The following is a 66,089-nucleotide window of genomic DNA, read 5'->3' on the forward strand; positions in this document are numbered from 1 at the left end:
AGAAGTTCAAGGTGGAGTCAGAGGGCAAACAGTGTCGGCTGGTGGTGATCCAGGTAGAGAAGAAAGATGCAGGGGAGTACAGCTGCGAGGCTGCTGGCCAGAAACTCACCTTCAAGATTCATGTCACAGGTGAGAGAGAACACATTTTGGCCTTTCATTCTAGAATGTTTTAGAAAACGGTCATTAGTTTGTAAGTTTTCCCTGCTATGCTTAAAATTTTTGGAGCTGAACTTTGGGGTGGTTAATTTCTGATGAGGAAATTGAACAAATTATTCTAAATACAGTTGTGAGGCAGCTCCATCTTTTAAAATCTTCAGGAATTTCCTTTTGCTGTGGGAATGAGGCCATAGACAAGAAAGTTCTGATTGCACTTCTCCATTCCCACGTGCCTGTACCACTAGAACAACTCTGCAATGCAGCTGCGTCTCAGGAAGTTTCAGAACAGGGGCTTTGTGTCAAGCACTAGGGGGTGTGCTCTATGTAACATGTTTTTGTCTTGGAAGGGCTCATTTAGCATGGGAGAGAATACTACAGGAATGTTTTGTATAAGTTGATGTTTTGAAGACATAAGTAAATGGCAGCTAGGGGACGAAAGAGTCATGAGAGTCATACAAGAAGCATCACAGAATGCCTTTTGTTGGAAGGGACCTGGAGGATCATCCAGTTCCAATCTCTGTCCTGGAAAGGAACAGAGTTTTATGTAGCCATTCCATTTGTTCTGGTTTACGTTCTTTTTTATTTTCTTTTTTTCAGGCATCATTTCTATACAGTAGACAAAGCCAGCCTATTACATTTGATTTACAGTTTTTAGCTTTTGCTGGTAAGCATTTCAGCTCTCAGGCAGTTTTACCAACAGCTTTGAAGAGCTGAAATGAACCAGCCTGGACACGATGGTCTGTTTTTGTTGGTGTAATGAATTTATGAAGTTAAACTGATTGACCCCATAAGGTTTTACAGTGTATGACTCACGTCTGGCAGAGTTATCACAGCAATGAGTTTATATACTTAGCATTTCAGGAGGCAAATGGTTGGGGATACTCTTTCATTTGCTTGCGTCTCAGAGTGAATCACTAGTATGTGAACCATCCTTCATCTCCTTTGTATTGCTTTTGTGTGTGTCTGTGTGTGGTTTCCCCTGTGAATTTCATTCTTTCCAGTTATATGGAAGTTCTCTTTTGAGCAGTGAAATTAGATGTTCCATCATCAGTCATAATGGTAAAGCTGAGTTGCCACGTTATCTGTGTCCTTTCTGTCTGGCGTCTCAATAACTGCTGCCCCACCACAATATCTGCCTAATACTTCAGCTCCATGGATGCCTCCTTGTGCAAACTGAGAGCCTGTATTTGGTGTGCATAGATCTGGGCTTACATCTGTGCTGGTAAATGCACTAGTGCATGGGCTAAGCAGTCCTGCCTCCTGTGCTGTGGGCATTGAGATGGGGCTCCTACAAGCTGCCCATTGCAAGATATTTAGAAACTAATTGCTGCGGAGGTTTCCATCCTCTTTTCAGACTAACTAAAATTTGGCTAGTGGGATCAAAACAGAAGGGGCAGGGAGGGAGAGCTGACCAAGGACTACTGATGGAACAACTATGAATCCTTGGTTCCTCAGGATTCCCTGCATCAGCAGTTGGCAACAGGAGTAAGGGGGCTCAGGAGGACACTGTGGAGTAGTGTGAAAAATGAGCGAAGAGAGTTACTAATTGATGCCTCTTGGAAAGTAGTCCAAGAGTGGTCCTCTTCATAAACTCTCCTCTTGTGTGTGGTTTTATCTTTATGAGGTGTTCATAACAAGTGATGTGTAGATCTCCCTTATCTCATAATGTCTTTGCCTGCCTGCAGTGAATATGCAGGATACTGGATCATATACCAGCTTCTTTGAATTACTGCTCATGTCAGGAGATAAAATCTGCCTATTCTTTGAACTAACACTGGCGAGGGTTAGTTATTCTGGCTACCGAGAGAATGACACAGCAGATTAAACTCTTTCATTTCCTTCTTTGTCAAATGCCTTTTCATCTAACTGTGTGTCCCATAGAAATTCAGAGCAGTGTTGGCTGAGGGAAGTGAAAATATTTATCTCCTGTGTGTATCTGCCACCCTATTTAGACATGCTGGCAGAGCGCAGAGATTGGAGGAGTTGGATTAGGCAGTAGTTTCCCTATTGCTCACAGAACCACTTTTTCTGTGGTCTCCCAGCTACCCTGTGCCCAGTGGCCTATGCAAGATGGAGCGGAAAAGGCTCATTTTATGAACAAACAGGAACCTTTCTGGTCAGATTAATACCTGTGCTCTTTTAGAGAGATTTAGATACTAGAGATTTTAGGTACTGGAATAGGCTCCCCAGAAAGGTGGTTGAATCACCATCCCTGGTTGTGTTTAAGAGCCTTTTGGATGTGGTACTCAGGGATATGATTTAGTGTAGGGTTTTTAGAGTTAGGGTACTGGTTAGGCTGCGGTTGGACTTGATGATCTTCAATGTCTTTTCCAACCTGGGTAAATCTATGATTCTATGCAGGAACTCTTCTCCTGAGGTTAATCCAAGTTGTATCCAGGCCCTTCAGAAGGAAAGGGATATAGCAGCACAGAAATATGGCCTGATTCTGACATAACTAAATGCAGACCTGGAGAGTTAAAAGGGATTGTGTGATGTTCAAAGGATTTTGAAGCAAAGATGTCCCCTAGGTAAGATTTGTGGCTGACATTCCCCATACATTGTTTGTAGGCACACAAGCTAAGGAGAGACTAGTGATGAGCATGCAGAGAAGCCAATGGTTCAGACAGGTTTGTAGTGACACAACACTGTAGAGTTCTGTCTAGTTCTCCTTGGCATAGTTTGGAAAATAAAGATGAGGTAATTGGTGGTAACCAATATGGCTTCATCAAGGTCAAGCCATGTCTGACAAACTTGGTGGCCTTTCATGATGGAGTAACAGCATCAGTGGATAATGGGAGAGCAACTGACAATCATCTACTTGGACTTGTGCAGAGCATTTGATCCCGTCCTGCATGACATCCTGGTCACCAAACTGGAGAAAAATGATTTTGATGGATGGACCAGTTGCAGGATAGGGAACTGTCTGGATGGTCACACTCAGAGAGCTGCAGTCAATAGCTCAGTGTCCAGGTGGAGGGTGGTGTTGGGACCAGTGTTATTTAACATTTTTGTAGGCAACATGGAGAGTGGAATCAAATGCAGCCTCAGCAAGTTTGCAGATGACACCAAGCTGAGCGGTGCTGTTGATGTGCTAGAGGGAAGGGATGCTACTCAGAGGGACCTGGACAGGCTGGAGAGGTGGGCCCTTGGCAGCCTCATGAACTTGAGTGTGGCCAAGTACAAGGCCCTGCACCTGGGTCAGGGCAATCCCAAGCACAGGCACAGGCTTAGAGGAGAATGATTTGAGAGAAGCCTTGACCCTGAGGAGAAGAGTTGGTGTGGAGGGGGGTGTCCCTGCCTATAGCAGGGGGACTGGAACTAAATGACCTTAAAGATTCAGTCAGTTCTATTGTTTTTCTACCCTTAATTTTGCTTGAAAGGTTTTAGAATAAATGAGATTCTGGTTTCCATGAAAACTGTTTGCAGGGAGCTCCATTGTAGCTAGTAGGTCTGTCTTTAAGTTCAAGGGCAATAATGCATTGACTGTGTTGAAGAGAGAAATGACTCAGGAATGGATGATGGTTTAGAATAAAACATAATCCTACTTATTTTCTATGCAAATATGTGTAAGGAAAAGATGCTGCACTCAGTTCTGGAAATACCCTGACAAACATATCTCTACTGTTTCACAGCTGGAGATATCAAGATTGTTAAAGCACTGGAAGATGTGGAAGTGAATGAATATGGGAGTGCATCTTTTGTCTGTGAGATTTCACACGATGAGGTTCAGACCCAGTGGTACAAAGAGGACAACAAGCTGAAGGCTGATGACAACATCAGAATGCAACAAGATGGTAGGGTGTAAGCGGGGGGTCTTTCTCCTGAGTGGGGGGTGGGTTGGAGATCAAGCATATAAGACATCTGAAATGAAGTGAAGAGGGTTCAGAAGCGAGTTCCCCTTTTGTTTTGGGACTGAGGTTTAGGTGGAACAAGTGACATGGTGGGATGCTTAGTGTGGGACGTGTGATGCTATCCCACCATCCCACACTGCTGGGAGCAGGTAGGAAATGAGTGCAGTTATTTCCAAAGTGGGGGTGAACAGGGCAGTCAGTTCACCTCTCCAAAGAGGTTTTGTCTGACAGTGAGTGTGATCCTTCTGTATCAGATACTTTGAATTTGACGGTGGCTGCATTTGATCAGTCCTTGTAGAAGCCATGTTTAGATTCTGCTTTGGTCTGCTCCATTTCCAGTTCAAAGTCGTTGGACACTAAATGAGACAGCTGCATCTCAGTAAAAGATGTGTTTGAATAGCTGTGATGTGCTTACTATTCAGATTTACAGAGCTGAGGTTTTGTCCTTGGCTATAGCAAAGAAGTCAAATCAGGTGAAATTAATTGTATTTCTGAACTAGACAAGTTTAAGTTTGGTAGCACCTAAATTTGGTGCGGTTTGTCATTGATTTCATCTGAAAGAAACTTGCAGGCTTTTTATCTGCTGTTGTCCCCAGCGTAAGATTATCCATTCACATCCTAAAGTACTTGTTATATTTTCAACTCACTCTTATTTGAATAAAAGCCTCAACAATTGGGAGCAATTTAATAAGCACAGAACAAGAGCTGGACCTTGCATTTGGTAGATACTGTACAGTATTACTTCATAGAAATGTAGTCAATGGCATTCCCTATAGACAATCGTTTGTTTTATCTTTAGAGTCGTTCAAAGAGCCATTGTGAACTTGACATTAATTGGAATGGAATACACGCAAGAGACTTTCCTCTTCTTCCAATTGTCCTCATCCTTTCTTCTCTTCCACCCCTGCTTTGCAGATTACCATATAGAAATCACCAGGAAGTTGGAGGACAAGACAGCTTTGGAACGTCATTCTGTCATCCTGTCCTGTGACTTCAGGCCTTCTCCAAAGGTTGTGAAATGGTTCAAGGGCCGCACACCCATCGAGCCCTCTGAGAAGTACAAGATCAAGAGGGATAAGCATTCAGTAGAGCTCAGAATTCTGAAGCTGAAGCCCGATGATGCTGGTGTGTACAAGTGCAAGGCAGGAATTGCAGAGACTGAGGCCACGCTGACAGCTGAAGGTATGAGCAGGGAGGGTGGCCTCTTCCATGTCCTATTTCACCTCAGATTTCTCTTCTTGAGGTTGACTTCTGCCGTTCTCTCCTGCTAACTTTATACATGTATTATCTTCACATAGATGATTACACAAAGATCATCTAGTCCAACCATTCTACCACATCCCAGTATGATTTATAGTAACAGTGGTAACAGTTCACCTTGTTTCCCCACAGCCCGCAATGTAGAAGTAACGAAGCACCTGCAGGATGTAGAAATTGAAGAAGAGAGCTCTGCTGTCTTCTCCTGCGAGCTGTCCCATAATGACGAGGACGTGGAATGGTTCCTGAATGGCAACCTCCTTTACACCAACAATTACAATGACATCAAGAACGTTGGCAATTGCTGCACACTGACAATGAAGCAGGTTAAGCCTGAGGATGCTGGCACAGTGACAGTGAAGTCAGACAAGGTGTCAGAAAGCGCACCTGAAGGTGATAGGTGGGTCTGATCACACCCCTCCTGGATGTAAGAGATGCTAAGGAGCTCCAGTTCATTCTATTGTGCAGCAGTCCTGCTTCTAAAGCTGACCTCTCTGGGGTGACAAGTCATCAGAGGCTTTCTTCCAGTGGAAGGTTCCATTGCAGCAGATATCAAGGAAGGAGGATGGTTTTGGTGTCCTGCCAAAGCATTCCATTGCTTTTTATCATCATTTTACTTAACACAAGGAGAGTTACAGGAGCAATTTCTTTTACTGCTTCAGTAACATGCAGTGTCAATGCTGTTGTCTCCAAGGATTTATGACTGAAGGAGAGATCATTCAGTGTGTGTTTTGCCTCTGGGATGACTAATGACCAGGCTGTGAGCAACCTGATCTAGCTGTGAATGTCCCTTTTTATTGCAGGGGAGCTGGGCTAGATGGCCTTTAAGGGTCTCTTCCAATTCTAAGGAACTTGTGCCTGAAGTGCAGAAGTGGATGAATTATACCACTTCTTCATATCCTCCCCATGATTACAGAGGAAATACAACAAAACAACATGCATGGTCTTACTGTTGTCATTTGCTTGAATACGAAGACGTCTCTTTTTTATGGTTGAGATTTTTGTTGATATGGGTCAGGAGGAACTCACACTTTTTAGCTTTCTCAATAGGCAAAAAGTTCCAGTTGCTGCAAGCCACCGGGGTAACCAATAGAGGGGCCCTGATCCCCCTTGTGCCATCGGGATGCTCTGGCACGGGATGTGCCTCAAATTCAAAGCTCCTTCCCACCTCCCAAGGAAAAGCAAAGCAACTCAAGCATCTCCAGCAAAGCTGCCCAGCAGACAGCAGGGAATGCAAACAGCTTCTGGCTGCTCCCCTGCACTCCTGTCCTAAGTAAGTGACCCCTCGAGGACTGGATGGGAAATCAGTGCATGACACACGTGAGTGTGCACAGCATTGTGCAAAGCAGTGGGGATCCGTGTGTGTGTGTGTATTTGTGCATGGATGGTGTTGTACACACATTTGTGTCCATGAGTGTACAAACCAGTGGTGTTGCTCAGGTGTGTGTAGGTCTGTGGGTATGTGTGCAAGGACGAGCATGCACATATATGTACGTGCACAGGGGTGTGCAGAGTGTTGGAGCTGCACAAGGACATTGTGGTACCGGTGTGTGCGTGCACTTTGGGAGTGAAAGGAAGGGGTTACACATGTGTGAGTGTGTGTGCGCACAGGGCTGCACTAAGGGATGTGGTTGTGTGAGTGTGTGTGAGCACATAGTGCGTGGATGCGGTGGCACAAATGTGTGCTTGCACAGGGCTGTGCTGAGGAGTTGGGCTGCACACAGGTGCACACAAAGGGATGTTTGAACCCTTTGCCCCTAAGAACAGTTTTCCAGTGTCTCTCGTCCAAGAATTCTTTGAACAGCCTGCAGCTGACTCTCCTGAAGCTCAGGGTCCTGACTTTGCTTTTTGCCAGGCCCGCATTCCTTGAGATGAGGAACTCTAGGAGGGCATGGTCACTACAGCCCTGACCACCTCCAGTCTTAACCCCTGCTGTGCAGCATGTCCAGTAATGCTTCCCTTCACAGAATCACAGAATTACCCGGGTTGGAAGGGACCTCAAGGATCATGTAGTTCCAACTCAGAGAAGTGGCGTGTGTGGCTGCTCTCGTGCGTGTGCCATTGACTCTTTCCTTACCGGAACCGAAGGGAGTTTTGGGGCTCAGCACTGAATGACTGGGCCGGGTTTTCCGGAGCCCCCGGGGCTTTGGGGACATCACTGTGTCGCCGTGTCCCCATGTCCTGGTGCTGATGGGTCTCTGCTCCTTCCCTTCCCCTTGTTGTACTTAGGATTGATCCCCAGCTTGGTGCCTTGTCCCTGGAGCTCTGTCCCATTCATGGCAACTTAATGGGACCAACAGAGCCACTAGTTCCCTCTCATTGATCTATAGAACATCCCGGGTACCCAGCACGGCTCTGCTGATGGGGACCCTGCCCCAGGTTGGTTGGGAGCCCCCACATCTGGAACCAGCTGTAAATAGGGGACAGCAGCAGGACGGTAGGGGGGCTGCTGCAGCACCTATGGGTGCCCAACCCCTCGACATCCCATCAGAGAACCCCCTTATCTGCCCCCCCCAAAAATCCCCCAGTGACTCATTTGGGGCCCAAAAGGCAAATAAAGCAGAAGCTTGGAAGGGGGGGGGGGGTTAATGGGGGACCCTTTGGTCATCTCCCCATTTAGGGGCAAGAAAAGGGGGGGGGCAGAAGGATGGGAGGAAATGGGGGGCTGAGATCCCCCAAAAGCCAGAGGGGGAGAAAGGAGAAGGAGAAGTGGAGGGAGGGGACATGGATGAGGAGACTTGGAGGGTGACATTAACCCTTTGGTTCCAGGAAGGGAACGCTCAGCTTTGACTCAGAGTGAAAACCATCCCCGTCCCGCTGTGATGCTCAGCCAAAACTCCTGCCCTGAAGCTCTCAGCCCGCAACATGCCTCAGTTTCCCCTCGAGTGATGCCACCACCCCCCACCCCTTCAAAGCACCCACGGTGAGTTTGTGGGTACAAATGAGGGGACCCCATCGGGGTGGGGATGTGTCACACCCAGGGGGGAGCTGAGCAGCACTGAGGGGCATCAGCCCCAAGGGGGAAGCCTCCCCCCATGGAAAGAATGGGCTGTTCGCTGCCTTGGGGCAGATGTTGGGGGGCATTAATGAGGTTAAAACCTGGTACTGCCTGAACCCCCCCAGAACAAGTGCTGCCCAAAGCTCCCCAGTGCCCCCTGCTGCTCCCATTGCCTCCCAGTATCAGCATCAACCTCCATGTGCAAAATCAGTGCCCCCCAGCGCTGTCTGTGTCCATCTTTAACCTCCCAGTGCCCCAGGTCAGCACTCAGTGTGTGACCATCTCCTTCCCCAGGCACAAAACAAGGCGATGGGGGCGTTGGAAACTGCAGAATTGATGCAGGACATCAGTGAGGAGCTGCAGCTCTTGGCTCAATGCAACCACTACCAGCATCACCTGGTGGGTGTTGGGGTCTGGGGGGGCTTTGGTGCTGCAGGAAGGAGTGCAGGTGTAACAAAGTGAATACGAAGCATTTAATTTAATTTAATTAATTTAATTAAATGTAATTGAACAGAAAGTAACATAATTTAACATAACAGAATTAAACGTAAAATAACATAGTTTAAAACAAAATTTAACGTAATATAAACCAAAATAAAATATCATAAAATAACATAATAGAGTCCGAGGTGTTGTTGGTGGACAGCCCAGGTTTGGAGGTGTAGGGCTGGGGCTGATGTTGGAGCCCCTGGAGCGCTGCTGCTGCAGGAGCCGGCGAGGAGCCCAGGGCTACAGGGATCTTAACTGCTGTCTCTGGCCGTGTCTCCTGCGGTAGCACATGGGCTGTTTCCAGCTTCTCCAGACGCGGCGCTTTGGGTCTGGAGCATCCTGGCCCTGAGGCAGCTTCCTCTTTGTGGCCTGGATGCTGCCATTGCACAGGGCTGTCGGCTCGTGCAGCTCAGTTGGGCTGGGGACAGCTGCCGTACTCTGGCTGTCCAGCTCAGACAGCAGCTTGTCAAGAAACCCAATCACATCCGCGCCAGCAGCATCTTTGGTCCCTTCCGTTTGGATGTTAACGGGGTCCTGGTTCTGCTGGGGGACCTCCTGAAGACTCGCCACTTCTGAAAAGCCAAGAACATCCCCAGATGATGATCACAGCCTTCCCACAGCCACTCGGTGCAGACACCCCCCCCCAGCAGCTCTGAAGCCTCCAAACTCACCACTGTTGAGCCAGGTGAGCAGATCATCCATGTCGGAGATGTCATCCGGGATCTCAGTGTTGGATGCTGCTGCTGGAAAAGCAAGAACATCCCCAGTGGGTCAATGCCAGCCTTCCCACAGCCACTCAGTGCCAACACCCCCCTTCAAGCTCTACAGCCCCCAGACTCACAGCTGTCCATGGATGTCAGGAGATCCTTGATGTCCTCCGGGATGTCGGAGCTTGGTGTCGCTGCTGGAAAAGCAAGAACATCCCCATTGTGGCAATGCCAGCTTTCCCACAGCCACCCGGTGCGGACAGCCTGCAACCCACCCTGCAGCCCCCAAACTCACCCCCAGATCCCGGTGCTGCGGTGCTGCAGGTGAGTGGAGCCGTGGTGGGTTTGGGGCTCACGGTGGTGGGTGCTGAGTTCCCCTGGTCCTCTTTGTGCACCACAGCATCTCCGAGGGGCTGACCTTCCTGTGCCCGGCGGGTGCGCAGGGAGCAGCGCACGGTGATCACCTGATGCTGCCGTGGTGGTTCTCTGCGGACCTTCTTCAGAGGGCAGCTGGGGGTCTGCACTGGGCAGCTGCCTGCAGACCGCGGGCGCTTCCCATGCAGCCTGGCCCCAGGCCGCAGCCCCATCGGCTGCTGGGGCTGCAGTGTCCCTGTTCGCTGGGGATGTTGCCAGTGTTGGGCAGGGGCATTTAGGGGAGGCATGCCCGGCTTCATCCCCCCAGGGAGGAGCAGCAGGAGGGGTAACTCCTGCCCATCAGCTGGGAGCTGACCCACAACCATGGGGACGGCCCCACGTGGCAGCTGGACGTTTGGGGGCTGCCCCCCACATGGCAGCTGGGCCACATTTGGGGGCTGCCCCCCACGTGGCAGCTGGGCCACATTTAAGAGCAGCCCCCCAGGTGGAAGCTGGACCACGTTAGTGGCCATCCCCGCAGGTGGCAGCTGGATGACAGTCTGGGGCTGCCCCCCAGGTAGGAGCTGGACCACACTTTGGGGCTGCCCCCCAGGTACCAGCTGGACCACATTTGGGGGCAGCGCCCCAGGAGGAAGCTGCACTCCCTGTCTCTGGAATCCTCTTACCCATGGCTGGGCAGAGGCCTGAGGTCCCACAAAGGTGACAGTGGGGACAGAGACAAGGTGCAGTGGCACCTCCACTGCTCTGCTGTTGTTGGAATTCATCACAGCAGTGTCCGGTGCAGTCAAAAAGGATCCAATTAAACCAGCGTCAAGTGTCGGAATCTCCGTCACCATCAACTGAGGAATTCTCTCTGTGGGGAAATGCCCAAATAGAGACTGGGGTGAGATCTGGGGCACTGGGATCACTAGGAGGGTCGCAGTGGAGGAGCAGGAGGAGCTGCTGCCTTACCTGCCGTGGCAGATCGAAAGTGGCAGCGGGGGTTCCGTCACCGCTGAGGCCAGCCCCTCTCCTCTGAGCTCACAATGTCCCTCTGTGACGTTACCCCTGGTGTCACATGCACTGCTCGGTTCCTGCCCCATCACCGGCATTTGCTTGGGCAGATGTTGGGGGGCATTAATGAGGTTAAAACCTGGTACTGCCTGAACCCCCCCCACACCAACAAGTGCTGCCCAAAGCTCCCCAGTGCCCCCTGCTGCTCCCATTGCCTCCCAGTATCAGCATCAACCTCCATGTGCAAAATCAGTGCCCCCCAGCGCTGTCTGTGTCCATCTTTAACCTCCCAGTGCCCCAGGTCAGCACTCAGTGTGTGACCATCTCCTTCCCCAGGCACAAAACAAGGCGATGGGGGCGTTGGAAACAGCAGAATTGATGCAGGACATCAGTGAGGAGCTGCAGCTCTTGGCTCAATGCAACCACTACCAGCATCACCTGGTGGGTGTTGGGGTCTGGGGGGGCTTTGGTGCTGCAGGAAGGAGTGCAGGTGTAACAAAGTGAATACGAAGCATTTAATTTAATTTAATTAATTTAATTAAATGTAATTTAACAGAAAGTAACATAGTTTAACATAACAGAATTAAACGTAAAATAACATAGTTTAAAACAAAATTTAACGTAATATAAACCAAAATAAAATATCATAAAATAACATAATAGAGTCCGAGGTGTTGTTGGTGGACAGCCCAGGTTTGGAGGTGTAGGGCTGGGGCTGATGTTGGAGCCCCTGGAGCGCTGCTGCTGCAGGAGCCGGCGAGGAGCCCAGGGCTACAGGGATCTTAACTGCTGTCTCTGGCCGTGTCTCCTGCGGTAGCACATGGGCTGTTTCCAGCTTCTCCAAACGCGGCGCTTTGGGTCTGGAGCATCCTGGCCCTGAGGCAGCTTCCTCTTTGTGGCCTGGATGCTGCCATTGCACAGGGCGGTCGGCGCAGGCAGCTCAGTTGGGCTGGGGACAGCTGCCGTACTCTGGCTGTCCAGCTCAGACAGCAGCTTGTCAAGAAATGCAATCACATCCGCGCCAGCAGCATCTTTGGTCCCTTCTGTCTGGATGTTAACGGGGTCCTGGTTCTGCTGGGGGACCTCCTGAAGACTCGCCACTTCTGAAAAGCCAAGAACATCCCCAGATGATGATCACAGCCTTCCCACAGCCACTCGGTGCAGACACCCCCCCCCAGCAGCTCTGAAGCCTCCAAACTCACCACTGTTGAGCCACGCGAGCAGATCATCCATGTCGGAGATGTCATCCGGGATCTCAGAGTTGGATGCTGCTGCTGGAAGAGCAAGAACATCCCCAGTGGGTCAACACCAGCCTTCCCACAGCCACTCAGTGCCAACACCCCCCTTTGAGCTCTACAGCCCCCAGACTCACAGCTGTCCATGGATGTCAGGAGATCCTTGATGTCCTCCGGGATGTCAGAGCTTGGAGTCGCTGCTGGAAAAGCAAGAACATCCCCATTGTGGCAATGCCAGCTTTCCCACAGCCACCCGGTGCGGACAGCCTGCAACCCACCCTGCAGCCCCCAAACTCACCACCAGATCCCGGTGCTGCGGTGCTGCAGGTGAGTGGAGCCGTGGTGGGTTTGGGGCTCACGTTGGTGGGTGCTGAGTTCCCCTGGTCCTTTGTTTGCACCACAGCATCTCCGAGGGGCTGACCTTCCTGTGCCCGGCGGGTGCGCAGGGAGCAGCGCACGGTGATGACCTGATGCTGCCGTGGTGGTTCTCTGCGGACCTTCTTCAGAGGGCGGCTGGGGGTCTGCATTGGGCAGCTGCCTGCAGACCGCGGGCGCTTCCCATGCAGCCTGGCCCCAGGCCGCAGCCCCATCGGCTGCTGGGGCTGCAGTGTCCCTGCCCGCTGGGGATGTTGCCGGTGTTGGGCAGGGGCATTTGGGGGAGGCATGCCCGGCTTCATCCCCCCAGGGAGGAGCAGCAGGAGGGGTAACTCCTGCCCATCAGCTGGGAGCTGACCCACAACCATGGGGACGACCCCAGGTGGCAGCTGGACGTTTGGGGGCTGCCCCCCACGTGGCAGCTGGGCCACATTTGGGGGCTGCCCCCCACGTGGCAGCTGGGCCACATTTAAGAGCAGCCCCCCAGGTGGCAGCTGGACCACGTTAGTGGCCATCCCCGCTGGTGGCAGCTGGATGACAGTCTGGGGCTGCCCCCCAGGTAGGAGCTGGACCACACTTTGGGGCTGCCCCCCAGGTACCAGCTGGATCACATTTGGGGGCATCCCCCCAGGTAGCAGCTGGACCACATTTGGGGGCATCCCCCCAGGTGGCAGCTGGACCACATTTGGGGGCATTGCCCCAGCTGGAAGCTGCGCTCCCTGTCTCTGGACACCTCTTACCCATGGCTGGGCAGAGGCCTGAGGTCCCACAATGGTGACAGTGGGGACAGAGACAGGTTGCAGTGGCATGTTGGACTGCATCACAGCAATGTCCAGTGGAGTCAAAAAGGATCCAATTAAACCAGCGTCAAGTGTCGGAATCTCCGTCACCATCAACTGAGGAATTCTCTCTGTGGGGAAATGCCCAAATAGAGACTGGGGTGAGATCTGGGGCACTGGGATCACTTGGAGGGTCGCAGTGGAGGAGCAGGAGGAGCTGCTGCCTTACCTGCCGTGGCAGATCGAAAGTGGCAGCGGGGGTTCCGTCACCGCTGAGGCCAGCCCCTCTCCTCTGAGCTCACAATGTCCCTCTGTGACGTTACCCCTGGTGTCACATGCACTGCTCGGTTCCTTCCCCATCACCGGCATTTGCTTGGGGCAGATGTTGGGGGGCATTAATGAGGTTAAAACCTGGTACTGCCTGAACCCCCCCAGAACAAGTGCTGCCCAAAGCTCCCCAGTGCCCCCTGCTGCTCCCATTGCCTCCCAGTATCAGCATCAACCTCCATGTGCAAAATCAGTGCCCCCCAGCGCTGTCTGTGTCCATCTTTAACCTCCCAGTGCCCCAGGTCAGCACTCAGTGTGTGACCATCTCCTTCCCCAGGCACAAAACAAGGCGATGGGGGCGTTGGAAACAGCAGAATTGATGCAGGACATCAGTGAGGAGCTGCAGCTCTTGGCTCAATGCAACCACAACCAGCATCACCTGGTGGGTGTTGGGGACTGGGGGGGCTTTGGTGCTGCAGGAAGGAGTGCAGGTGTAACAAAGTGAATACGAAGCATTTAATTTAATTTAATTAATTTAATTAAATGTAATTTAACAGAAAGTAACATAGTTTAACATAACAGAATTAAACGTAAAATAACATAGTTTAAAACAAAATTTAACGTAATATAAACCAAAATAAAATATCATAAAATAACATAATAGAGTCCGAGGTGTTGTTGGTGGACAGCCCAGGTTTGGAGGTGTAGGGCTGGGGCTGATGTTGGAGCCCCTGGAGCGCTGCTGCTGCAGGAGCTGGCGAGGAGCCCAGGGCTACAGGGATCTTAACTGCTGTCTCTGGCCGTGTCTCCTGCGGTAGCACATGGGCTGTTTCCAGCTTCTCCAAACGCGGCGCTTTGGGTCTGGAGCATCCTGGCCCTGAGGCAGCTTCCTCTTTGTGGCCTGGATGCTGCCATTGCACAGGGCTGTCGGCGCAGGCAGCTCAGTTGGGCTGGGGACAGCTGCCGTACTCTGGCTGTCCAGCTCAGACAGCAGCTTGTCAAGGAATGCCATCACATCCGCGCCAGCAGCATCTTTGGTCCCTTCCGTTTGGATGTTAACGGGGTCCTGGTTCTGCTGGGGGACCTCCTGAAGACTCGCCACTTCTGAAAAGCCAAGAACATCCCCAGATGATGATCACAGCCTTCCCACAGCCACTCGGTGCAGACACCCCCCCCCAGCAGCTCTGAAGCCTCCAGACTCACCTCTGTTGAGCCAGGCGAGCAGATCATCCATGTCGGAGATGTCATCCGGGATCTCAGTGTTGGATGCTGCTGCTGGAAAAGCAAGAACATCCCCAGTGGGTCAATGCCAGCCTTCCCACAGCCACTCAGTGCCAACACCCCCCTTTGAGCTCTACAGCCCCCAGACTCACAGCTGTCCATGGATGTCAGGAGATCCTTGATGTCCTCCGGGATGTCTGAGCTTGGTGTCGCTGCTGGAAAAGCAAGAACATCCCCATTGTGGCAATGCCAGCTTTCCCACAGCCACCCGGTGCGGACAGCCTGCAACCCACCCTGCAGCCCCCAAACTCACCACCAGATCCCGGTGCTGCGGTGCTGCAGGTGAGTGGAGCCGTGGTGGGTTTGGGGCTCACGTTGGTGGGTGCTGAGTTCCCCTGGTCCTCTTTGCGCACCACAGCATCTCCGAGGGGCTGACCTTCCTGTGCCCGGCGGGTGCGCAGGGAGCAGCGCACGGTGATGACCTGATGCTGCCGTGGTGGTTCTCTGCGGACCTTCTTCAGAGGGCGGCTGGGGGTCTGCATTGGGCAGCTGCCTGCAGACCGCGGGCGCTTCCCATGCAGCCTGGCCCCAGGCCGCAGCCCCATCGGCTGCTGGGGCTGCAGTGTCCCTGCCCGCTGGGGATGTTGCCGGTGTTGGGCAGGGGCATTTGGGGGAGGCATGCCCGGCTTCATCCCCCCAGGGAGGAGCAGCAGGAGGGGTAACTCCTGCCCATCAGCTGGGAGCTGACCCACAACCATGGGGACAACCCCAGGTGGCAGCTGGACGTTTGGGGGCTCCCCCCCACGTGGCAGCTGGGCCACATTTGGGGGCTGCCCCCCACGTGGCAGCTGGGCCACATTTAGGGGCTGCCCCCCACGTGGCAGCTGGACCACGTTAGTGGCCATCCCCGCTGGTGGCAGCTGGGTGACAGTCTGGGGCTGCCCCCCAGGTAGGAGCTGGACCACATTTAGGGGCATCCCCCCATGTGGCAGCTGGACCACATTTGGGGGGATCCCCCCATGTGGCAGCTGGACCACATTTGGGGGCTTCCCCCCAGGTGGCAGCTGGACTACATTTGGGGGCAGCGCCCCAGGAGGAAGCTGCGCTCCCTGTCTCTGGAAACCTCTTACCCATGGCTGGGCAGAGGCCTGAGGTCCCACAAAGGTGACAGTGGGGACAGAGACAAGGTGCAGTGGCACCTCCACTGCTCTGCTGTTGTTGGAATTCATCACAGCAGTGTCCGGTGCAGTCAAAAAGGATCCAATTAAACCAGCGTCAAGTGTCGGAATCTCCGTCACCATCAACTGAGGAATTCTCTCTGTGGGGAAATGCCCAAATAGAGACTGGGGTGAGATCTGGGGCACTGGGATCACTAGGAGGGTCGCAGTGGAGGAGCAGGAGGAGCTGCTGCCTTACCTGCCGTGGCAGATCGAAAGTGGCAGCGGGGGTTCCGTCACCGCTGAGGCCAGCCCCTCTCCTCTGAGCTCACAATGTCCCTCTGTGACGTTACCCCTGGTGTCACATGCACTGCTCGGTTCCTGCCCCATCACCGGCATTTGCTTTGGCTGTGATCGTGGTGGTGACAGCTTGAGATTAGTGTGGAGAGCCATGGCCTCTGCCCGTCTCATCATCATCCTCCTTTTGGCCACAATGTTTTGGAAATTCATTGCTGCTCAATGGCAAGAACCAGGACCAGGTGGGTGAGCAAAGCTGAGCAGAATGGGGGGCAAGAAATCAGACTGTGTCCCCGTGGCCATTGCATGGGGGACGTGCTGGGCAGGGGAAGAACCAGGCAGGTTTTTCCTTGTGCGCTGTAGCATCTCCTTCCTTTGTGCCCATCAAAGACCTGCAGTATGAAGGGCCCGAGTGGGTAATGCTGCTCCATGTGGAACAAGACGGCATTGCACACGTTTAATGGAAATTTCTCTCGTCTGTTTCTTATTGTAGATAATTACCCGGGTTCATTTAACGCTGTTCCCTGGTCGGATGGTGCTTCTGTTCCTGAGGTGGAACCCAGAGGTGATTGCAAGCGCACAGCCTTGGGGGGCTCCCCCTCTTCTTTTCCTCTATTCCCTTTCCGTGTTTGACACGAGCTGCTCTGTTCTGTTTGGTTACAGGTGTGAGTGGAGGGGAATGGGATGCAGAATCTCAGCCACCTCTTGTAGCAAAACCGAGAGTGGATGGTATGGGTAAGTGAGAGCACAGAGCTGCATGTGCCCCGTCCCTGCACCATCCCCTGGCACCAGTTGTGCCGTTCCGCAGTGATATGGATTGCAGTGTATGATGGAAAGCTCTCATGGTTCTTGTAGAAGTGCCTCCAGAGAGGTCTGTGCCAAAGCCGAAGCTGGATGACGTGCTGGAGCCCCGCTGGTATCCCAGTGGTGAGTAGTCTGTCTGGATGGACTTCCCCAGAGAGCGCTCAGTTCAATGGCTGGTGTGTCTGAAACGTGCCCTGCTTCGTTCTGTGCAGGCCCTGTCAGACGGATGGGGAAACTGAGAAGGATTTCACCAAGGATGAGGACGATGACCAGACAAAATGAAGTGCCTGGTGGGTCTATTTCTGTCAGTTACCTGAACTGGGAAACTGATCTACATATACATACACAAAATACTGATGCCTTTGGAGACGTAATGCCTCCTGAGGATGTCCTCCTCCTGACAAGGGCAGATATTGACAGTCCCACTCTGCTGCCTTCTTTCTAAAGAGATCAATGGAGATTCTGTAGACAAGCCCGTGATTCAGCAGGGCAACAGCCGCACGCAGCCCATCTACAGCTTCCCTGATGACACGGAGGACATGAGAGCAGCTGGCGCTGCAGGTGAAGGCCGTGCAGAGCTCTATGGCTGACGGTCGGAGCTTCTGTTGTTGCAGAGCTCTGCTGAGATTGCCTGCTGGGCATGAGGTGCAGAACTGACCAGAGTTGTTCCTTCATTTACAGCTGATAAAGAAGCCAACAATGGGATCCTTTTGAGAGATGCCCCCATGTATTGCTTGAAGGGCGCTATAGCTGTATTTGTTCCCGTGATCCTGGCCATAATCGGCTGTTTCATTTATATCCGATGGCGGAGGCAGAGACACCAGTGAGTAGCTCCCCCTTCCCAGCACGCTCTTTATTCCACTTCTGCTCCAGGCGGAAGGAGAGCGGGGCATTTAGCCGTGCCCTCAGCATCTCCCATCTCTACAGGCAACTCACGGAAATGGCGAAAGCCCGCATTGCTGCCCGTGGTGGATCACCATATGCAGACAGACGTCCCGCCCGGATGCCGCCCCCCCCGCGTTCCCCCAGCCCCATCTACTCACCAGAAAGACCCCGCCGGCCGCCACCCCCACCACCACCCCCACCTCGATCCTACAGGGGATTTTAGCGGCCTTTCCTCCCTGCAGTCTGTAACATCACCCTCCTGGGACAACAGCTTCTGCCATCAGCTGTGACTGTCAGGGTTTCTATTGCAATTATCAAACATCAAATTATCAAATAAATCAATTAAAACATCATTACTGTGCTGTTTGTGTCACTTTTGGGTGAGTCCTCCAAGAGTCGCCTGTTGAGAGAGGAGGAGGCCTGGCTGTATCTGTGCAGGGTGTGAAATGCCCATAGGAAATGGCTTCTGCTCTGGAGGGAAAGGAGCTCTTCATGGGGGGAGATGATGGGACAAAGGGGACCGGTGCTCTTTAACATCTTTATTAATGACATCGATGAGGGAATGGAGTGCACCCTCAGCAAGTTTGCTGATGACACCAAGCTGAGTGGTGCTGTCGATACGGTGGAGGGAACGGATGCCATTCAGAGGGACCTTGACAGGCTGGAAAGCTGGGCTCGGGTGAACCTAATGAGGTTCAACACGGCAAAGTGCAAGGTTTTGCACTTGGGCCAGAAGAACCCCAGGCACCTGTACAGGCTGGGAGGAGTGGTCCTTGAGAGCAGCTCGGCTGAGAAGGACCTGGGGGTCCTGATGGATGAGAGACTCAGCCAGAGCCAGCAGTGCGCTCTGGCAGCTCGGAAAGCAAATGGGAACCTGGGCTCCATCAGGAGAGGGGTGGTCAGCAGGGATAGGGAGGTGATTGTCCCTCTCTACTCGGCTCTTGTGAGGCCCCATCTCTCATACTGTGTCCAGGTGTGGAGCCCTCAGTACAAAAAAGACATGGAGATTTTGGAAAGGGTCCAGAGGAGGGACAGGAAGATGATCAGGGGGCTGGAGCACCTCCCCTATGAGGACAGGCTGAGGGAGTTGGGTTTGTTCAGCCTGGAGAAGAGAAGGTTGCGGGGTGACCTCACTGCAGCCTTTCAATACCTGAAGGGAACTTACTCTTCCCTTAAACTCTTGGAAAGGGCTGACAATAGCCAGGACAGGGGGAAATGGTTTTAAGTTAAAAGAGGGAAGATTTAGGTTGGATGTTAGGGGGAAGTTCTTCACTAGGAGAGTGGTTAGGCCCTGGAACAGGCTGCACAGGGAGGTTGTGGATGCCCCGTCCTTGGAGGTGTTCAAGGCCAGGTTGGACAGGGCCATGGGCAACATGATCTGTGGGGGATCTATGGGGTCTATGGGGCCTCTATGGGGATCTATGGGGTCTCGATGGGGATGAGTGCGGTCTATGGGGTCTCTATGGGGTCTATGGGGTCTCTATGGGGATCTATGGGGTCTCCTGGGCAACCTGATCTAGTAAAGGTGTATGTTTGGTGGCCCTGCCAGGCAGGGGGTTGGAACTACATGATCCTTGAGGTTCCTTCCAACCCGGGTCATTCTGTGATTCTGTGTGAAAGGGGGATGGGTTCAATGGAAAGGAGGGGAGGTTCTTCACAGAGGGGCAGCTGAGGCCCCAGCACTGCTGCACAGAGCGGCCCTGGCTGCCCCATCCCTGTGGGTGCCTCCAACTCAGCTCCCATTGCAGTCAATGCAGATGAAGGTGGCTGATGACGCTCTGTTTGATGCTGGCATTGCATGGCAGCCCCCAAACATCCTCCTGTTTGTTGCCTCCCTTCACACATCGGCCTGGAGCAGCAGCACAGGGGCTGCTGGGGTCCTCCGAGGGGGGTCGCTCCGCCAGGGGGCGCTGTGACCGCAGCCGGCCCGGCTCCGTCGTGATGCCGTCACGCAGACGGCGGCCTCGCGGAAGCGGAAGTAACGGAAGCGCAATTAACGGAAGCGGAAGTAACGGAAGCGGAAGTACCGGTTGCGTCCCCGCCGCCGTCACCATGCCGGGCCGTGGCCGTTCTCGCGTCCCGGAGCGGTGAGTGCCGCACGGTTTCTAATCTGAGAGAGGTTTGGTGGCTCCGGCTGTAACCTCCTTCCGCTTCCGTTTGCAGGTGGACCGATTACGTCCCGTTAGGCCGCAGGCTGCCGGGCACCCGCTTCATCGCCTTCAAAGTGCCCCTGAGGAAGGTGAGCGGGGAGCGAGGGCCGCCCCGGGATCCCACCCGGCTGCTGCTCATTGCGGGCTGCCCGTGTCCGGTTGGTCCCAATGTAAAGCACCAACGGGCCGGTGCTGGGCTGGGGGTTGAGGCCCCTCCAGGGGAAACAGTGATGGGACGAGGAGAAACGGCTTTAAAATGAGACGGGGCAGGTTTAGGTTGAATCTGAGGGGGAAGTTTTTCCACCCAGAGGGTGGTGACACACTGAACAGGTTGCCCAAGGAGGCTGTGGGTGCCCCATCCCTGCAGGCATTAAATGGAACAAGGAGGCTGTGGATGCCCCATCCCTGCAGGCATTAAATGGAACAAGGAGGCTGTGGATGCCCCATCCCTGCAGGCATTAAATGGAACAAGGAGGCTGTGGATGCCCCATCCCTGCAGGCATTAAATGGAACAAGGAGGCTGTGGATGCCCCATCCCTGCAGGCATTAAATGGAACAAGGAGGCTGTGGATGCCCCATCCCTGCAGGCATTAAATGGAACAAGGAGGCTGTGGATGCCCCATCCCTGCAGGCATTAAATGGAACAAGGAGGCTGTGGGTGCCCCATCCCTGCAGGCATTAAATGGAACAAGGAGGCTGTGGATGCCCCATCCCTGCAGGATTCAAGGCCAGGCTGAATGTGGCTCTGGGCAGCCTGGGCTGCTGGTTGGGACCCTGCACACAGCAGGGGGTTGAACTGCGTGATGTTTGTGGTCCTTTGCAATCCAGGCCATTCTATGGTTGCTGGGAGCAGTGGCAGCTCACCAGTCACAGTGCAGCTGTGTTTAATGTTGTTTTCCCTCAGAGCTTTAATCAGAACCTTCACCCGGATGAGAGGTTTTCACCTTGCGACCTCATTGAGAAAATCAAAGAGCAGAAAGAAGAATTGGGCCTCATCATTGACCTGACGTACACAACGCGCTACTACGGACCTGAGGTCAGTGTCAGGCTCAGCACAGGGTCTCTTCAAGCCCTGATATTGCTGCTGAGTGGGAAGACTTTAGTGAGAAGGGAACTTTAAAGGGCATCAAACACTTAAATCTCCTGGCAGGGAAATGTGGGGAAGCATCTCAGAGCCATTTGGGTTGGGGTCTTTGTCTTTGATCATGCGTGATGTTGAGGACTCCAGCCTTTCTCTTTCTACAACCACTACATGTTTTTGGTTACCCTAAAGGTGGTTTTGTGGGCTGTTCTGAAGCAGTTGATTACAATGGATTTTGGCTCATGGTGTACAGGAAAAGTTATTCCAAGCTCAGCGCTTTGCCTTTCTTGGGGAGGAAGGAGAGAAAACACCACTGGGTTATTCTGAAACACTGGCAGTGTGTTCAAGTGGTGTCATTTTCTTACCTCAAACCATTGCTGCTCTTTTGGTTTCAGTTGGAATGCTGATTTCTTGCATCTTTTTGTCAGCAGTTCTCTGTTCTATCCTCTCCTCTTTTGTTTCTTGTAGGAGCTGCCAGCTACGCTCAGGTACTCAAAGATCCTGACCATGGGACACGAAATACCCAACAACCAGACTATTTTTCAGTTCAAACGTGTTGTGGAAAGCTTTTTGAGAGACAACAAAGACAACGGTAATGTGAATTTCCCTTCTGTTACCATGCGTTGCCTATAGGAAGGGGGGTGTTCTCAGTTAACCTTCATGCACAGCATGAATTTCCTTTCCTCCTCTTGGTGTGTGAATGTCCAAGCAATGAGATCAGGCTGTTGTGGTAGAGGAGTTTGTGCTGGCTGGTAGGTAGCATTGGGTCCTTGTGTTGGTTGGGTCCTTATTGTTGTCTCTAGTATCTATGTAAGTAATGATGGGTGATTAGCAGCGGTGTGAATGGGAACCTGTCAGTGCTTGGGCAATGTGGGATAGAGCACATTTCACAGAGCATTTAGAAACATCCTCCCTGCAGTGAGCTTTGGGATCATGAAATTATGGGATGAAATGAACCGGTGAGCCAAACCAGCTGTGATAACCAACCACAAACAGGACTTTGTTGCATGATCCTTGCAGTTTATTTACGCTTGTTAGGGTTGGAGGACCAATGTTAAGCTTGCTTTGCTCTGACTTGGTTTAGGAAAATCAACACTGCTCTGACTCGGTTGCTGTTTGTTGCAGATAAACTTATCGGAGTGCATTGCACACATGGCTTAAACAGAACTGGCTACCTGGTCTGTAGGTGAGTTGTTTGTTGGAGTGCATTAGCTGGGGGTGTTGCCTGCTTTCCCCAGCAAAAGGGATCAAGTGTTGGATGTAATCCAAGGCCTGCAAGGATCCAAAGCTTGTAAGCTTAGCAAAGATGTTGCTTGCAGGGATGTGTTGAAATCAGACATAAGCAGCAGCCAAGTGCTGATATTCAAATCTGGCTTGTAAACAGAAGCTCGAACAAATTCCTATTCATGTTTGAATTGTTTGTAAGTGGCTTTGGGGTTACTCGTGTGATTAGAGCTGTCTTGTTGCTCTGCTCAGGTACCTGATTGATGTTGAAGGCATGGAGCCCAACGCTGCAATAGAGTGTACGTACATGTATGTTCCTCTTGTCAAGATACAAAATACTTACCGTGGGCTCCTGGTTGTAAATGGGCTTGTGCTTGTTCCATTGGAGCACTGTTAGAACTCAGACCTTTCTTTCTCCAGTGTTCAACAGAGCTCGAGGGCATCCCATTGAGAGAATGAACTACATTGAAGATCTACAGAGAAGATCTGGAAAGTGAGTGCACACACAGAACGAGAGCTGTAATAGATAGACTTTAAGCTTGGCTGACTGCTGCTGCTTGAGGTGGAAGTGGGATGAGGAAGAAGGTGGGCAGCTGTGACACGTGGGGTTACAGATCCACATGGCCTGACCAGCTGCCCTAATTGGGAGGTTTGAAAGGGGGTTGATTGAAGTGTGAGAGGGCTGTTGTGATCACTTGATGAATGGTTCGTGAGCCCAGCCATGACCCAGAGTTCTGTTTAAGGAGACGTGAAGTGAAGAACTTGGGGTCAGTCCCGATCAAACAAAGAGTGGATGCTGTGTGGAACAGTAGAAAGCAGAAGGCAGAGCATCACCCACAGCGTTCAGAAAACCTCCTGTTAACAACGTCCAGGTGGGTTTTTGCCTCTTTCCTCTGTGCTTGCTGTACAGCTGAGCAGATAGAACCAAAAATGCTCTTTTTTCTTTTCCTTTTTAAGCAACTTAAATTCATGTTTTTACAAGTTTAGATGCAACGTTGCTACGTACAGCAGAGCATCCATTGCTGTTTGTAGGGGTTGTGGAGGAAGGGGATCCTCCCTGTGTCTTCGTAGTGCTGAAGTATCCTTGTGTCTGCAGCAGCATGAAGCTGTTTGCCTCTGGATAACACACTTGTGTCTGCAGATGTGGAGTAGCATCCCTTACAGTGTAGGCTGTAGTTCCTGGTGGGGCTGCAGTGTGATACTTCAGGGACAAGAGGATTTAGTTTGTGTCAGTGGGAGCTGTTCTTCAACCCACAGGGTTGAAAGGATCCAAAAGTCCTCAGCAGAACCCAGGAGAGACTGGAGGGAGGTGGGGGGGGAGGGTTGAATTCTCCAGTCCTGACTTTCAGATCTTCTTTCAGGAACTCTGTCTGTGCCAAGAAGAAGAAAAAGGGGAATCACAGAGTGCCAGAACAACAGCAGGAGTTGGTGCACAAACCTGGCACGGCTGAGAAAAGGTGGCCTTGCAGTTTGGGTCAGAGGAACTGTTCGGTTTCAATGCCTTATAATAAGAAACAACGCAACGAAGCCTCCTTCCTACCTCCAAATCCCCTCCACCAGCAACCACAGGAGACGTGCATGGCCAGGAAGCGCCGGCGGCGGCGTAAGAAAAGGATGGAAGAACTGAAAGGCACAAGAGCATCCAGTCAGGGCTGCGTCTCCACAAGGGGCTCCAAACTGAGTCAGCTGTGACGTCCAGCAGCAGCTGAGCTGGATGCTGGGAACTGGATGGAGGCATCATTCACATCAGCACAGCTCTCTCCTTTCCCTTTAGGTTCCCCCCAACCCCCTTTTTTAATGCTTTTCTGGGTACTTTTAACAAGTGGCTCAGTTGGAATCGCTCTGTGCTGTTCCGCAGTCCTGGCTCCGTTTCTCAAGTGACGGAGGGAATAAATGGAACTGGATTCAATCTAAAGAAACGCCATTGGGAGCATCTTTAACCTTCCATAGCAGGGCTTTTGTTGAGCATCTCTTTAACCTTCCACAACAGGGCTTTTGTTCAGCATCTCTTTAATAACCTTCCACAACAGGGCTTTTATTGAGCATTTCCTTAATGCACGTGAAGAGATAGAAATAGAATAGGCCTGAATCAAGGTGATGGGAGTGAAAAAACCCCTGTTTTTTAGATTGAACTGCCCTGCTTATATCCTGAATGGACGGAAAGTTTGGGTCAGTTTCTCCATCTCTGAGGCAGAAAGAAACCCCGCAGGTTGTGTGCAGGAATTGAGAGCGACCCCTTTAAGACTCGGGCGCCTAGTGATGACGTCACACTTCCGCCCAATCTCAAAATGGCAGCCGCTAAGCCGGGCGGAAGTAAGATATGGTTTCGACATCCCCGGATGTAAGGAGGCGTTGTGATTGGGTGCTGGAATAGAGCGGAGGGGCGGGGTCACGGCGCCAACCCGGAAGCGCCGAGTGCGAGCTGCCGCTGTCCGCCCGGCGCAGGTCGGGCCCGGTTGGGGCCTACGAGGCCGGTCCCGTTCGGGGTGGGGAGGTGGGGAGGGGCTCTGCTTTGGGCCTGGAGGGGTCCGGGACCTGGGGGGGGGTGGAGCTGTGTTGGGTAGGAGCCACATCGCTCAGACCTTGGGTTGAAATGGGTTATACAGGGAAATGAGCTGGAGTTCATGGCTGCTATTCAGGTCATAAAGGCTTTTATATCCAAGGGCCGTGTCCAAAAGGAGCCTCAATTTACCCATATTTCCCCCTTAGGACCCCCAGCCTTTGTATTAAACCAGGGACCCCTGAGCTTTGTATTAAACCAGGGACCCCTGAGCTTTGTATTAAACCAGGGACCCTTGAGCTTTGTATTAAACCAGGGACCCCTGAGCTTTGTATTAAACCAGGGACCCCTGAGCTCTGTATTAAACTCTTTCAGGCTGGAGGGCTGATTTCTCTTGTGGAACCCAACCACGTTACCTGCCCTATGTCTGTTCTGACTCCCTTGGCTTTCCTCCCTCTGCAGAGCTGCTTTGATGCTCCTCGTTATGCCCGGCCATGCTGATGTCAGCCTCCCACCCGAGGAGCGTGTCCGGAGCCTGACACAGATCGGGAGCGCTGTGGAAGTGAATGAGGATGTCCCACTGCGACGCTACTATCGCTCTGGCGTGGAAATGCTCCGCATGGCGGCTGTTTACTCAGAGGAGGGCAATATTGAGCATGCCTTCATCTTATACAACAAGTACATCACGTAAAAGCAGCTTTACTTTGCCTGCTTACTTTGCTTGTGGGCTTTCAGTTGCTTCTTTTGGGTTTGTATGGACACAGCGAGACGTTGAGCTGGAAGAACTGGGTTCTGTCCACAGCTTTGCTCCTTTTGAGCTGATATGGGTGACCTGATGAAGGTGACCACATGATAAAGGTGCAAGGTACAAGCAATGCTCATTGCATCGTCAGTAGTATTCCCTGTGAGATCAGGCTGGCCTTATATAGCTCTGTCTCATTACAGCTTCTGTCAGCAGGAGGAAGGTATCGGCTCCTTTGGTTTAGAGCCTCCTGGTGTTTTATCACTGCAGGGTGGTTAGGTCATTGTGATGTCATTGGCATGGTCGAAGGTCATGCTATCAGAAGGAGATGAGGGCTGGTTGGTGGTTCTCTGATAAATCACCTTCAGAGGAGAAGCCTTCTTTCTGTTTAAGTTACTGCAGCCTTTTACAGCAGTCACCATGTTCCTCTTTCAGCACAGAAATCAGCTGTGGAGCACTGGAGGCTTAACAGTTCTACTTAGAAACAACATAATTCCCCCCACACACCATGCATGTCTGTATGCACCCAGACCCTTCTGAGGAGGGACGTGGGGAAAAGAATTTCAGGTCTGAACAACCTGCCTCCATTCTGCTGATTTGGACAGTATTTGAGATCTCCAGGCTCTGAACGCTCTTCTGAAAAGCCAGAGGTTGTATATAAACCCACCCAAGACCCTGTTTGGTATCACAGCTGCCAGGTCTCCAGCACAGGGGCTGTCCGTATGGACAAGCATGGAGATGTTCTCGCTGTCACCTCCAGAGCTGGCTGGAAACAAACCATCTTGGGTCTGAAAGCTGAGCTTCTGCCTGAGCAGCTCAGAGTACGAGTGGTACAAACGTGTGTCCCTTGCTGTGCCTCCCCATGTTCAAAGGGCTGAAAGCAGAGATGCTCAGGGAATGGCCCAGGGCATTGATTATCCTGTTCCCTCAGGCTTTTTGCCCCAAATCCCCCCTTTCTCACTCACCAGAGGGTTGACTCTGCTTTCTGCTGCTCTACCCACTTATCCAGAATGAGCTTGGCCTTCCTATGGGTGTTTTCCTTCCTTGCCTGCCTGTGTGCACAGGGTTCCTTCCCCGGCCTCCTTCAACCCACCACATTTTTCTCTGCTTAGCTTTTCTTCCCGCCCTGCACTTCCTGAGCTTTTATGGTCATTGTCGCTGCGTAGGGAGCTGCAAAGTGTAAAACCATCGGGAAGGTTTCCAAGCTGGTCTCATAGCTGAGGCTGAAGGAGAAGCTCTTTAACTAAACAAGTGAACGAAACGTGCCTTTGCTCTTTCGTGACAGCAATGCTGCCTGCTGGCCTTCCAGCAGCTTTTAGATGCCTGTGGCATTTACATTAGCCTGGCTCTCGGGCTGCAGGAAAGGTGACAAGCTTTCCCTTTTGGTGGGTGATTTCTCATGCTGATGAGTACGAGCTGCCAGCTTGGATTATCTGAAGATGCAAAGTTAATGTCATCATCTCGTTGCTTTAAATGGAAGAGTAATGCTGTAGCTCCTGTGGAAGCGAGAGGCCTTGGCAGAGCGTTATATGAGGTGTCTTTCCCTGAGGCTGTGATCTGGAAAGCAAGAGCTTAGTGCTGTAATTGGAGCCTCCAGTGGAGCTTTCCCATCTCTAGAAATGGGATTTGATTGATTATTCAGCCCTGAGAGGCTCCTGGCTACAGCTCTGCACGTGGTGTGTTTGTTAGGAGCAAGCCCACCATCCCCAGGAGCGAGTCCTTGGCTTTATGTTGACTGTGTGGCTTTGGGGAGCTGGAGGTCCCTTTATTTCCCTGCTCCTGAGAGAGCCATTTGTCTGGGGAGGATTATAGATCTATATGGGAGAATCTGGGGGTGGATCCGCACTGAGATTCCCACTGAAGCAGCCAGTTCCATTCCTGGCTCTCAGCCTCCCACTTGATGTCAACTGCATCTTCAGCCTTTCTCTTTCCCATGCTGAAATGAAGCTGAAATGATGCTGAAAGACACCTGCTTGTTTTTCCCTTCAGCAGCAGCTTCTGCACCATTCAGAACGGATTTGTTCTCAAAGCAGGAGGGTGCTGGGGCTTTTTAGAGCCAAGGAAGAGCAGAGCAGGGAAACATGACATGAATTTCCTGGGAGATGAGGATTCCTGCTTTGTCCGTGTGACTCTGAGCTGCTTGGATTGGCTCCAAGGGTTTGTGTGGGGTGTTAAAGGGACTCGAGAGACGCTGCTTTGGCTTGTGGTCTGTAGCAGTGCTTAAAAATAGCCTACGATGTGGCTGCTCGGTGCCAAGCAGCCGCTCCGTTCACAGCGGACTCGCAGCAGTCAGAGGTTTGAACAAATCCAAAGCTTCTGGTGATGGGGGCTGAGGGTTTAAGCCGTGCCAAACCTCATCTGGGCTGTGGGTAGGAAGTGTGAAGCGTTCTTATTAGAGAATGCAGAGTCCTGCTCTGCCTCCTTCCTCAGCTGCTGGTCTTCCCTCAAAGTCTTCCTCTGGCTGCCTGAGTCCTCCCTGCACCCTTCTGCTCACTGTTCCCCCTTTGTGCCTTCTGAAAAGGCAGCTGCCTCTGCTGCTTCTTCTGTCTTCCCCAGGCCAGCATCTGCTCTTAATCCTTCTTAATGAATCCCTTCCATTTTAATCTTCAATCTGTTGGCAGTGATCGCTGCCTTGTTTTGTCTCCTCGACACAGTGACCTACTTTGCATCCACCAGCCCCGAGCAGGGATCTCACAGCTGCTCTGTGCCATGGCTGTGCTGATCCTGTGGTCTCTGGCAAGAGCATCCTCATGCTCTCCATGGTAACCACGAGCACAACCAAGAGCTGGGATTGTGAGAAGTTCTTCCTTTTCCCAGCGGGTTGGGTTTTAAAGCAGATGGGTTTATTTAGTGCGCATGCAGTGGTTTCACAGCACGAGGGAGGCTCTCGGCTCACGCTGTGGCTTTCCCTCTTGGCTCTGCTCAGCTTGTTTGGGCTGTGCTCTCTACTCTTCTTCCCTCTGCATGTATTCCATTAAGGGCTCTGCAAAGCACTGTTTGGTGGAGAGTTTCTTCAGCTGTCCTGATTGCAGGAGCACAGGGCCCAGGGAACCGACAGAGCAGAGATACTGAGCTGGAGGCAGATGATAGATACCTCCCACAATGCCATTTCCTTCTGCTGGGATTCAGGAACAGGGGTTTCTCTCCTGTGTATTTATAGGCTCTTCATTGAGAAGCTGCCAAAGCACCGTGATTTCAAAACTGCCACCACACCTGAAAGGAAGGAGACGATGAAAGTAAGTAACAATGTTCCAAGTCTTCAGTGGCTGCTGTTGAAAATCCTTTGGGGTTTATTTTCTCCAAGAACCTATTGATTCTTTCATCCATTCTGGGCCTGCTTTTCTTGGCTTGCTGCTCTAAGGATTGTGTTTCCTCCCTTCAGAAGCTGAAGGACGTAGCCTTTCCCAGGGCTGAAGACCTCAAGAAGGAGCTATTGCAGAGGTACATGAAGGACTACGCTAAGTACACTGAGCAGAAGGTGAGTGACAGGAGATTGCTGTCAGTTTTGCTTTAAGAAAGTGCCATTTTGGAGAGAAGAGAGAGAAATCAATGAAGAATTGTATTCCCACACAAGGGCATTTAATTGCTGCAGGCCCTTTGGGGATGGTCTGTGATTGCTGAGGGTCTGCAGGCGGGTTGAAAGCTGCAGTTCTAAACGAGTGTTATTTGCTGATGTCTTTCAGGTCTGCTGACGTCTTTTGGTGTACTTCTTTCTTGCAGAAAGAGAAGGAAGAGGAAGATGCCCGCAACTTGGCTTTGCAGCAGCAATTGGAAGAGGAAAGGAATCGTGTAGCCTTAATGAAGCAGCAGCAGGCAGAGCAAGAGCAGTTTCTTGCCTTCGAGGAGATGATTCGACAACAGGAGCTAGAAAAGGAACGTTTGAGGATAGTGCAAGAATTTGGAAAGCCAGAGCCAAGTCCTGAGTCTCTGGATGGACCCCTCATCCCCGGCATAGAAAAACCACCTACTGATTTAACCCCAGGGGTTCCCGTCTCTTCAGATCACCCTGCGAGTCCATCGATGGGGAATGTCTCATCCAACCCTCCTGCTGTGGACAGATCTTTGAAACCCAGTGCGCTGGGGGGCACAGAACACAGTTAGTACAGCTCCGGGCATCCTTCTTCCTTTCTGGGGCTGAACCAAATGCAGCCAAGGAGCTGAGCTGGCTGGGAGGCTCTTAGAAGTGTCTTGTCAGATCTCCATCCCTTCTGGGAGATTTGGTCTTCCAGGCTGTTGGGGATGCTTTCCTCAATGACCAGCAAAGGTTTGCAGGGCTGGGGAGAACCGTCTCCTCTTAGTAATCCAGCCTCAACCCCTCTCTGCTGACCTAAAATCTACAACCTGTGAGGCTTTTGACCTTCCTAGATCCAAATACATTTTGGAGATTGGGGCCAGACTGACTGAACTCTCCTCTTTAGACAATTACAGATCCAAAGTAGCAACCCAGACATTTCTAAACAACTGATTCTAGACCAGAGAAACATCCTACTTTTAAATGACAGTTTAGGAGCATTCATGTTTTTGTTTTCTCTATTGACTGTCCTTTATGGAGTGTCACTGCGACTTTATTCCCCCATGACTGCCCATGGAAGAGCAGACATTAGAGTCTGCATAGCAGTTAACGTTTTCAAGCTGTTTTCTTTCAGTCTGGTCCCTTTAGGTCCACACTGAGGGAACATCTCTCCATTGGCGCTGGCTGTTGCTGCTCATTGTGCTCCCAATTCTCCCCGCAGCTGCAGGTGTGGATGCCCTTCGCCAGGTCATTGTCCCCAGGGAGCTGTGCCATAAATTCCTCCAGCTGGCTGATGCCAACACGGCCCGAGGTGTGGAGACCTGTGGGATCCTCTGTGGTAAGCTGGTAAGGTGATAACAGTAATTAAGCCCCTGGAAGCAGGACAGGACTCGTGGGCTTGTTTCTAGAGCTGCTCTTCCCCTTGCTGGGCCCCTGAGTGATGAACACAGAAATGCTTCATTCGCAAAGCTTAGGAAATTATCTTTATACCAGTGGGCGGCAGCAGCGTTTCCTGTTTGGTGGGGGGGCATTTCTAGAGGGTAACAGCCTCCCTGTGCTGCCTTGCAGATGAGGAATGAGTTCACCATAACCCACGTCATCGTTCCCAAGCAGTATGGAGGCCCTGATTATTGCAACACAGAGAACGAGGAGGAACTCTTCCTGATCCAGGACCAGCACGGCCTCGTTACGCTCGGCTGGATCCATGTGAGCCTCTCATCCCTGCCTGACATCCAACCTATATCTTCCCTCCCTCAACTTGAAACCATTTCCCCTTGTCCTGCCATTATCTGCATCCTTTCCATGGGATCTCTCTGTGATGCAGCCTTCTTGGTCACAGCTCACGTTGCTTGAGAAATTTGGGTCTGTTGGAGGTTCAGATCCCTTCCCAGAGCACTGGCCCTTTTGGCAGCGGGATGCTGGGCTAAAAGCAGACCTGGGGCATCCCAGCCTTCCGTTTGGAGCTCCTGCTGTCAGCACCGTGGCCTCTGCACTGATGTGTCCCTATAGTAGCACAGCTTTTTGCAGACAGCTGTGTGCTGCTCTGCCGTAGGATGTGCCAGCTCCAGATTCCTCCTCTGGCTCCCTGCTGCCTGTCCCCGTGGAGCCTTTGGCAGTCGGATGTTTGCCAAGCAAAACGTTTGGTGCTGCTGAGTAATCTCTCGAAAGCAGCAGCTGCTTTGCAGGCTTTGACAAATAAATGCCTGCTGAGTGTGCCTGATATGTGCGGGTGTCTGCTGACAGTATTAACTCTTCAGTGATGGCCCCGGAACGTCCAGGCACCCTCAGGAATCCCTTTGATTGAATCCCTACACTTGGCAACAAAAACCATACAGGGGAAGAAGGAAAGGCCTTTCTGCCAGAGCGAGGCTATGAGATCTCTCAGCCAGAGCTGAGCACCTTGGATGTCACCTGTGATCTTTAAGAGCTTGGCCATCTTCACAGGGTGTGATCTCTTGATGTGCCGTGGTGATGTGTTGTGTATCTGGTGGTGCCGTGCCCTGGGGCAGCCACACTTCAGAATCATGTGAGGTGACTGCCCTGCATTGAAGGCAAGGGAAACACTGCATTAAAATAGGAGTTTGCAAGGGGTGTGGCCAGAAAAGCAGAGCTTCTCTTGTCTTCTTTCCAAATGCAAAGGAGGAGCAGATGTTCTGGGGCAATCCAGAGCTGCTGTCTGCATGTTAGCAAGTCCTCCGTGCCATCTGAGGAGCTGTGCCTCTTTACCATTCCAACCTTCACTTGGCAGATACAGCCTGTTGGGGGGGGGGGGGAAGCCCATCCAAACCCTCTCTGGTGTTCTCTCTTTCCTTCCCCTGTGTTTCAGACTCACCCCACGCAGACAGCTTTCCTCTCCAGCGTCGACCTGCACACACACTGCTCCTACCAGATGATGCTGCCAGAGTCCATCGCTATTGTGTGTTCTCCAAAGTACCAGGAGTAAGTGTGGTTGCCCACCCGTGGCAGGGAGCAGCTCTGCAGCCACAGAGCTGGCAGAGAAGCACCTTGCAGAGCGTGCTGGGTCTCCTGCTTGGAGACAAGCAGATTCAATCACACTCTTGGAGTGCAGAAGCAGCTGTTTCTTCTTGCAGAGGCTCGAGCTCTATGCACTTTGTGCTTCTTTCTAGGACGGGGTTTTTCAAGCTGACAGAACACGGCCTGCAGGAGATCTCTTCTTGTCGACAGAAAGGATTCCACCCACACTCCAAAGACCCTCCTCTCTTCACTGTAAGTTGTCTCATGGAGCACTGGGGTCTGTAGTACCATATGTTAGCAGATTGGGCAGTTCACTTCAGATTAGATCTATGGTGAATCTGTGCCCCAGGACAGGAGAGAGCCTCACTGGGACCTGCTTCTCACTGGAGTTGGGATGCAAAAGCTTTCTGACTTGATTGGTCTTTGTTTCTTCACTGCAAAGAAAGGGTGGTTCTCAGAAGGCCGATGGATGCAGATTGCATCAGGAGATGGAGACACCTGAGAATATCTGAATAACCCCATTTCTTCTTTCTCTTCCAGACCTGCAATCATGTGTCTGTAGTCGAGAGAGATGTGGTGCTGATGGATCTACGATAGGCGTCTTGCCTTGACTCCTTACTCTAAAACCACCTGCCTTCCCTCTAGGCTTAGGTAAAGTTTGGGTTCCTTCTGCAGCAGATGATTTTCACCGTGTGGTGCCCCTTCCCTTCCTCCCTGAGCACAGTGAAATCTGTTCCCTGACCTCAGCTCATGAACTCGGTGCCTGTTGTTGGACTGGTGAAAGGGCGTTGAGGTTCGAGGTGTGGGGAGAAGTTAACTGGAGATTCAAAGAGGGAAGCTAACACTGAAGCCGTTATTTAATTTAGAGCTTGACCAGCTTCTTGGCTGGGGAGGGCCCTGCAAGTTGCTGCATCCTTGAGCTGTGAAACCTCTTCAAGTGCTTTCCTAAGTGGGACCTGCCCAAATTAACCCATGTTCTGCTTTGCCTCTCTTTCTGGGTTGGTAAACTGTGGCCTTGAGCGTGGCTGGTTGGAGCAGACAAATCCTTGTTGCCATTTAAAACAAAACCTTCCTAACATCTCTCACTCCATACAAGAGCCCATCCTCCCTCCTGGTGCTCACATTTGTGCCCAGTGGAACAAGAAGGGACCCCAACTGTTGTGCTCTCTCCTTCCTTTGGGAACCCCCATTTCAGGAGTTCAGGGTGAGAAGATTCCTGGATGCTTTAATTCCAGGGATGCTGAGTGGGATATCTGATTGCTTTCTTCCTTTTCCTGGATGGGACACTGGCTGCAGTGAGGGTTTGGGTTTGTCTGGTGCTGGTGGGGTGACAGAGGAGGCTCTCCCACCTCTCAGTTCCAGCATTGGTGCACTCTGTTTCTGATCCATATGTGGAGCTCAGCTGCTTTCCCAACACTCCTGTTTCTTGAATCCTTAAACACTCTCATTCCCAGCTGCCTCTGCAATCCTTAAGGTGTTAGGAAGCCTGTCCTTGCCAAACCGCGTGCCCCACAGTGTTGCTGTGATGCAGGAAACCATCTGGGGACCTTCTCTGTACCCTTTGCTGTTGAAACCTAAGCAGTGACTTTGCATCCCCGAGCTGCCCACGCTGAGCCTCCACCCTCACCTGTATCACCATTGAAAGGTGGGAGGCTCAAAGTGTGATGCATCACCTCTCCCATGTCCTCCATTGGGATGCTCTGATCATCAGCATGTATCTATGCAGGCAGGGGGAGGATTGGAGACACACATACATGAAGGTGTTGTGCCCTTGTACTTCTACCTACAAGACAGCAAACGGCATTCGTTGGTGGATGGTTTAATACAGACAGGTTGTGTTATGGGCTGCTTCTCTCACTTGTTATCTCTAACTCCTCAGGCTGGAAGGAGCTGCCGAGAATGGGGACAGAATCCATTTATTTATGGTTTATCTGACAAACTGCTGCTGCAGTTACCGGCGTGATTTTGGCAGCGGGGGAGGAGGGGAGGGGGAAGCGGTGGGCTCACACACAAAGGAACGGAACCAAAGCCGTGCCGAACTCCCAGCCAGGAGCCCTCTGCAGGGACATTACCCATATAGGGAGGTGCAGAGGTCCGGCGGTGTGCGGGGAGCTCAGCCTGCAGCCCCCTCCTGCTCGTGCCACTGGGGTTGGCCTCGCGTGCCGTGGGATGCCGGGCGTTCCTGCGAGCATCCCGGGCCGCCAGCAGCCCTCCCTGCAGCCCGGGCACGGCCAATGCTCCGGCAGCTGGATTGGCTGCGGTGGCCGAACCTTTCCTTTTTAGGCTGCATCTGCTCTGGCTCTGGGCTCTGCCACCGCGGTCCCAGCTTCCAGCCTCCCTGTGCCGAGGCTCAGCCCCAGGGCAGGGGCTGCTGTGACCCTGGGACAGAGAACCGGGGGGCTGGGGAGGGCTGGGACCGCTCTGGGTTGGGCACAGCGGGGGCTGGTGGCCCCATGGCTGGAGCTGCTGTTGCTTTGGGCACAGTTCCCTTTTCTATCGCTGAGATACGGCTGTGCCATCAGCTCTGCGTGGGCACAATCCCCCCGCAGCGTGGGCACAGTGGATCCCAATGGCCGGGCTGCCTCCATCCCGCTCCCTTTTGCTTTTCCTTTTTTCCTCGCCGCTTTGCTGGGTCGGGGTTTCTCCTTTTTTTTTTTGCAGCATGTCATATATGGCAACCTTTTGCCTCGCTGACCTCATGTTTGGCAGCGGGCCGGGCAATGCGGGTTGGGATGAAAGCAGCTGTGGGTGTCTCGCGTGAGCTGCGATGCGGGCAGTGCTGAACTCACAGCCGGGACCGGGGACGCATCCAGCCCCCGGGGATGGGGGGAATTGGGGCAGAGCCACTGCTGGGACCGTGCCCACATCCTCACTGACACAGTGACAGCTCTGAGCCGTGTGGGACCAACTGTGTCCCTTTGGGCAGCGACCCCGCAGCTCGTGGCTCCTCATTGCTGCAGGGCCAGGCTTGGAAGGACCATGTGGGGTTTTTTTCGGCTCTAAACCTGTTTTTCTTGGTTTTTTTCGGCTCTAAACCTGTTTTTCTTGGTTTTCTTCCGCTCTAACCCTGTTTTTCTTGGATTTTTTCGGCTCTAACCCTGTTTTTCTTGGTTTTTTTCGGCTCTAAACCTGTTTTTCTTGGTTTTTTCGGCTCTAACCCTGTTTTTCTTGGTTTTCTTCCGCTCTAACCCTGCTTTTCTTGGATTTCTTCGGCTCTAACCCCGTTTTTCTTGGATTTCTTCCGTTCTAACCCGGCTTTTCTTGGTTTTCTTCCGCTCTAACCTGGCTTTTCTTGCTTTTCTTCCGCTCTAACCAGGCTTTTCTTGCTTTTCTTCCGCTCTAACCACGTTTTTTTGGTTTTCTGCCGTTCTAACCCGGCTTTTCTTGGTTTTTTTCGGCTCTAACCCTGTTTTTCTTGTTTTTTTTCGCTCTAACCCTGTTTTTCTTGGTTTTCTTCCGTTCTAACCCGGCTTTTCTTGTTTTTTTTCGGCTCTAACCCTGTTTTTCTTGTTTTTTTTCGGCTCTAACCCTGTTTTTCTTGGTTTTCTGCCGTTCTAACCCGGCTTTTCTTGGTTTTCTTCCGCTCTAACCCGGCTTTTCTTGGTTTGCTTCCGCTCTAACCCTGTCTTTCTTGGTTTTCTGCCGTTCTAACCCGGCTTTTCTTGGTTTTTTTCGGCTCTAACCCTGTTTTTCTTGTTTTTTTTCGGCTCTAACCCTGTTTTTCTTGGTTTTCTTCCGGTCTAACCCTGTTTTTCTTGGTTTTCTTCCGTTCTAACCCGGCTTTTCTTGTTTTTTTCGGCTCTAACCCTGTTTTTCTTGTTTTTTTTCGGCTCTAACCCTGTTTTTCTTGGTTTTCTGCCGTTCTAACCCGGCTTTTCTTGGTTTTCTTCCGCTCTAACCCGGCTTTTCTTGGTTTGCTTCCGCTCTAACCCTGTCTTTCTTGGTTTTCTGCCGTTCTAACCCGGCTTTTCTTGGTTTTTTTCGGCTCTAACCCTGTTTTTCTTGTTTTTTTTCGGCTCTAACCCTGTTTTTCTTGGTTTTCTTCCGGTCTAACCCTGTTTTTCTTGGTTTTCTTCCGTTCTAACCCGCCTTTTTTTGGTTTTCTTCGGCTCTAACCCTGTTTTTCTTGGTTTTCTTCTGTACTAACCCGATATTTCTTGGTTTTTTTCGGCTCTAACCCTGTTTTTCTTGGTTTTTTTCGACTCTAACCTTGCTGTTCTTGGTTTTTTTCTTCTCTAACCCTGCTTTTCTTGGTTTTCTTCCGCTCTAACCTTGCTTTTCTTGGTTTTCTTCTGCTCTAACCCTGTTTTTCTTGGTTTTCTTCCGTTCTAACCCGGCTTTTCTTGGTTTTCTTCTGTTATAACACTGTTTTTCTTAGGTTTTTTCGGCTCTAACCCAGTTTTTCTTGATTTTCTTCCGTTCTAATCCGGCTTTTCTTGGTTTTCTTCTGTTCTAACCCTGTTTTTCTTGGATTTTTTCGGCTCTAACCCGGCTTTTCTTGGTTTTCTTCCGCTCTAACCTGGCTTTTCTTGCTTTTCTTCCGCTCTAACCACGTTTTTTTGGTTTTCTGCCGTTCTAACCCGGCTTTTCTTGTTTTTTTTCGGCTCTAACCCTGTTTTTCTTGTTTTTTTTCGCTCTAACCCTGTTTTTCTTGGTTTTCTTCCGTTCTAACCCGGCTTTTCTTGTTTTTTTCGGCTCTAACCCTGTTTTTCTTGTTTTTTTTCGGCTCTAACCCTGTTTTTCTTGGTTTTCTGCCGTTCTAACCCGGCTTTTCTTGGTTTTCTTCCGCTCTAACCCGGCTTTTCTTGGTTTTCTTCCGCTCTAACCCTGTTTTTCTTGGTTTTCTGCCGTTCTAACCCGGCTTTTCTTGGTTTTTTTCGGCTCTAACCCTGTTTTTCTTGTTTTTTTTCGGCTCTAACCCTGTTTTTCTTGGTTTTCTTCCGGTCTAACCCTGTTTTTCTTGGTTTTCTTCCGTTCTAACCATGCTTTTCTTGGTTTTTTTCTGCTCTAACCCTGTTTTTCTTGGTTTTCTTCCGTTCTAACCCGCCTTTTTTTGGTTTTCTTCGGCTCTAACCCTGTTTTTCTTGGTTTTCTTCTGTACTAACCCGATATTTCTTGGTTTTTTTCGGCTCTAACCCTGTTTTTCTTGGTTTTTTTCGACTCTAACCTTGCTGTTCTTGGTTTTTTTCTTCTCTAACCCTGCTTTTCTTGGTTTTCTTCCGCTCTAACCTTGCTTTTCTTGGTTTTCTTCTGCTCTAACCCTGTTTTTCTTGGTTTTCTTCCGTTCTAACCCGGCTTTTCTTGGTTTTCTTCTGTTATAACACTGTTTTTCTTAGGTTTTTTCGGCTCTAACCCAGTTTTTCTTGATTTTCTTCCGTTCTAATCCGGCTTTTCTTGGTTTTCTTCTGTTCTAACCCTGTTTTTCTTGGATTTTTTCGTCTCTAACCCTGTTTTTCTTGGTTTTCTTCCGTTCTAACGTGGCTTTTCTTGTTTTTTTTCGGCACTAACCCTGTTTTTCTTGTTTTTTTTCGGCTCTAACCCTGTTTTTCTTGGTTTTCTTCCGTTCTAACCCTGCTTTTCTTGGTTTCTTTCGGCTCTAACCCTGTTTTTCTTGGTTTTCTTTTGTTCTAACCCGACTTTTCTTGGTTTTCCTCTGCTCTAACATTGCTTTTCTTGGTTTTTTTCGGCTCTAACCCTGTTTTTCTTGGTTTTCTTCCGCTCTAACCCTGTTTTTCTTGGTTTTCTTCCGCTCTAACCCTGTTTTTCTTGGATTTTTTCGGCTCTAACCCTGTTTTTCTTGTTTTTTTTCGGCTCTAACCCTGTTTTTCTTGGTTTTCTTCCGTTCTAACCCGGCTTAACTTGGTTTTTTACTGTTCTAACCCTGTTTTTCTTGGTTTTTTTTGGCTCTAACCCTGTTTTTCTTGGTTTTCTTCCGCTCTAACCCTGTTTTTCTTGGTTTTCTTCCGCTCTAACCCCGTTTTTCTTGGTTTTCTTCCGTTCTAACCCGGCTTTTCTTGGTTTTCTTCCGCTCTAACCCTGTTTTTCTTGGTTTTCTGCCGTTCTAACCCGGCTTTTCATGGTTTTCTTCGGCTCTAACCCTGTTTTTCTTGTTTTTTTTCGGCTCTAACCCTGTTTTTCTTGGTTTTCTTTTGTTCTAACCCGGCTTTTCTTGTTTTTTTTCGGCTCTAACCCTGTTTTTCTTGGTTTTCTTCCGTTCTAACCCAGCTTTTCTTGGTTTTTTTCGGCTCTAACCCTGTTTTTCTTGGTTTTCTTTTGTTCTAACTCGGCTTTTCTTGGTTTTCTTCTGCTCTAACCCTGTTTTTCTTGGTTTTTTTCAGCTCTAACCCTGTTTTTCTTGGTTTTTTTCAGCTCTAACCCTGTTTATCTTGGTTTTCTTCCGCTCTAACCCTGTTTTTCTTGGTTTTCTTCCGCTCTAACCCTGCTTTTCTTGGTTGTCATCCGTTCTAACCGTGCTTTTCTTGGTTTTCTTCCGCTCTAACCCTGCTTATCTTGGTTTTTTTCGGCTCTAACCCTGTTTTTCTTGGTTTTCTTCCGCTCTAACCTTGCTTTTCTTGGTTTTCTTCAGCTCTAACCCCGTTTTTCTTGGTTTTCTTCCGTTCTAACCCGGCTTTTCTTGGTTTTCTTCCGCTCTAACCCTGTTTTTCTTGGTTTTCTTACATTCTAACCCGGCTTTTCTTGGTTTTCTTCCTTTCTAACCCTGTTTTTCTTGGTTTTCTTCTGGTCTAACCCTGTTTTTCTTGGTTTACTTCCGTTCTAACCCTGTTTTTCTTGTTTTTTTTCGGCTCTAACCCTGTTTTTCTTGGTTTTCTTCTGCTCTAACCCTGCCTTTGTTGGTTTTCTTCAGCTCTAACCCTGTTTTTCTTGGTTTTCTTCCGTTCCAACCCGGCTTTTCTTGGTTTTCTTCCGCTCTAACCCTGTTTTTCTTGGTTTTCTTCTGCTCTAACCCTGCTTTTCTTGTTTTTTTTCGGCTCTAACCCTGTTTTTCTTGTTTTTTTTCGGCTCTAACCCTGTTTTTCTTGGTTTTTTCCGTCTCTAACCCTGTTTTTCTTGGTTTTCTTCCGCTCTAACCCTGCTTTTCTTGGTTTTCTTCCGTTCTAACCCTGTTTTTCTTGGTTTTTTTCGGCTCTAAACCTGTTTTTCTTGGTTTTTTTCCGCTCTAACCCTGTTTTTCTTGGTTTTCTTCCTTTCTAACCTGGCTTTTCTTGTTTTTTTTTGGCTCTAACCCTGTTTTTCTTGGTTTTTTTCGGCTCTAACCCTGTTTTTCTTGGTTTTCTTCCGTTCTAACCCTGTTTTTCTTGGTTTTTTTCGGCTCTAACCCTGCTTTTCTTGGTTTTCTATTGTTCTAACCCTGTTTTTCTTGGTTTTCTTCCGCTCTAACCCTGCTTTACTTGGTTTTCTTCTGTTCTAACCCTGTTTTTCTTGGTTTTTTTCGGCTCTAACCCTGCTTTTCTTGTTTTTTTTCGGCTCTAACCCTGTTTTTCTTGGTTTTCTCCAGCTCTAACCCTGTTTTTCTTGTTTTTTTTCCGCTCTAACCCTGTTTTTCTTGGTTTTCTTCCGCTATAACCCTGTTTTTCTTGGTTTTCTTCCATTCTAACCCGGCTTTTCTTGGTTTTCTTCCTTTCTAACCCTGTTTTTCTTGGTTTTCTTCCGGTCTAACCCTGTTTTTCTTGGGTTTTTTCGGCTCTAACCCTGCTTTTCCTGGTTTTCTTCCGTTCTAACCCTGTTTTTCTTGGTTTTCTCCAGCTCTAACCCTGTTGTTCTTTGTTTTTTTTGGCTCTAACCCTGTTTATCTTCGTTTTATTTCGCTCTAACCGTGCTTTTCTTGGTTTTCTTCCGTTCTAACCTTGTTTTTCTTGTTTATCTTCCGCTCTAACCTGTTTTTCTCGGTTTTCTTCCGTTCTAACCCGGCTTTTCTTTTTTTTTTTTGGCTCTTACCCTGTTTTTCTTGTTTTTTTTCGGCTCTAACCCTGTTTTTCTTGTTTTTTTTCATCTCTAACCCTGTTTTTCTTGTTTTTTTTCGGCTCTAACCCTGCTTTTCTTGGTTTTTTTCGTCTCTAACCCTGTTTTTCTTGGTTTTCTTCCGCTCTAACCCTGGTTTTCTTGGTTTTCTTCCTTTCTAACCTGGCTTTTCTTGTTTCTTTCGGCTCTAACCCTGTTTTCCTTGGTTTTTTTCGGCTCTAACCCTGTTTTTCTTGGTTTTCCTCCTTTCTAACCTGGCTTTTCTTGTTTCTTTCGGCTCTAACCCTGTTTTTCTTGGTTTTCTATTGTTCTAACCCGGCTTTTCTTGGTTTTCTTCTGCTCTAACCCTGTTTTTCTTTGTTTTTTTCCGCTCTAACCCTGTTTTTCTTGGTTTTCTTCCGCTCTAACCCTGTTTTACTTGGTTTTTTTCGGCTCTAAACCTGTTTTTCTTGGGTTTTTTTCCTTTCTAACCCTGTTTTTCTTTGTTTTCTTCCGGTCTAACCCTGTTTTTCTTGGTTTACCTCCGTTCTAACCCTGTTTTTCTTTGTTTTTTTTGGCTCTAACCCTGTTTATCTTCGTTTTATTTCGCTCTAACCGTGCTTTTCTTGGTTTTCTTGGTTTTCTTCCGTTCTAACCTTGTTTTTCTTGTTTTTCTTCCGCTCTAACCCTGTTTTTCTTGGTTTTGTTCCGTTCTAACCCGGCTTTTCTTGTTTTTTTTCGGCTCTAACCCTGTTTTTCTTGTTTTTTTTCGGCTCTAACCCTGTTTTTCTTGGTTTTTTTCGGCTCTAACCCTGTTTTTCTTGGTTTTCTTCCGCTCTAACCCTGCTTTTCTTGGTTTTCTTCCGCTCTAACCCTGTTTTTCTTGGTTTTTTTCGGCTCTAACCCTGTTTTTCTTGGTTTTCTTCCGCTCTAACCCGGCTTTTCTTGGTTTTCTTCCGCTCTAACCCTGCTTTTCTTGGATTTTTTCGGCTCTAACCCTATTTTTCTTGGTTTTTTTCGGCTCTAACTCTGTTTTTTTGGTTTTTTTCGGCTCTAAACTTGTTTTTCTTGGTTTTTTTCGGCTCTAACCCTGTTTTTCTTGGTTTTCTTCCGCTCTAACCCTGCTTTTCTTTGTTTTTTTCGGCTCTAACCCTGTTTTTCTTGGTTTTTCTCCAGCTCTAACCCAGTTTTTCTTTGTATTTTTTGGCTCTAACCCTGTTTATCTTCGTTTTATTTCGGCTCTAACCCTGTTTTTCTTGGTTTTTTTCGGCTCTAACCATGTTTTTCTTGGTTTTCTTCCGCTCTAACCCTGTTTTTCTTGGTTTTCTTCCGTTCTAACCCGGCATTTCTTGGTTTTTTTCGGCTCTAACCCTGTTTTTCTTGGTTTTCTATTGTTCTAACCCGGCTTTTCTTGGTTTTCTTCTGCTCTAACCCTGTTTTTCCTTGTTTTTTTCGGCTCTAACCCTGTTTTTCTTGGTTTTTTTCAGCTCTAACCCTGTTTTTCTTGGTTTTCGTCCGCTCTAACCCTGCTTTACTTGGTTTTCTTCTGTTCTAACCCTGTTTTTCTTGGTTTTTTTCGGCTCTAACCCTGTTTTTCTTGGTTTTTTTTGGCTCTAACCCTGTTTCTCTTGGTTTTCTTCCGCTCTTACCCTGTTTTTCTTGGATTTTTTCGGCTCTAACCCTGTTTTTCTTGGTTTTTTTCGGCTCTAAACCTGTTTTTCTTGGTTTTTTTCCGCTCTAACCCTGTTTTTCTTGGTTTTCTTCCGCTCTAACCCTGTATTTCTTGGATTTTTTCGGCTCTAACCCTGTTTTTCTTGGTTTTTTTCGGCTCTAAACCTGTTTTTCTTGGTTTTTTTCGGCTCTAACCCTGTTTTTCTTGGTTTTCTTCCGCTCTAACCCTGCTTTTCATGGATTTCTTCGGCTCTAACCCCGTTTTTCTTGGATTTCTTCCGTTCTAACCCTGCTTTTCTTGGTTGTCTTCCGCTCTAACCTGGCTTTTCTTGCTTTTCTTCCGCTCTAACCACGTTTTTCTTGGTTTTCTGCCGTTCTAACCCGGCTTTTCTTGGTTTTTTTCTGCTCTAACCCTGTTTTTCTTGTTTTTTTTCGCTCTAACCCTGTTTTTCTTGGTTTTCTTCCGTTCTAACCCGGCTTTTCTTGTTTTTTTTCGGCTCTAACCCTGTTTTTCTTGTTTTTTTTCGGCTCTAACCCTGTTTTTCTTGGTTTTCTGCCGTTCTAACCCGGCTTTTCTTGGTTTTCTTCCGCTCTAAACCGGCTTTTCTTGGTTTGCTTCCGCTCTAACCCTGTTTTTCTTGGTTTTCTGCCGTTCTAACCCGGCTTTTCTTGTTTTTTTTCGGCTCTAACCCTGTTTTTCTTGTTTTTTTTCGGCTCTAAACCTGTTTTTCTTGGTTTTTTTCGGCTCTAACCCTGTTTTTCTTGGTTTTCTTCCGCTCTAACCCTGCTTTTCTTGGATTTCTTCGGCTCTAACCCCGTTTTTCTTGGATTTCTTCCGTTCTAACCCTGCTTTTCTTGGTTGTCTTCCGCTCTAACCTGGCTTTTCTTGCTTTTCTTCCGCTCTAACCACGTTTTTCTTGGTTTTCTGCCGTTCTAACCCGGCTTTTCTTGGTTTTTTTCTGCTCTAACCCTGTTTTTCTTGTTTTTTTTCGCTCTAACCCTGTTTTTCTTGGTTTTCTTCCGTTCTAACCCGGCTTTTCTTGTTTTTTTTCGGCTCTAACCCTGTTTTTCTTGTTTTTTTTCGGCTCTAACCCTGTTTTTCTTGGTTTTCTGCCGTTCTAACCCGGCTTTTCTTGGTTTTCTTCCGCTCTAAACCGGCTTTTCTTGGTTTGCTTCCGCTCTAACCCTGTTTTTCTTGGTTTTCTGCCGTTCTAACCCGGCTTTTCTTGTTTTTTTTCGGCTCTAAACCTGTTTTTCTTGGGTTTTTTTCCTTTCTAACCCTGTTTTTCTTTGTTTTCTTCCGGTCTAACCCTGTTTTTCTTGGTTTACCTCCGTTCTAACCCTGTTTTTCTTTGTTTTTTTTGGCTCTAACCCTGTTTATCTTCGTTTTATTTCGCTCTAACCGTGCTTTTCTTGGTTTTCTTGGTTTTCTTCCGTTCTAACCTTGTTTTTCTTGTTTTTCTTCCGCTCTAACCCTGTTTTTCTTGGTTTTGTTCCGTTCTAACCCGGCTTTTCTTGTTTTTTTTCGGCTCTAACCCTGTTTTTCTTGTTTTTTTTCGGCTCTAACCCTGTTTTTCTTGGTTTTTTTCGGCTCTAACCCTGTTTTTCTTGGTTTTCTTCCGCTCTAACCCTGCTTTTCTTGGTTTTCTTCCGCTCTAACCCTGTTTTTCTTGGTTTTTTTCGGCTCTAACCCTGTTTTTCTTGGTTTTCTTCCGCTCTAACCCGGCTTTTCTTGGTTTTCTTCCGCTCTAACCCTGCTTTTCTTGGATTTTTTCGGCTCTAACCCTATTTTTCTTGGTTTTTTTCGGCTCTAACTCTGTTTTTTTGGTTTTTTTCGGCTCTAAACTTGATTTTTCTTGGTTTTTTTCGGCTCTAACCCTGTTTTTCTTGGTTTTCTTCCGCTCTAACCCTGCTTTTCTTTGTTTTTTTCGGCTCTAACCCTGTTTTTCTTGGTTTTTCTCCAGCTCTAACCCAGTTTTTCTTTGTATTTTTTGGCTCTAACCCTGTTTATCTTCGTTTTATTTCGGCTCTAACCCTGTTTTTCTTGGTTTTTTTCGGCTCTAACCATGTTTTTCTTGGTTTTCTTCCGCTCTAACCCTGTTTTTCTTGGTTTTCTTCCGTTCTAACCCGGCATTTCTTGGTTTTTTTCGGCTCTAACCCTGTTTTTCTTGGTTTTCTATTGTTCTAACCCGGCTTTTCTTGGTTTTCTTCTGCTCTAACCCTGTTTTTCCTTGTTTTTTTCGGCTCTAACCCTGTTTTTCTTGGTTTTTTTCAGCTCTAACCCTGTTTTTCTTGGTTTTCGTCCGCTCTAACCCTGCTTTACTTGGTTTTCTTCTGTTCTAACCCTGTTTTTCTTGGTTTTTTTCGGCTCTAACCCTGTTTTTCTTGGTTTTTTTCGGCTCTAACCCTGTTTCTCTTGGTTTTCTTCCGCTCTTACCCTGTTTTTCTTGGATTTTTTCGGCTCTAACCCTGTTTTTCTTGGTTTTTTTCGGCTCTAAACCTGTTTTTCTTGGTTTTTTTCCGCTCTAACCCTGTTTTTCTTGGTTTTCTTCCGCTCTAACCCTGTTTTTCTTGGATTTTTTCGGCTCTAACCCTGTTTTTCTTGGTTTTTTTCGGCTCTAAACCTGTTTTTCTTGGTTTTTTTCGGCTCTAACCCTGTTTTTCTTGGTTTTCTTCCGCTCTAACCCTGCTTTTCTTGGATTTCTTCGGCTCTAACCCCGTTTTTCTTGGATTTCTTCCGTTCTAACCCTGCTTTTCTTGGTTGTCTTCCGCTCTAACCTGGCTTTTCTTGCTTTTCTTCCGCTCTAACCACGTTTTTCTTGGTTTTCTGCCGTTCTAACCCGGCTTTTCTTGGTTTTTTTCTGCTCTAACCCTGTTTTTCTTGTTTTTTTTCGCTCTAACCCTGTTTTTCTTGGTTTTCTTCCGTTCTAACCCGGCTTTTCTTGTTTTTTTTCGGCTCTAACCCTGTTTTTCTTGTTTTTTTTCGGCTCTAACCCTGTTTTTCTTGGTTTTCTGCCGTTCTAACCCGGCTTTTCTTGGTTTTCTTCCGCTCTAAACCGGCTTTTCTTGGTTTGCTTCCGCTCTAACCCTGTTTTTCTTGGTTTTCTGCCGTTCTAACCCGGCTTTTCTTGTTTTTTTTCGGCTCTAACCCTGTTTTTCTTGTTTTTTTTCGGCTCTAACCCTGTTTTTCTTGGTTTTCTTCCGGTCTAACCCTGTTTTTCTTGGTTTTCTTCCGTTCTAACCATGCTTTTCTTGGTTTTTTTCTGCTCTAACCCTGTTTTTCTTGGTTTTCTTCCGTTCTAACCCGGCTTTTTTTGGTTTTCTTCGGCTCTAACCCTGTTTTTCTTGGTTTTCTTCTGTACTAACCCTATATTACTTGGTTTTTTTCGGCTCTAACCTTGCTGTTCTTGGTTTTTTTCTTCTCTAACCCTGCTTTTCTTGGTTTTCTTCCGCTCTAACCTTGCTTTTCTTGGTTTTCTTCTGCTCTAACCCTGTTTTTCTTGGTTTTCTTCCGTTCTAACCCGGCTTTTCTTGGTTTTCTTCTGTTATAACACTGTTTTTCTTAGGTTTTTTCGGCTCTAACCCAGTTTTTCTTGATTTTCTTCCGTTCTAATCCGGCTTTTCTTGGTTTTCTTCTGTTCTAACCCTGTTTTTCTTGGATTTTTTCGTCTCTAACCCTGTTTTTCTTGGTTTTCTTCCGTTCTAACCCAGCTTTTCTTGGTTTCTTTCGGCTCTAACCCTGTTTTTCTTGTTTTTTTTCGGCTCTAACCCTGTTTTTCTTGGTTTTCTTTTGTTCTAACCCGGCTTTTCTTGGTTTTTTTCGGCTCTAACCCTGTTTTTCTTGGTTTTCTTCCGCTCTAACCCTGTTTTTCTTGGATTTTTTCGGCTCTAACCCTGTTTTTCTTGTTTATTTTCGTCTCTAACCCTGTTTTTCTTGGTTTTCTTCCGTTCTAACCCGGCTTTACTTGGTTTTTTACTGTTCTAACCCTGTTTTTCTTGGTTTTTTTTGGCTCTAACCCTGTTTTTCTTGGTTTTCTTCTGCTCTAACCCCGTTTTTCTTGGTTTTCTTCCGTTCTAACCCGGCTTTTCTTGGTTTTCTTCCGCTCTAACCCTGTTTTTCTTGGTTTTCTTCCGCTCTAACCCGGCTTTTCTTGGTTTTCTTCCGCTCTAACCCTGTTTTTCTTGGATTTTTTCGGCTCTAACCCTATTTTTCTTGGTTTTTTTCGGCTCTAACTCTGTTTTTTTGGTTTTTTTCGGCTCAAAACTTGTTTTTCTTGGTTTTTTTCGGCTCTATCCCTGTTTTTCTTGGTTTTTTTGGCTCTAACCCTGCTTTTCTTTGTTTTTTTTCGGCTCTAACCCTGTTTTTCTTGGTTTTCTCCAGCTCTAACCCTGTTTTTCTTTGTATTTTTTGGCTCTAACCCTGTTATCTTCGTTTTATTTCGCTCTAACCCTGTTTTTCTTGGTTTTCTTCCTTTCTAACCCTGTTTTTCTTGGTTTTCTTCCGCTCTAACCCTGTTTTTCTTGGTTTTCTTCCGTTCTAACCCGGCATTTCTTGGTTTTTTTCGGCTCTAACCCTGTTTTTCTTGGTTTTCTATTGTTCTAACCCGGCTTTTCTTGGTTTTCTTCTGCTCTAACCCTGTTTTTCCTTGTTTTTTTCGGCTCTAACCCTGTTTTTCTTGGTTTTTTTCAGCTCTAACCCTGTTTTTCTTGGTTTTCGTCCGCTCTAACCCTGCTTTACTTGGTTTTCTTCTGTTCTAACCCTGTTTTTCTTGGTTTTTTTCGGCTCTAACCCTGTTTTTCTTGGTTTTTTTCGGCTCTAACCCTGTTTCTCTTGGTTTTCTTCCGCTCTTACCCTGTTTTTCTTGGATTTTTTCGGCTCTAACCCTGTTTTTCTTGGTTTTTTTCGGCTCTAAACCTGTTTTTCTTGGTTTTTTTCCGCTCTAACCCTGTTTTTCTTGGTTTTCTTCCGCTCTAACCCTGTTTTTCTTGGATTTTTTCGGCTCTAACCCTGTTTTTCTTGGTTTTTTTCGGCTCTAAACCGGTTTTTCTTGGTTTTTTTCGGCTCTAACCCTGTTTTTCTTGGTTTTCTTCCGCTCTAACCCTGCTTTTCTTGGATTTCTTCGGCTCTAACCCCGTTTTTCTTGGATTTCTTCCGTTCTAACCCTGCTTTTCTTGGTTGTCTTCCGCTCTAACCTGGCTTTTCTTGCTTTTCTTCCGCTCTAACCACGTTTTTCTTGGTTTTCTGCCGTTCTAACCCGGCTTTTCTTGGTTTTTTTCTGCTCTAACCCTGTTTTTCTTGGTTTTTTTCGCTCTAACCCTGTTTTTCTTGGTTTTCTTCCGTTCTAACCCGGCTTTTCTTGTTTTTTTTCGGCTCTAACCCTGTTTTTCTTGTTTTTTTTCGGCTCTAACCCTGTTTTTCTTGGTTTTCTGCCGTTCTAACCCGGCTTTTCTTGGTTTTCTTCCGCTCTAAACCGGCTTTTCTTGGTTTGCTTCCGCTCTAACCCTGTTTTTCTTGGTTTTCTGCCGTTCTAACCCGGCTTTTCTTGTTTTTTTTCGGCTCTAACCCTGTTTTTCTTGTTTTTTTTCGGCTCTAACCCTGTTTTTCTTGGTTTTCTTCCGGTCTAACCCTGTTTTTCTTGGTTTTCTTCCGTTCTAACCATGCTTTTCTTGGTTTTTTTCTGCTCTAACCCTGTTTTTCTTGGTTTTCTTCCGTTCTAACCCGGCATTTCTTGGTTTTCTTCGGCTCTAACCCTGTTTTTCTTGGTTTTCTTCTGTACTAACCCTATATTACTTGGTTTTTTTCGGCTCTAACCCTGTTTTTCTTGGTTTTTTTCGGCTCTAACCTTGCTGTTCTTGGTTTTTTTCTTCTCTAACCCTGCTTTTCTTGGTTTTAATCCGCTCTAACCTTGCTTTTCTTGGTTTTCTTCTGCTCTAACCCTGTTTTTCTTGGTTTTCTTCCGTTCTAACCCGGCTTTTCTTGGTTTTCTTCTGTTATAACACTGTTTTTCTTAGGTTTTTTCGGCTCTAACCCAGTTTTTCTTGATTTTCTTCCGTTCTAATCCGGCTTTTCTTGGTTTTCTTCTGTTCTAACCCTGTTTTTCTTGGATTTTTTCGTCTCTAACCCTGTTTTTCTTGGTTTTCTTCTGTTCTAACGCGGCTTTTCTTGTTTTTTTTCGGCACTAACCCTGTTTTTCTTGTTTTTTTTTCAGCTCTAACCCTGTTTTTCTTGGTTTTCTTCCGTTCTAACCCAGCTTTTCTTGGTTTCTTTCGGCTCTAACCCTGTTTTTCTTGTTTTTTTTCGGCTCTAACCCTGTTTTTCTTGGTTTTCTTTTGTTCTAACCCGGCTTTTCTTGGTTTTTTTCGGCTCTAACCCTGTTTTTCTTGGTTTTCTTCCGCTCTAACCCTGTTTTTCTTGGATTTTTTCGGCTCTAACCCTGTTTTTCTTGTTTATTTTCGTCTCTAACCCTGTTTTTCTTGGTTTTCTTCCGTTCTAACCCGGCTTTACTTGGTTTTTTACTGTTCTAACCCTGTTTTTCTTGGTTTTTTTTGGCTCTAACCCTGTTTTTCTTGGTTTTCTTCTGCTCTAACCCCGTTTTTCTTGGTTTTCTTCCGTTCTAACCCGGCTTTTCTTGGTTTTCTTCCGCTCTAACCCTGTTTTTCTTGGTTTTCTTCCGCTCTAACCCGGCTTTTCTTGGTTTTCTTCCGCTCTAACCCTGTTTTTCTTGGATTTTTTCGGCTCTAACCCTATTTTTCTTGGTTTTTTTCGGCTCTAACTCTGTTTTTTTGGTTTTTTTCGGCTCAAAACTTGTTTTTCTTGGTTTTTTTCGGCTCTATCCCTGTTTTTCTTGGTTTTTTTGGCTCTAACCCTGCTTTTCTTTGTTTTTTTTCGGCTCTAACCCTGTTTTTCTTGGTTTTCTCCAGCTCTAACCCTGTTTTTCTTTGTATTTTTTGGCTCTAACCCTGTTATCTTCGTTTTATTTCGCTCTAACCCTGTTTTTCTTGGTTTTCTTCCTTTCTAACCCTGTTTTTCTTGGTTTTCTTCCGCTCTAACCCTGTTTTTCTTGGTTTTCTTCCGTTCTAACCCGGCATTTCTTGGTTTTTTTCGGCTCTAACCCTGTTTTTCTTGGTTTTCTATTGTTCTAACCCGGCTTTTCTTGATTTTCTTCTGCTCTAACCCTGTTTTTCCTTGTTTTTTTCGGCTCTAACCCTGTTTTTCTTGCTTTTTTTCAGCTCTAACCCTGTTTTTCTTGGTTTTCTTCCGCTCTAACCCTGCTTTACTTGGTTTTCTTCTGTTCTAACCCTGTTTTTCTTGGTTTTTTTTCGGCTCTAACCCTGTTTTTCTTGGTTTTTTTCCGCTCTAACCCTGTTTTTCTTGGATTTTTTCGGCTCTAACCCTGTTTTTCTTGGTTTTCTTCCGCTCTAAACCTGTTTTTCTTGGTTTTTTTCCGCTCTAACCCTGTTTCTCTTGGTTTTCTTCCGCTCTAACCCTGTTTTTCTTGGATTTTTTCGGCTCTAACCCTGTTTTTCTTGGTTTTTTTCGGCTCTAAACCTGTTTTTCTTGGTTTTTTCGGCTCTAACCCTGTTTTTCTTGGTTTTCTTCCGCTCTAACCCTGCTTTTCTTGGATTTCTTCGGCTCTAACCCCGTTTTTCTTGGATTTCTTCCGTTCTAACCCGGCTTTTCTTGGTTTTCTTCCGCTCTAACCTTGCTTTTCTTGCTTTTCTTCCGCTCTAACCACGTTTTTTTGGTTTTCTGCCGTTCTAACCCGGCTTTTCTTGGTTTTTTTCGGCTCTAACCCTGTTTTTCTTGTTTTTTTTCGCTCTAACCCTGTTTTTCTTGGTTTTCTTCCGTTCTAACCCGGCTTTTCTTGTTTTTTTCGGCTCTAACCCTGTTTTTCTTGTTTTTTTTCGGCTCTAACCCTGTTTTTCTTGGTTTTCTGCCGTTCTAACCCGGCTTTTCTTGGTTTTCTTCCGCTCTAACCCGGCTTTTCTTGGTTTGCTTCCGCTCTAACCCTGTTTTTCTTGGTTTTCTGCCGTTCTAACCCGGCTTTTCTTGGTTTTTTTCGGCTCTAACCCTGTTTTTCTTGTTTTTTTTCGGCTCTAACCCTGTTTTTCTTGGTTTTCTTCCGGTCTAACCCTGTTTTTCTTGGTTTTCTTCCGTTCTAACCATGCTTTTCTTGGTTTTTTTCTGCTCTAACCCTGTTTTTCTTGGTTTTCTTCCGTTCTAACCCGGCTTTTTTTGGTTTTCTTCGGCTCTAACCCTGTTTTTCTTGGTTTTCTTCTGTACTAACCCGATATTTCTTGGTTTTTTTTGGCTCTAACCCTGTTTTTCTTGGTTTTTTTCGACTCTAACCTTGCTGTTCTTGGTTTTTTTCTTCTCTAACCCTGCTTTTCTTGGTTTTCTTCCGCTCTAACCTTGCTTTTCTTGGTTTTCTTCTGCTCTAACTTTGTTTTTCTTGGTTTTCTTCCGTTCTAACCCGGCATTTCTTGGTTTTTTTCGGCTCTAACCCTGTTTTTCTTGGTTTTCTATTGTTCTAACCCGGCTTTTCTTGGTTTTCTTCTGCTCTAACCCTGTTTTTCTTGGTTTTCTTCCGTTCTAACCCGGCTTTTCTTGGTTTTCTTCTGTTATAACACTGTTTTTCTTAGGTTTTTTCGGCTCTAACCCAGTTTTTCTTGATTTTCTTCCGTTCTAATCCGGCTTTTCTTGGTTTTCTTCTGTTCTAACCCTGTTTTTCTTGGATTTTTTCGTCTCTAACCCTGTTTTTCTTGGTTTTCTTCTGTTCTAACGCGGCTTTTCTTGTTTTTTTTCGGCACTAACCCTGTTTTTCTTGTTTTTTTTTCAGCTCTAACCCTGTTTTTCTTGGTTTTCTTCCGTTCTAACCCAGCTTTTCTTGGTTTCTTTCGGCTCTAACCCTGTTTTTCTTGTTTTTTTTCGGCTCTAACCCTGTTTTTCTTGGTTTTCTTTTGTTCTAACCCGGCTTTTCTTGGTTTTTTTCGGCTCTAACCCTGTTTTTCTTGGTTTTCTTCCGCTCTAACCCTGTTTTTCTTGGATTTTTTCGGCTCTAACCCTGTTTTTCTTGTTTATTTTCGTCTCTAACCCTGTTTTTCTTGGTTTTCTTCCGTTCTAACCCGGCTTTACTTGGTTTTTTACTGTTCTAACCCTGTTTTTCTTGGTTTTTTTTGGCTCTAACCCTGTTTTTCTTGGTTTTCTTCTGCTCTAACCCCGTTTTTCTTGGTTTTCTTCCGTTCTAACCCGGCTTTTCTTGGTTTTCTTCCGCTCTAACCCTGTTTTTCTTGGTTTTCTTCCGCTCTAACCCGGCTTTTCTTGGTTTTCTTCCGCTCTAACCCTGTTTTTCTTGGATTTTTTCGGCTCTAACCCTATTTTTCTTGGTTTTTTTCGGCTCTAACTCTGTTTTTTTGGTTTTTTTCGGCTCAAAACTTGTTTTTCTTGGTTTTTTTCGGCTCTATCCCTGTTTTTCTTGGTTTTTTTGGCTCTAACCCTGCTTTTCTTTGTTTTTTTTCGGCTCTAACCCTGTTTTTCTTGGTTTTCTCCAGCTCTAACCCTGTTTTTCTTTGTATTTTTTGGCTCTAACCCTGTTATCTTCGTTTTATTTCGCTCTAACCCTGTTTTTCTTGGTTTTCTTCCTTTCTAACCCTGTTTTTCTTGGTTTTCTTCCGCTCTAACCCTGTTTTTCTTGGTTTTCTTCCGTTCTAACCCGGCATTTCTTGGTTTTTTTCGGCTCTAACCCTGTTTTTCTTGGTTTTCTATTGTTCTAACCCGGCTTTTCTTGATTTTCTTCTGCTCTAACCCTGTTTTTCCTTGTTTTTTTCGGCTCTAACCCTGTTTTTCTTGCTTTTTTTCAGCTCTAACCCTGTTTTTCTTGGTTTTCTTCCGCTCTAACCCTGCTTTACTTGGTTTTCTTCTGTTCTAACCCTGTTTTTCTTGGTTTTTTTTCGGCTCTAACCCTGTTTTTCTTGGTTTTTTTCCGCTCTAACCCTGTTTTTCTTGGATTTTTTCGGCTCTAACCCTGTTTTTCTTGGTTTTCTTCCGCTCTAAACCTGTTTTTCTTGGTTTTTTTCCGCTCTAACCCTGTTTCTCTTGGTTTTCTTCCGCTCTAACCCTGTTTTTCTTGGATTTTTTCGGCTCTAACCCTGTTTTTCTTGGTTTTTTTCGGCTCTAAACCTGTTTTTCTTGGTTTTTTCGGCTCTAACCCTGTTTTTCTTGGTTTTCTTCCGCTCTAACCCTGCTTTTCTTGGATTTCTTCGGCTCTAACCCCGTTTTTCTTGGATTTCTTCCGTTCTAACCCGGCTTTTCTTGGTTTTCTTCCGCTCTAACCTTGCTTTTCTTGCTTTTCTTCCGCTCTAACCACGTTTTTTTGGTTTTCTGCCGTTCTAACCCGGCTTTTCTTGGTTTTTTTCGGCTCTAACCCTGTTTTTCTTGTTTTTTTTCGCTCTAACCCTGTTTTTCTTGGTTTTCTTCCGTTCTAACCCGGCTTTTCTTGTTTTTTTCGGCTCTAAACCTGTTTTTCTTGTTTTTTTTCGGCTCTAACCCTGTTTTTCTTGGTTTTCTGCCGTTCTAACCCGGCTTTTCTTGGTTTTCTTCCGCTCTAACCCGGCTTTTCTTGGTTTGCTTCCGCTCTAACCCTGTTTTTCTTGGTTTTCTGCCGTTCTAACCCGGCTTTTCTTGGTTTTTTTCGGCTCTAACCCTGTTTTTCTTGTTTTTTTTCGGCTCTAACCCTGTTTTTCTTGGTTTTCTTCCGGTCTAACCCTGTTTTTCTTGGTTTTCTTCCGTTCTAACCATGCTTTTCTTGGTTTTTTTCTGCTCTAACCCTGTTTTTCTTGGTTTTCTTCCGTTCTAACCCGGCTTTTTTTGGTTTTCTTCGGCTCTAACCCTGTTTTTCTTGGTTTTCTTCTGTACTAACCCGATATTTCTTGGTTTTTTTTGGCTCTAACCCTGTTTTTCTTGGTTTTTTTCGACTCTAACCTTGCTGTTCTTGGTTTTTTTCTTCTCTAACCCTGCTTTTCTTGGTTTTCTTCCGCTCTAACCTTGCTTTTCTTGGTTTTCTTCTGCTCTAACTTTGTTTTTCTTGGTTTTCTTCCGTTCTAACCCGGCATTTCTTGGTTTTTTTCGGCTCTAACCCTGTTTTTCTTGGTTTTCTATTGTTCTAACCCGGCTTTTCTTGATTTTCTTCTGCTCTAACCCTGTTTTTCCTTGTTTTTTTCGGCTCTAACCCTGTTTTTCTTGCTTTTTTTCAGCTCTAACCCTGTTTTTCTTGGTTTTCTTCCGCTCTAACCCTGCTTTACTTGGTTTTCTTCTGTTCTAACCCTGTTTTTCTTGGTTTTTTTTCGGCTCTAACCCTGTTTTTCTTGGTTTTTTTCCGCTCTAACCCTGTTTTTCTTGGATTTTTTCGGCTCTAACCCTGTTTTTCTTGGTTTTTTTCGGCTCTAAACCTGTTTTTCTTGGTTTTTTTCCGCTCTAACCCTGTTTTTCTTGGTTTTCTTCCGCTCTAACCCTGTTTTTCTTGGATTTTTTCGGCTCTAACCCTGTTTTTCTTGGTTTTTTTCGGCTCTAAACCTGTTTTTCTTGGATTTTTCGGCTCTAACCCTGTTTTTCTTGGTTTTCTTCCGCTCTAACCCTGCTTTTCTTGGATTTCTTCGGCTCTAACCCCGTTTTTCTTGGATTTCTTCCGTTCTAACCCGGCTTTTCTTGGTTTTCTTCCGCTCTAACCTTGCTTTTCTTGCTTTTCTTCCGCTCTAACCACGTTTTTTTGGTTTTCTGCCGTTCTAACCCGGCTTTTCTTGGTTTTTTTCGGCTCTAACCCTGTTTTTCTTGTTTTTTTTCGGCTCTAACCCTGTTTTTCTTGGTTTTCTGCCGTTCTAACCCGGCTTTTCTTGGTTTTCTTCCGCTCTAACCCGGCTTTTCTTGGTTTGCTTCCGCTCTAACCCTGTTTTTCTTGGTTTTCTGCCGTTCTAACCCGGCTTTTCTTGGTTTTTTTCGGCTCTAACCCTGTTTTTCTTGTTTTTTTTCGGCTCTAACCCTGTTTTTCTTGGTTTTCTTCCGGTCTAACCCTGTTTTTCTTGGTTTTCTTCCGTTCTAACCATGCTTTTCTTGGTTTTTTTCTGCTCTAACCCTGTTTTTCTTGGTTTTCTTCCGTTCTAACCCGGCTTTTTTTGGTTTTCTTCGGCTCTAACCCTGTTTTTCTTGGTTTTCTTCTGTACTAACCCGATATTTCTTGGTTTTTTTTGGCTCTAACCCTGTTTTTCTTGGTTTTTTTCGACTCTAACCTTGCTGTTCTTGGTTTTTTTCTTCTCTAACCCTGCTTTTCTTGGTTTTCTTCCGCTCTAACCTTGCTTTTCTTGGTTTTCTTCTGCTCTAACTTTGTTTTTCTTGGTTTTCTTCCGTTCTATCCCGGCTTTTCTTGGTTTTCTTCTGTTATAACACTGTTTTTCTTAGGTTTTTTCGGCTCTAACCCAGTTTTTCTTGATTTTCTTCCGTTCTAATCCGGCTTTTCTTGGTTTTCTTCTGTTCTAACCCTGTTTTTCTTGGATTTTTTCGTCTCTAACCCTGTTTTTCTTGGTTTTCTTCCGTTCTAACGCGGCTTTTCTTGTTTTTTTTCGGCACTAACCCTGTTTTTCTTGTTTTTTTTCGGCTCTAACCCTGTTTTTCTTGGTTTTCTTCCGTTCTAACCCAGCTTTTCTTGGTTTCTTTCGGCTCTAACTCTGTTTTTCTTGGTTTTCTTTTGTTCTAACCCGGCTTTTCTTGGTTTTCTTTCGCTCTAACATTGCTTTTCTTGGTTTTTTTCGGCTCTAACCCTGTTTTTCTTGGTTTTCTTCCGCTCTAACGCTGTTTTTCTTGGATTTTTTCGGCTCTAACCCTGTTTTTCTTGTTTTTTTTCGGCTCTAACCCTGTTTTTCTTGGTTTTCTTCCGGTCTAACCCGGCTTTACTTGCTTTTTTACTGTTCTAACCCTGTTTTTCTTGGTTTTTTTTGGCTCTAACCCTGTTTTTCTTGGTTTTCTTCCGCTCTAACCCTGTTTTTCTTGGTTTTCTTCCGCTCTAACCCCGTTTTTCTTGGTTTTCTTCCGTTCTAACCCTGCTTTTCTTGGTTTTCTTCCGCTCTAACCCTGTTTTTCTTGGTTTTCTGCCGTTCTAACCCGGCTTTTCATGGTTTTCTTCGGCTCTAACCCTGTTTTTCTTGTTTTTTTTCGGGTCTAACCCTGTTTTTCTTGGTTTTCTTCCATTCTAACCCGGCTTTTCTTGTTTTTTTTCGGATCTAACCCTGTTTTTCTTGGTTTTCTTTTGTTCTAACCCGGCTTTTCTTGGTTTTTTTCGGCTCTAACCCTGTTTTTCTTGGTTTTCTTTTGTTCTAACCCGGCTTTTCTTGGTTTTCTTCTGCTCTAACCCAGTTTTTCTTGTTTTTTTTCAGCTCTAACCCTGTTTTTCTTGGTTTTTTTCAGCTCTAACCCTGTTTATCTTGGTTTTCTTCCGCTCTAACCCTGCTTTACTTGGTTTTCTTCCGTTCTAACCCTGGTTTTCTTGGTTTTATTCGGCTCTAACCCTGTTTTTCTTGGTTTTTTTCCGCTCTAACCCTGTTTTTCTTGGTTTTCTTCCGCTCTAACCCTGTTTTTCTTGGATTATTTCGGCTCTAACCCTGTTTTTCTTGTTATTTTTCGGCTCTAACCCTGTTTTTCTTGGTTTCCTACTGCTCTAACCTTGCTTTTCTTGGTTTTCTTCAGCTCTAACCCCGTTTTTCTTAGTTTTCTTCCGTTCTAACCCGGCTTTTCTTGGTTTTCTTCCGCTCTAACCCTGTTTTTCTTGGTTTTCTTCCATTCTAACCCGGCTTTTCTTGGTTTTCTTCTGTTATAACCCGGCTTTTCTTGGTTTTCTTCCGTTCTAACCCTGTTTTTCTTGGTTTTTTTCGGCTCTAACCCTGTTTTTCTTGTTTTTTTTTTCGGCTCTAACCCTGTTTTTCTTGGTTTTCTTCTGCTCTAACCCTGCTTTTGTTGGTTTTCTTCAGCTCTAACCCCGTTTTTCTTGGTTTTCTTCCGTTCTAACCCGGCTTTTCTTGGTTTTCTTCCGCTCTAACCCTGTTTTTCTTGGTTTTCTTCCGCTCTAACCCTGCTTTTCTTGTTTTTTTTCGGCTCTAACCCTGTTTTTCTTGTTTTTTTTTCAGCTCTAACCCTGTTTTTCTTGGTTTTTTTCGTCTCTAACCCTGTTTTTCTTGGTTTTCTTCCGCTCTAACACTGCTTTTCTTGGTTTTCTTCCGTTCTAACCCTGTTTTTCTTGTTTTTTTTCGGCTCTAAACCTGTTTTCCTTGGTTTTTTTCCGCTCTAACCCTGTTTTTCTTGGTTTTCTTTTTTTCTAACCTGGCTTTTCTTGTTTTTTTTTGGCTCTAACCCTGTTTTTCTTGTTTTCTTCCGCTCTAACCCTGTTTTTCTTGGTTTTCTTCCGCTCTAACCCTGCTTTTCTTGTTTTTTTTCGGCTCTAACCCTGTTTTTCTTGTTTTTTTTTCAGCTCTAACCCTGTTTTTCTTGGTTTTTTTCGTCTCTAACCCTGTTTTTCTTGGTTTTCTTCCGCTCTAACACTGCTTTTCTTGGTTTTCTTCCGTTCTTACCCTGTTTTTCTTGGTTTTTTTCGGCTCTAAACCTGTTTTTCTTGGTTTTCTTCCGCTCTAACCCTGGTTTTCTTGGTTTTCTTCCTTTCTAACCCGGCTTTTCTTGGTTTTCTTCTGTTATAACACTGTTTTTCTTAGGTTTTTTCGGCTCTAACCCAGTTTTTCTTGATTTTCTTCCGTTCCAATCCGGCTTTTCTTGGTTTTTTTCGGCTCTAACCCTGTTTTGCTTGGTTTTCTATTGTTCTAACCCGGCTTTTCTTGGTTTTCTTCTGCTCTAACCCTGTTTTTCTTTGTTTTTTTCGGCTCTAACCCTGTTTTTCTTGTTTTTTTTCAGCTCTAACCCTGTTTTTCTTGCTTTTCTTCCGCTCTAACCCTGCTTTTCTTGGTTTTCTTCCGCTCTAACCCGGCTTTTCTTGGTTTTCTTCCGCTCTAACCCTGTTTTTCTTGGATTTTTTCGGCTCTAACCCTATTTTTCTTGGTTTTTTTCTGCTCTAACCCTGTTTTTCTTGTTTTTTTCGGCTCTAACCCTGCTTTTCTTTGTTTTTTTCGGCTCTAACCCTGTTTTTCTTGGTTTTCTCCAGCTCTAACCCTGTTTTTCTTTGTATTTTTTGGCTCTAACCCTGTTTATCTTCGTTTTATTTCGCTCTAACACTGTTTTTCTTGGTTTTCTTCCGTTCTAACCCTGTTTTTCTTGGTTTTCTTCCGCTCTAACCCTGTTTTTCTTGGTTTTCTTCCGTTCTAACCCGGCATTTCTTGGTTTTTTTTGGCTCTAACCCTGTTTTTCTTGGTTTTCTTCGGCTCTAACCCTGTTTTTCTTGGTTTTTTTCGGGTCTAACCCTGTTTTTCTTGGTTTTCTTCCATTCTAACCCGGCTTTTCTTGGTTTTTTTCGGCTCTAACCCTGTTTTTCTTGGTTTTCTTTTGTTCTAACCCGGCTTTTCTTGTTTTTTTTCGGCTCTAACCCTGTTTTTCTTGGTTTTCTTTTGTTCTAACCCGGCTTTGCTTGGTTTTCTTCTGCTCTAACCCTGTTTTTCTTGGTTTTTTTCAGCTCTAACCCTGTTTTTCTTGGTTTTTTTCAGCTCTAACCCTGTTTATCTTGGTTTTCTTCCGCTCTAACCCTGCTTTACTTGGTTTTCTTCCGTTCTAACCCTGGTTTTCTTGGTTTTATTCGGCTCTAACCCTGTTTTTCTTGGTTTTTTTCCGCTCTAACCCTGTTTTTCTTGGTTTTCTTCCGCTCTAACCCTGTTTTTCTTGGATTATTTCGGCTCTAACCCTGTTTTTCTTGTTTTTTTTCGGCTCTAACCCTGTTTTTCTTGGTTTCCTACCGCTCTAACCTTGCTTTTCTTGGTTTTCTTCAGCTCTAACCCCGTTTTTCTTGGTTTTCTTCCGTTCTAACCCGGCTTTTCTTGGTTTTCTTCCGCTCTAACCCTGTTTTTCTTGGTTTTCTTCCATTCTAACCCAGCTTTTCTTGGTTTTCTTCTGTTATAACCCGGCTTTTCTTGGTTTTCTTCCGTTCTAACCCTGTTTTTCTTGGTTTTTTTCGGCTCTAACACTGTTTTTCTTGTTTTTTTTCGGCTCTAACCCTGTTTTTCTTGGTTTTCTTCTGCTCTAACCCTGCTTTTGTTGGTTTTCTTCAGCTCTAACCCCGTTTTTCTTGGTTTCCTACCGCTCTAACCTTGCTTTTCTTGGTTTTCTTCTGCTCTAACCCCGTTTTTCTTGGTTTTCTTCCGTTCTAACCCGGCTTTTCTTGGTTTTCTTCTGCTCTAACCCTGTTTTTCTTGGTTTTCTTCCATTCTAACCTGGCTTTTCTTGGTTTTCTTCTGTTATAACCCGGCTTTTCTTGGTTTTCTTCCGTTCTAACCCTGTTTTTCTTGGTTTCTTTCGTCTCTAACCCTGTTTTTCTTGGTTTTCTTCCGCTCTAACACTGCTTTTCTTGGTTTTCTTCCGTTCTAACCCTGTTTTTCTTGGTTTTTTTCGGCTCTAAACCTGTTTTTCTTGGTTTTTTTCCGCTCTAACCCTGTTTTTCTTGGTTTTCTTCCTTTCTAACCTGGCTTTTCTTGTTTTTTTTTGGCTCTAACCCTGTTTTTCTTGTTTTTTTCCGTTCTAACCCTGTTTTTCTTGGTTTTCTTCCGTTCTAACCCTGTTTTTCTTGGTTTTTTTCGGCTCTAACCCTGTTTTTCTTGTTTTTTTTTCGGCTCTAACCCTGTTTTTCTTGGTTTTTTTCGTCTCTAACCCTGTTTTCCTTGGTTTTTTTCGGCTCTAACCCTGCTTTTCTTGGTTTTTTTTGTCTCTAACCCTGTTTTTCTTGGTTTTCTTCCGCTCTAACCCTGCTTTTCTTGGTTTTCTTCCGTTCTAACCCTGTTTTTCTTGGTTTTTTTCAACTCTCTCGCTGTTTTTCTTGTTTTTCTTCCGCTCTAACCCTGGTTTTCTTGGTTTTCTTCCTTTCTAACCTGGCTTTTCTTGTTTCTTTCGGCTCTAACCCTGTTTTTCTTGGTTTTTTTCGGCTCTAACCCTGTTTTTCTTGGTTTTCTTCCGTTCTAACCCTGTTTTTCTTGGTTTTTTTCGGCTCTAACCCTGTTTTTCTTGGTTTTCTGTTGTTCTAACCCGGCTTTTCTTGGTTTTCTTCTGCTCTAACCCTGTTTTTCTTTGTTTTTTTCGGCTCTAACCCTGTTTTTCTTGTTTTTTTTCAGCTCTAACCCTGTTTTTCTTGCTTTTCTTCCGCTCTAACCCTGCTTTTCTAGGTTTTCTTCCGCTCTAACCCTGTTTTTCTTGGTTTATTTCGGCTCTAACCCTGTTTTTCTTGGTTTTCTTCCGCTCTAACCCGGCTTTTCTTGGTTTTCTTCCGCTCTAACCCTGTTTTTCTTGGATTTTTTCGGCTCTAACCCTATTTTTCTTGTTTTTTTTCTGCTCTAACCCTGTTTTTCTTGTTTTTTTCGGCTCTAACCCTGCTTTTCTTTGTTTTTTTCGGCTCTAACCCTGTTTTTCTTGGTTTTCTCCAGCTCTAACCCTGTTTTTCTTTGTATTTTTTGGCTCTAACCCTGTTTATCTTCGTTTTATTTCGCTCTAACCCTGTTTTTCTTGGTTTTCTTCCGTTCTAACCCTGTTTTTCTTGGTTTTCTTCCGCTCTAACCCTGTTTTTCTTGGTTTTCTTCCGTTCTAACCCGGCATTTCTTGGTTTTTTTCGGCTCTAACCCTGTTTTTCTTGGTTTTCTATTGTTCTAACCCGGCTTTTCTTGATTTTCTTCTGCTCTAACCCTGTTTTTCCTTGTTTTTTTTGGCTCTAACCCTGTTTTTCTTGGTTTTTTTCAGCTCTAACCCTGTTTTTCTTGGTTTTCTTCGGCTCTAACCCTGTTTTTCTTGGTTTCCTACCGCTCTAACCTTGCTTTTCTTGGTTTTCTTCAGCTCTAACCCCGTTTTTCTTGGTTTTCTTCCGTTCTAACCCGGCTTTTCTTGGTTTTCTTCCGCTCTAACCCTGTTTTTCTTGGTTTTCTTCCATTCTAACCCAGCTTTTCTTGGTTTTCTTCTGTTATAACCCGGCTTTTCTTGGTTTTCTTCCGTTCTAACCCTGTTTTTCTTGGTTTTTTTCGGCTCTAACACTGTTTTTCTTGTTTTTTTTCGGCTCTAACCCTGTTTTTCTTGGTTTTCTTCTGCTCTAACCCTGCTTTTGTTGGTTTTCTTCAGCTCTAACCCCGTTTTTCTTGGTTTCCTACCGCTCTAACCTTGCTTTTCTTGGTTTTCTTCAGCTCTAACCCCGTTTTTCTTGGTTTTCTTCCGTTCTAACCCGGCTTTTCTTGGTTTTCTTCTGCTCTAACCCTGTTTTTCTTGGTTTTCTTCCATTCTAACCTGGCTTTTCTTGGTTTTCTTCTGTTATAACCCGGCTTTTCTTGGTTTTCTTCCGTTCTAACCCTGTTTTTCTTGGTTTCTTTCGTCTCTAACCCTGTTTTTCTTGGTTTTCTTCCGCTCTAACACTGCTTTTCTTGGTTTTCTTCCGTTCTAACCCTGTTTTTCTTGGTTTTTTTCAGCTCTAAACCTGTTTTTCTTGGTTTTTTTCCGCTCTAACCCTGTTTTTCTTGGTTTTCTTCCTTTCTAACCTGGCTTTTCTTGTTTTTTTTTGGCTCTAACCCTGTTTTTCTTGTTTTTTTCCGTTCTAACCCTGTTTTTCTTGGTTTTCTTCCGTTCTAACCCTGTTTTTCTTGTTTTTTTTTCGGCTCTAACCCTGTTTTTCTTGTTTTTTTTTCGGCTCTAACCCTGTTTTTCTTGGTTTTTTTCGTCTCTAACCCTGTTTTCCTTGGTTTTTTTCGGCTCTAACCCTGCTTTTCTTGGTTTTTTTTGTCTCTAACCCTGTTTTTCTTGGTTTTCTTCCGCTCTAACCCTGCTTTTCTTGGTTTTCTTCCGTTCTAACCCTGTTTTTCTTGGTTTTTTTCAACTCTCTCGCTGTTTTTCTTGTTTTTCTTCCGCTCTAACCCTGGTTTTCTTGGTTTTCTTCCTTTCTAACCTGGCTTTTCTTGTTTCTTTCGGCTCTAACCCTGTTTTTCTTGGTTTTTTTCGGCTCTAACCCTGTTTTTCTTGGTTTTCTTCCGTTCTAACCCTGTTTTTCTTGGTTTTTTTCGGCTCTAACCCTGTTTTTCTTGGTTTTCTGTTGTTCTAACCCGGCTTTTCTTGGTTTTCTTCTGCTCTAACCCTGTTTTTCTTTGTTTTTTTCGGCTCTAACCCTGTTTTTCTTGTTTTTTTTCAGCTCTAACCCTGTTTTTCTTGCTTTTCTTCCGCTCTAACCCTGCTTTTCTAGGTTTTCTTCCGCTCTAACCCTGTTTTTCTTGGTTTATTTCGGCTCTAACCCTGTTTTTCTTGGTTTTCTTCCGCTCTAACCCGGCTTTTCTTGGTTTTCTTCCGCTCTAACCCTGTTTTTCTTGGATTTTTTCGGCTCTAACCCTATTTTTCTTGTTTTTTTTCTGCTCTAACCCTGTTTTTCTTGTTTTTTTCGGCTCTAACCCTGCTTTTCTTTGTTTTTTTCGGCTCTAACCCTGTTTTTCTTGGTTTTCTCCAGCTCTAACCCTGTTTTTCTTTGTATTTTTTGGCTCTAACCCTGTTTATCTTCGTTTTATTTCGCTCTAACCCTGTTTTTCTTGGTTTTCTTCCGTTCTAACCCTGTTTTTCTTGGTTTTCTTCCGCTCTAACCCTGTTTTTCTTGGTTTTCTTCCGTTCTAACCCGGCATTTCTTGGTTTTTTTCGGCTCTAACCCTGTTTTTCTTGGTTTTCTATTGTTCTAACCCGGCTTTTCTTGATTTTCTTCTGCTCTAACCCTGTTTTTCCTTGTTTTTTTCGGCTCTAACCCTGTTTTTCTTGGTTTTTTTCAGCTCTAACCCTGTTTTTCTTGGTTTTCTTCGGCTCTAACTCTGCTTTACTTGGTTTTCTTCTGTTCTAACCCTGTTTTTCTTGTTTTTTTTCGGCTCTAACCCTGTTTTTCTTGGTTTTTTTCCGCTCTAACCCTGTTTTTCTTGGTTTTCTTCCGCTCTAACCCTGTTTTACTTGGTTTTCTTCTGTTCTAACCCTGTTTTTCTTGGTTTTTTTCGGCTCTAAACCTGTTTTTCTTGGTTTTTTTCCGCTCTAACCCTGTTTTTCTTGGTTTTCTTCGGCTCTAACCCTGTTTTTCTTGGATTTTTTCGGCTCTAACCCTGTTTTTCTTGGTTTTTTTCGGCTCTAAACCTGTTTTTCTTGGATTTTTTCGGCTCTAACCCTGTTTTTCTTAGTTTTCTTCCGCTCTAACCCTGCTTTTCTTGGTTTTCTTCCGTTCTAACCCTGTTTATCTTGGTTTTTTTCGGCTCTAACCCTGTTTTTCTTGGTTTTCTTCCGCTCTAAGCCTGTTTTTCTTGGTTTTCTTCAGTTCTAACCCGGCTTTTCTTGTTTTTTTTCGGCTCTAACCCTGCTTTACTTGGTTTTCTTCTGTTCTAACCCTGTTTTTCTTGGTTTTTTTCGGCTCTAACTCTGTTTTTCTTGGTTTTCTTCCGCTCTAACCCTGCTTTTCTTGGTTTTCTTCCGCTCTAACCCTGTTTTTCTTGGTTTTTTTTGGCTCTAACTCTGTTTTTCTTAGTTTTCTTCCGCTCTAACCCGGCTTTTCTTGGTTTTCCTCCGCTCTAACCCTGTTTTTCTTGGATTTTTTCGGCTCTAACCCTATTTTTCTTGGTTTTTTTCGGCTCTAACTCTGTTTTTCTTGGTTTTCTTCGGCTCTAAACCTTTTTTTCTTGTTTTTTTTCGGCTCTAACCCTGTTTTTCTTGGTTTTTTTCGGCTCTAATTCTGTTTTTCTTGGTTTTCTTCCGCTCTAACCCTGTTTTTCTTGTTTTTTTTCAGCTCTAACCCTGTTTTTCTTGGTTTTCTTCCGCTCTAACCCTGCTTTACTTGGTTTTCTTCTGTTCTAACCCTGTTTTTCTTGGTTTTTTTCGGATCTAACCCTGTTTTTCTTTGTTTTTTTTGGCTCTAACACTGTTTTTCTTGGTTTTTTTCGGCTCTAAACCTTTTTTTCTTGTTTTTTTTCGGCTCTAACCCTGTTTTTCTTGGTTTTTTTCGGCTCTAATTCTGTTTTTCTTGGTTTTCTTCCGCTCTAACCCTGCTTTACTTGGTTTTCTTCTGTTCTATCCCTGTTTTTCTTGGATTTTTCGGCTCTAACTCTGTTTTTCTTGGTTTTCTTCCGCTCTAACCCTGCTTTTCTTGGTTTTCTTCCGCTCTAACCCTGTTTGTCTTGGTTTTTTTCGGCTCTAACCCTGCTTTTGTTGGTTTTCTTCAGCTCTAACCCCGTTTTTCTTGGTTTTCTTTCGAAGAAAACCAAGAAAAGCCGGGTTAGAAGAAAAGAAAACCAAGAAAAACAGGGTTAGTGCCGAAAAAAACCAAGAAAAACAGGGTTAGAGCCGAAAAAAACCAAGAAAAGTCGGGTTAGAACGGCAGAAAACCAAGAAAAACAGGGTTAGAGCAAAAGGAAACCAAGAAAAGCCGGGTTAGAGCGGAAGAAAACCAAGAAAAACGGGGTTAGAGCCGAAGAAAACCAAGAAAAGCAAGGTTAGAGCGGAAGAAAACCAAGAAAAACAGGGATAGAGCCGCAAAAATCCAAGAAAAACAGGGTTAGAGCCGAAAAAAACCAAGAAAAACAGGGTTAGAGCCGAAAAAATCCAAGAAAAACAGGGTTAGAGCGAAAGAAAACCAAGAAAAAAAGGGTTAGAGCCGAAAAAACCCAAGAAAAACAGGGTTAGAGCCAGAAAAAAACCAAGAAAAACAGGGTTAGAGCCGAAAAAAAACAAGAAAAACAGGGTTAGAGCGGAAGAAAACCAAGAAAAGCCAGGTTAGAACGGAAGAAAACCAAGAAAAACGGGGTTAGTGCCGAAAAAAACCAAGAAAAACAGGGTTAGAGCCGAAAAAAACCAAGAAAAGTCGGGTTAGAACGGCAGAAAACCAAGAAAAACAGGGTTAGAGCAAAAGGAAACCAAGAAAAGCCGGGTTAGAGCGGAAGAAAACCAAGAAAAACGGGGTTAGAGCCGAAGAAAACCAAGAAAAGCAAGGTTAGAGCGGAAGAAAACCAAGAAAAACAGGGATAGAGCCGCAAAAATCCAAGAAAAACAGGGTTAGAGCCGAAAAAAACCAAGAAAAGCAGGGTTAGAGCAGAAGAAAACCAAGAAAAACAGGGTTAGAGCCGAAAAAAACCAAGAAAAACAGGGTTAGAGCCGAAAAAATCCAAGAAAAACAGGGTTAGAGCGGAAGAAAACCAAGAAAAAAAGGGTTAGAGCCGAAAAAAACCAAGAAAAACAGGGTTAGAGCCAGAAAAAAACTAAGAAAAACAGGGTTAGAGCCGAAAAAAAACAAGAAAAACAGGGTTAGAGCGGAAGAAAACCAAGAAAAGCCAGGTTAGAATGGAAGAAAACCAAGAAAAACGGGGTTAGAGCCGAAGAAAACCAAGAAAAGCAGGGTTAGAGCGGAAGAAAATCAAGAAAAACAGGGTTAGAGCCGAAAAAAACAAGAAAAACAGGGTTAGAGCCGAGAAAAAATAAGAAAAACAGGGTTAGTGCCGAATAAAACAAGAAAAGCCGGGTTAGAACGGAAGAAAACCAAGAAAAGCCGGGTTAGAACGGAAGAAAACCAAGAAAAGCCAAGTTAGAACGGAAGAAAACCAGGAACAGCAGGGTTAGAGCTGAAGAAAACCACGAAAAGTCGGGTTAGAGCGGAAGAAAACCAAGAAAAACAGGGTTAGAGCCGAAAAAAACCAAGAAAAACAGGGTTAGAGCCGAAAAAACCAAGAAAAACAGGGTTAGAGCCAAAAAAAACCAAGAAAAACAGGGTTAGAGCAGAAGAAAACCAAGAAAAGCCGGGTTAGAACAAAAGAAAACCAAGAAAAACAGGGTTAGAGCCGAAAGAAACCAAGAAAAGCCGGGTTAGAACGGAATCAAACCAAGAAAAGCAGGGTTAGAGCCGAAAAAAACCAAGAAAAACAGGGTTAGAGCCGAAAAAAAACAAAAAAAACAGGGTTAGAGCCGAAAAAAACCAAGAAAAGCCGGGTTAGAATGGCAGAAAACCAAGAAAAACAGGGTTAGAGCGGAAGAAAACCAAGAAAAGCCGGGTTAGAACGGAAGAAAACCAAGAAAAACGGGGTTAGAGCCGAAGAAAACCAAGAAAAGCAGGGTTAGAGCGGAAGAAAACCAAGAAAAACAGGGTTAGAGCCGAAAAAAACCAAGAAAAACAGGTTTAGAGCCGAAAAAAACCAAGAAAAACAGGCTTAGAGCCGAAAAAAATCAAGAAAAACAGGGTTAGAGCCGAATAAAAACAAGAAAAACAGGGTTGGAGCCGAATAAAAACAAGAAAATCCGGGTTAGAACGGAAGAAAACCAAGAAAAACAGGGTTAGAGCGAAAGAAAACCAAGAAAAGCCCGGTTAGAACGGAAGAAATCCAGGAAAAGCAGGGTTAGAGCTGAAGAAATCCACGAAAAGCCCGGTTAGAGCGAAAGAAAACCAAGAAAAACAGGGTTAGAGCGGAAGAATACCAAGAAAAGCCGGGTTAGAACGGAAGAAAACCAAGCAAAACGGGGTTAGAGCAGAAGGAAAGAAAGAAAAGCAGGGTTAGAGCGGAAGAAAACCAAGAAAAACAGGGTTAGAGCCGAAAAAAAACAAGAAAAACAGGGTTAGAGCGGAAGAAAACCACGAAAAGCCGGGTTAGAGCGGAAGAAAACCAAGAAAAACAGGGTTAGAGCCGAAAAAAAACCAAGAAAAACAGGGTTAGAGCCGAAAAAAAACAAGAAAAACAGGGTTAGAGCGGAAGAAAACCAAGAAAAGCAGGGTTAGAGCGGAAGAAAACCAAGAAAAACAGGGTTAGAGCTGAAAAAAACCAAGAAAAACAGGGTTAGAGCCCAAAAAACCCAAGAAAAGCAGGGTTAGAGCAGAAGTAAACCAAGAAAAGCCCGGTTAGAACAAAAGAAAACCAAGAAAAACAGGGTTAGAGCCGAAAGAAACCAAGAAAAACAGGGTTAGAGCCAAAAAAAACCAAGAAAAGCAGGGTTAGAACGGCAGAAAACCAAGAAAAACAAGGTTAGAGCGGAAGGAAACCAAGAAAAGCCGGGTTAGAACGGAAGAAAACCAAGAAAAACAGGGTTAGAGCAGAAGAAAACCAAGAAAAGCAGGGTTAGAGCGGAAGAAAACCAAGAAAAATAGGGATAGAGCCGAAAAAAACCAAGAAAAACAGGGTTAGAGCCGAAAAAAACCAAGAAAAGCAGGGTTAGAGCAGAAGAAAACCAAGAAAAACAGGGTTAGAGCCGAAAAAATCCAAGAAAAACAGGGTTAGAGCGGAAGA

General features: G+C 46.3%; 4 protein-coding genes and 1 long non-coding RNA gene across 7 annotated transcripts; 3 read left to right on the plus strand and 2 right to left on the minus strand.

Annotated features, from left to right (window-relative positions):
• Window positions 1-11,871: 11,871 nt before the first annotated feature.
• Window positions 11,872-12,262, minus strand: LOC146760417 (uncharacterized). The gene is made up of 3 exons (XR_014947692.1): window positions 12,199-12,262; window positions 12,029-12,100; window positions 11,872-11,929 (listed from the first exon to the last, which is right to left on the minus strand). It is a non-coding gene; the product is annotated as an uncharacterized LOC146760417 (long non-coding RNA).
• A 1,875-nt stretch (window positions 12,263-14,137) lies between these two features.
• On the minus strand, window positions 14,138-16,313 carry LOC146760418 (uncharacterized). The gene is made up of 5 exons (XM_085551431.1): window positions 16,120-16,313; window positions 15,017-15,915; window positions 14,856-14,918; window positions 14,686-14,757; window positions 14,138-14,586 (listed from the first exon to the last, which is right to left on the minus strand). Exons 1-5 carry the CDS (start codon window positions 16,311-16,313, stop codon window positions 14,255-14,257), a joined length of 1,560 nt encoding a protein of 519 aa, XP_085407557.1. The 3' UTR covers window positions 14,138-14,254.
• LOC107323720 (uncharacterized) lies at window positions 14,755-18,199 on the plus strand. 2 transcript variants are annotated; one of them, XM_085551565.1, is made up of 8 exons: window positions 14,755-15,045; window positions 16,651-16,722; window positions 16,821-16,892; window positions 17,013-17,084; window positions 17,174-17,251; window positions 17,409-17,522; window positions 17,643-17,784; window positions 17,889-18,199. In XM_085551565.1, exons 3-8 carry the CDS (start codon window positions 16,889-16,891, stop codon window positions 18,067-18,069), a joined length of 591 nt encoding a protein of 196 aa, XP_085407691.1. In that variant the 5' UTR covers window positions 14,755-15,045; window positions 16,651-16,722; window positions 16,821-16,888; the 3' UTR covers window positions 18,070-18,199. The 2 variants fall into 2 exon arrangements, with proteins under 2 accessions (XP_085407691.1, XP_085407690.1); XM_085551564.1 differs by lacking the exon at window positions 14,755-15,045 and adding an exon at window positions 15,772-16,399.
• A 1,651-nt stretch (window positions 18,200-19,850) lies between these two features.
• LOC146760419 (RNA/RNP complex-1-interacting phosphatase-like) lies at window positions 19,851-24,220 on the plus strand. Its single transcript, XM_085551569.1, has 9 exons — window positions 19,851-19,933; window positions 20,010-20,085; window positions 20,901-21,032; window positions 21,546-21,669; window positions 22,203-22,263; window positions 22,554-22,600; window positions 22,722-22,794; window positions 23,045-23,173; window positions 23,663-24,220. Exons 1-9 carry the CDS (start codon window positions 19,899-19,901, stop codon window positions 23,991-23,993), a joined length of 1,008 nt encoding a protein of 335 aa, XP_085407695.1. The 5' UTR covers window positions 19,851-19,898; the 3' UTR covers window positions 23,994-24,220.
• Window positions 24,221-24,714: 494 nt separating this feature from the next.
• On the plus strand, window positions 24,715-33,871 carry LOC146760420 (STAM-binding protein-like). Of its 2 annotated transcripts, none has more exons than XM_085551568.1 (10): window positions 24,715-24,787; window positions 25,264-25,488; window positions 28,704-28,779; window positions 28,926-29,021; window positions 29,264-29,639; window positions 30,277-30,401; window positions 30,624-30,761; window positions 31,882-31,994; window positions 32,183-32,282; window positions 32,571-33,871. In XM_085551568.1, the coding sequence occupies exons 2-10, from the start codon at window positions 25,274-25,276 to the stop codon at window positions 32,625-32,627; spliced, it is 1,296 nt and encodes a 431-aa protein (XP_085407694.1). In that variant the 5' UTR covers window positions 24,715-24,787; window positions 25,264-25,273; the 3' UTR covers window positions 32,628-33,871. The 2 variants fall into 2 exon arrangements, with proteins under 2 accessions (XP_085407694.1, XP_085407692.1); XM_085551566.1 differs by having other exon boundaries at window positions 24,715-24,746.
• Window positions 33,872-66,089: the final 32,218 nt, after the last annotated feature.

The sequence above is a fragment of the Coturnix japonica genome, chromosome 6 (assembly GCF_054131305.1).
Source record: "Coturnix japonica strain WE chromosome 6, WE-NBRP24, whole genome shotgun sequence".
Lineage (NCBI taxonomy): Eukaryota > Metazoa > Chordata > Aves > Galliformes > Phasianidae > Coturnix > Coturnix japonica.

Bases quoted from the DNA above. Each gene is read 5' to 3' on its own strand.
- LOC107323720 (XM_085551564.1), top strand. From the start codon at position 16,312: ATGGCCTCTGCCCGTCTCATCATCATCCTCCTTTTGGCCACAATGTTT. The intron at 17,085-17,173 runs GTGAGTAGTCTG...CGTTCTGTGCAG, and splicing joins GCCCCGCTGGTATCCCAGTG to GCCCTGTCAGACGGATGGGG. The intron at 17,252-17,408 runs GTGGGTCTATTT...TTCTTTCTAAAG, and splicing joins CAGACAAAATGAAGTGCCTG to AGATCAATGGAGATTCTGTA.
- LOC146760418 (XM_085551431.1), bottom strand. From the start codon at position 16,313: ATGGCTCTCCACACTAATCTCAAGCTGTCACCACCACGATCACAGCCA. The intron at 14,919-15,016 runs GTGAGTTTGGGG...TTGCTTTTCCAG, and splicing joins CGCAGCACCGGGATCTGGTG to CAGCGACACCAAGCTCAGAC. The intron at 14,587-14,685 runs GTGAGTCTGGAG...TTGGCTTTTCAG, and splicing joins GCTCGCCTGGCTCAACAGAG to AAGTGGCGAGTCTTCAGGAG.
- LOC146760419 (XM_085551569.1), top strand. From the start codon at position 19,899: ATGCCGGGCCGTGGCCGTTCTCGCGTCCCGGAGCG. The intron at 20,086-20,900 runs GTGAGCGGGGAG...GTTTTCCCTCAG, and splicing joins TCAAAGTGCCCCTGAGGAAG to AGCTTTAATCAGAACCTTCA. The intron at 21,670-22,202 runs GTAATGTGAATT...TGTTTGTTGCAG, and splicing joins GAGAGACAACAAAGACAACG to ATAAACTTATCGGAGTGCAT.
- LOC146760420 (XM_085551568.1), top strand. From the start codon at position 25,274: ATGCTCCTCGTTATGCCCGGCCATGCTGATGTCAGCCTCCCACCCGAG. The intron at 25,489-28,703 runs GTAAAAGCAGCT...GTGTATTTATAG, and splicing joins TTATACAACAAGTACATCAC to GCTCTTCATTGAGAAGCTGC. The intron at 31,995-32,182 runs GTAAGTGTGGTT...GCTTCTTTCTAG, and splicing joins TGTTCTCCAAAGTACCAGGA to GACGGGGTTTTTCAAGCTGA.